General features: G+C 43.4%; 2 protein-coding genes across 2 annotated transcripts; both read left to right on the top strand.

The window, feature by feature from the left end:
* The first annotated feature begins 1,356 nt into the window (after window positions 1-1,356).
* LOC136045247 (zinc finger protein 43-like) lies at window positions 1,357-5,720 on the top strand. The gene is made up of 3 exons (XM_065731076.1): window positions 1,357-1,456; window positions 1,630-2,235; window positions 3,049-5,720. The coding sequence occupies exons 1-3, from the start codon at window positions 1,357-1,359 to the stop codon at window positions 5,604-5,606; spliced, it is 3,264 nt and encodes a 1,087-aa protein (XP_065587148.1). The 3' UTR covers window positions 5,607-5,720.
* A 2,341-nt stretch (window positions 5,721-8,061) lies between these two features.
* On the top strand, window positions 8,062-34,486 carry CDC5L (cell division cycle 5 like). The gene is made up of 16 exons (XM_065730411.1): window positions 8,062-8,151; window positions 9,893-9,996; window positions 10,460-10,621; window positions 11,194-11,321; window positions 12,071-12,170; window positions 12,418-12,636; window positions 13,904-14,048; window positions 14,519-14,707; window positions 15,898-16,046; window positions 17,897-18,059; window positions 19,411-19,575; window positions 20,841-20,921; window positions 21,239-21,484; window positions 23,743-23,940; window positions 32,852-33,064; window positions 34,163-34,486. The coding sequence occupies exons 1-16, from the start codon at window positions 8,107-8,109 to the stop codon at window positions 34,265-34,267; spliced, it is 2,412 nt and encodes an 803-aa protein (XP_065586483.1). The 5' UTR covers window positions 8,062-8,106; the 3' UTR covers window positions 34,268-34,486.
* Window positions 34,487-58,029: the final 23,543 nt, after the last annotated feature.

The following is a 58,029-nucleotide window of genomic DNA, read 5'->3' as shown; positions in this document are numbered from 1 at the left end:
AGAGAGAATGAGCACCACGGGTCCAGCGAGGTTCCTAGTTCAGGTGCTGATTTCCTGTAGTGATCGTCGTTGGAGACTGCATTGTTTGGTTGATGATGATGACGTGCATTTTCTCTAGAGCAGACTAAAGCTACAAGAAATATTGGCTGTCTACGCTGTGATATGTACTCTTTTTAGCTGATAAGCCCTGTGCTTTTAAAATACAAGCCTGAAATAAATTTGGGAGAGAAAAAGATTCAGCAACTGGCTTAGGCAAACAAATATCAGTGTACATAAACATCACTGAGAACTCAGCCACGGCTCACAGCCAAAAACAACAACAGGGCAAAAAAGAAATCCTACTCACAATGGATCTCACGCAGTTTAGTCTCTTTTTACCATCTGGGCTTTGTACATTTTGAAAGACCTCTGAATGGGAACAACAAATGCGTGGGATATTTATAAATGATACCAAGTATTTGCTTTCTTAATTTCTATCTAAAAATCAGATCTTACCTGCCTCTCTTTCCTAAAGAGATGCTCTGAACTGCTCTGAGAAGTGACAGAACTATTTACAAGCTCTCGTGTATCTCAGATTCCCTCACTGCAAAGCCTTTCACAGAACATGAGCACAGCCACAGAGCATACCTGTGGCCACAGAGCCCTCTCGTGGCGGTTCGGATGGTTCGGCAGGAGGAGCCTTGTGTTACACTCTTCTCTCAGCCTTGCATAAGAAATTCGATATTTAATTACCTTATTATAAAGGACTGAGAGTTTACTGGCAGCATCTGAATGCTCAACAGAACCACCGACAGCAATCTCTTCAGAGCAAACACGATTAATCTCATCGCCCGTCTACTTTTTAGCTGAATTTACCCTCCCTGGCTGCCTTTTCTCCCAAAAGACAAACAAAAACAGGAAGAAAACCTTCTGTCACTGTACAATAGCTGCCAGCACTGGCTCGGTCTGGGACGCAGTTAACATCACAGCAGCTGACAAGGTGCTGCGTGTTGGATTCCTGACGGGGAACTGCTCCCCTTCGGGGAGCTGAGGCCAACTGCCCTGGCTGCGCTGGCAGGGACCAGCCCCAGCCTGCCCGGCCAGGGAAGGCTTTGATGCTGTTCCATCAGCGCTGCTGGCCACAAATAGCAAACACAGCACAGCCGTGGTTGCTGTGAAGAAACATAACCCCATCCTTCTCACGCCCTTCTCTCCCATCTTCCCGGGGTGGGGGGGGGGGGGGGCTGAGGAGGCACAGCGCGCGGCAGCAGCGCTCCGCCAAAAACACCGCGCTCGGCGCCGTCCAATCAGAAGGCGCCAACCGTGACCTTTCACTGGAAGCTGCGCGAATCGACGTCGCCTCCTCGCTCCGTGCGCATGCGCGGTTCGCTCGGCTCGGCGGCGTCGCAGGGGCTCAATATGGCGGCGTCGGTGGAGCGGGCGAAGATGGAGGAGAAGGAGGAGGAGGAGGAGTGCGGTAGGTGCCGCGCTGCGGCGGCTGTTCCTCGGTTGGGGGGAGGAGCGCGGCCCTGAGGCTGCGGGTGCTGCGCCGTGGAGCTGTTGTACGTGTTAATCTCTCATTTTAAGGGAGTGGGTTATTTCGGGGTTTGGGGCGTAGCGTTAACGCGGCGTGCTTCTCTTATCTTCAAGAGTGTCAGGTGTTTGAAGTCCTTCTCCCGGTCACTGTGTTTGTGCTGAGCGATGAGGAGTTCCTCCAGGCCGAGGAGCACGCAGCGCTGGTTCCGGAGCTGGAAGAGGGGCAGCGGGACGCTGCTGGGGACGGCTGCGTGCCTGAAGGCAGCGTGAGCCCCGCAGGTAGTGATGGTTTAAACGTTCGGGAAGAGCATCGCGCGACTGCAAATGAGAGCGACAGTGTGGAGTATTCTGAAGGAAAATGGAGCCTTGAGGATGTGCGTAACAATTCAGAGTTGCCTATGAGCAATGGGATAAGCGAGGACGCACAGAGTCACAGTGCTGCTGTGCTGCCGTCGCTGTGTCGGACAGAACCTGCAGAGATGAGTGAAGTGAGCAACGTGAAGGACCATGATGATGATGACACGCTTCAGAAGATTCCTCTCCTCTCTGCTGCCGACTGTGAGGGTAGAGATGAGACCACCGACACGTGCAGCCAGGTGACATCACCAGCAGCGTGCAGAGATGAAGAACTTGCTGGTGTTCTGGGTGTTCTTCCTGGTGAAAGCCAAGAGAAGCAACCAGAAGTCCACACGGAGATGGAGGCAGCCCTTAAAGTGGAAGGTAACTTGTTAATAAGAGTGGTGCAGGTGTTGAAGGCATTCGGTAAATCTCAAGTTTGAAATAGGGGGGAAAATGCATAGTGAGAATGTTAAGTCACTTGTTTGATTAATCATTCCAACATAAATTTAATTCATGTGCAGCAGAAAGCAAATATTTTCTGGAGTATGCATAGTGCTTTCACAGACTGATGTGGTAAATATTGAAACCGAAAGAAATTGGCACTACTTCATTTTTCTGCAGTTTGTGAGAGAGGGGAGAACTGAAAACAAAAACTTGGGGAACAGATGGTGTCTTTGTTTTTCTTTGGTTGTTTTTTTTTTGTGTTTTTTTTTTTCCCTAGGTGCTAGAGAAAGTACAGGAAAGTACCAAGAATAGTTGCCCTTTAGACAGAGTGGGTAGCAGAAGAGGCACGTTGTGGGATAACTAAGCAGATTGCCTCCTGAAGAATGGCAGTGTAGCACAGCTCAGTGCTTTGACAGGAATTCTGGTATGAACTCGTTCCATAAAACACAATCCTGTTCTATAAAATTCAGAGCTTTGAGTGAGATACCATAGTGGAAAGAAAGAGGCTCCAAGTAGAACTGATTTTCTTAAAACAATAGTAAGAAACGTTATTGAGGGAGAAGTGGGGGGGTGACTGGAGAGAGGCATTAGGAAAGAAGTGAAGATTAGGAAGTATTTTCTTAAGGGAATAAAGAGCACAGAAGTGCATATTAGGCTATTTTATATTACTACCAACTAATTATGAGCTTTGGTTGTTCTAGGAAATGTCACGCAATTTTAAACATCTTTTTTCTTCTTTTATCCTCGTAGATGCTGATTCTTTGAGGAATGGAGATAGTGAAGCTAAGAGCAAAACAAGCAAGGGAAGCAAATTTGAATATGAAACTCTGAGTCCTGCTTTGGAATGTGGTTTGAAAGAAGAACCAGAACTGGATTCTGTTCAGTTTATTAACGGATATTCTACTTCACGAGAATTGGAAGAAGATGTAGGGAAACTGGAGATAAATGCTTCTATTTCTGCACTATCAACTACTACTGAAGAGCATATTTATAAGTCATTAACAACGGTTTTTAAGAAAAGATGTCGACAGCAACGTATCATTTCTCCTCCTGAAAGCCCAAATGAAATTCAAGGCCAGCAAGAAACGTGGTTAAATAATAGCATAAGCATCAAACCTTCTTCTGAAGCATCTTGTTCTAGAGATAAGCGTGAAAAAATAAATTTTAATTGCAGGTTTTGTAGTTGTGCATATAAGAGCTCTGCACTGCTGAAGAGACACATTTATTCAGCTCATAAAAATAAAAAAACACATAAATGCAGCTTTTGTAAAAGAACCTTCTTCTTTTCTGTCAACCTGAAGAACCACCTTAAGCTTCACAAGATGACTCGGTTGCAAAAGGAAAGGAAAAAGAGAATGAATGCTAGAAGAGTTAGACAAAGAACTGAAGAAAGAAAATCGGAAAGAAAGAAAAAAGAAAGTAAATATGAGAAATACTTCATCAAAATTGAAAGGGATTTTACATCTCTGGGTGTTCCAGTTATTTTTTCCTGCAAATTTTGTTTTTTTGGTTCATCAAATCCAAAGATTTTTGTTCATCACATGAAGGCACATAAAGAGAGACCACCTTACCAGTGTCCTCAGTGTGATTACTCCAGCCCTAGCTTGTCTTACGTGCTCAATCACATGTACTGGCATGCTGGGTATAAGCTGTACAAGTGCAGGTTCTGCACCTTTTTTTCACCGTATTTTGCCAGCATGGTTAGGCATAGGTACATGCACACAGGGCATAAGCCATATTCCTGTGAGTTTTGCCAGTCAGCATTTACAAGCCTCAGTGGGTTAAAGAGACACAGAAGATTGCATGTGGGTGAAGAAACATGCAAACTTGAGTTTGGAAATGGAAGAAAGAGAACTCAAAGACCTGCAAAGAATTACACATGTGATGAATGTAATGTACTGTTTTACACTAGAGGCCATCTCAATTTTCATAAGAAATGTCATGGACAGCATAAGGTTAGTGCTAATGGTTATGCAAGTCAGAGCAATGAGTATCTTAAAAGCAAAGGCTGCAAAGTTGACAGTGATTCCAAGGGCTGTGTTCTTTCTAATGAAGATGATAATCTCACTGGGGGAACGTGTAAAATTCTAGCTTCAGAAGTAGACTTTGTGCAGGCAGGTGATGTGCAGGACAGCAAGAAAACGCGCCTTGCAAGGACATTTACCAAAAACAGCCACGTGAAGAACATTTCACCTGTTTTTGGGAGCAGATCAGAAGTTCTGGATCCATACAGAATGGAGACTGTCGTTTACAAAGAAGACCTGCTCTTCAGCCCTGGAACCTCTCATTCACAAATGGAAGACAATAAAAGCAGTGCTGCATATTATACGTCTGAAGATACGCGGCCTTCCAGTTTGTCTGTGTTCAAACTGCACAAGTGTAAACACTGTGATTATGCTACTGCTGTTCATAGCAACTTTAAGCTGCACCTTAAAACACATGCCAATAAAGGACCGTTTGTGTGTCAAGAATGCAATAAGGCTTTTAAAACTTCAAAACGTTTGCAGAGACACAGGCTTCTCCATGTAAAGGATCAGTATGAACTCAGCCATTACTTCTATGCAGATAACCATCTGAAGAATTTTGAGTTGCGTCGTGAAATGCAGGTAGGCTTGTGTCCAAAAAGGGATTTTGGTTCCTCAGAGGGTTTCAGTGATGTCTGTTCAATGCTTCCTTCAGAAGTATATGGAGAACAAGCAGATATCAAGAGGGAGAAAGGCCATTTGCTAGCACAGCGGCAATTCTATCAGTGTGTGGAGTGTGAGTACTCTACTTACATTTTAAGTAACCTGAAACTACATGTTAGAACTCACACAGGTGAGAGGCCTTACAGCTGTAATGTTTGCCAAAAGATGTTCCGTACAAGCAGTCACTTGAAACGGCACCAAGTCCTGCACTGTAATACGGAACATCTCAAGTGCAGGAAGTGTGACTATTCAACAAACAAATGGCCGTCCTTAAAAAAGCATCTAGCTTCACATGCAGTTAGCGAAAGCTCATCTGTTGTTTCCCTCTATGAACTAAAGCCACTACCTTTCAAAACATACACGTGTGAAGAGTGTGGCTATACCACAGTCCACCACGGAAACTTCAAGCAGCACCTGAGAATTCACACAGGGGAGAAGCCGTTCAAGTGCGGGCAGTGTGGTTGTGCTTTCCGCACGTCCAGCCACCTGAAGCGCCACTTGCTGACTCACGTAAAGTTTCAGTGCAGAAGGTGTGATTTTTCTTCAGTAAATAAATACGCTTTTCAAAAGCATATAAAGATGCATAAAAAAAACCACACGAGCACTGCAAGCGTAGTGTGATGCTGTCCTCTAAAAAAGCTCCTAGAAAATCTTAAGTAGCAATACCGTTTTAGAATGTAACCCTGGGCTTTGCAAGCTGGCGCTCAGTTCTTGAGAGCTTTGCACATCTCAGATTTATTTCTGAACGTTTCCTTGCCGTACGTAGAAAAGTGGCTGTTAGTGGATGAAGCCAATGTTTTGGTCGTGGGTGAAATCCAGAATTCTGCTTTGCTCCAGGTACTGCTGTGAACTTGTTTCTAGTGAAGGCCGAGCTCGAGATGTTGGAGGTGCCTCTTCATGCCTGCGTAACTTTTCTATTCTGTAAGGTCAGAGTTCTGAATTGGCTGATGTTCATCAGTGTCAACAATTTTATGCTACTTAACTTCTTTGTTTAAAAACAAGTCTAACTGCAAGAATGTTTAAGGGGAAGGATGAAAGTGTACACCATATCGTATAGTAATCATTTTTCACTTAAGAATTATTAGTATGATTTGTGAGCTTACTCCTCCTTCTCTAAGTTGTGTTCCTTCCTTGCAGGTTCTCTTGTAATACCTAGCAAGAGAACAAGTTAGTATCACACCAAATAATAATGTCCTCTCTGGTTAAGTGTGCTACGAAAGTGTTTTCTCTATATGTGTGAATGTAAGATGTTTATTAGGTTGTTCATTATGTCAGTAGTTGCCCCTGATAATTCCTTCAGTAGTCTCACTGGAATAGTAGTGTTGCCCTTCATGAAATATTTTATGATACTGAAAATCCTTAAGTAAATCTTCACAAACTTTGTGGAGATATCTAATGTTTCTTTAGTATGAGATGCCTTGCCTTTTCTCAGGCTGCACTATGATTCTTAAAATACACTGTTTGAAGAACCTTTCTGCTGATATAACTGTTTGCTGACAATTTCGATTGAAAACATTACCACTACTGTAGAATCCTTAAGGTTAGATAAGACCTCAAAGATTGTCTGGTCGAGCCCTTGAACTGTAGAATTAAATGGTTAAAAAGCTTTACTGTGCATCTAGAATATGTGTAAGGGCCACTTGTGCCAAACTGCAGTTGTGTTGCTTGGTAATCACTGAGGTAGATGTTTCTTCAGATTTATACTGAAGCTGCACATTTTTACAATGATGTCATGCTTGAAACTCTGGACAGCAGTGAGTATATGTTCAGTGGTATTTATAAAAGCAGCGTTACCCTCGTGTGTGAAAAGGAAACAGCAAAGGAGTGCTGGTAATTTTTTCTAATGTTAAAGTTCAGCCCATGAAACAGCACAGTAAGCCTGTAGCTTAATTTAGAGAATTTAAACATGAAATCACCGTTGCTTGTTTTTTGTTGTTCTCAAACCTAAGGTTTTCCTTATAAGCACGGATCATATTTTGCAGTGGCTTTCTGTTAATGCAGGAAAACTATTTTCCAAAGGTGGATGGAAGTTGGTGGGTTGATTTTCTAAGCTGGGAAGGCACTGCTTGGAAATGAGAGAACAACCAAGATCTTGAAAGGGCTGAGCCAACCGGTTGTAAGAAAGAGAAACAGTATTCTAATAGGGTTGAGTTGTTTCTGGGAAATGGGAACGCGTGGTCGTGCAGAGTTGAAGATCATTTTTACCTCAGTTCTGCTCAGTGAAGAAAACTTGAAATGGTGCAAAGAAGGAACGGAAGCACTAAGGACAGTTAGAAGCCCACGTAATGCATAGGGCTGAGGTGTAAAGCAACGTTTTAAAAGTGTGTTGTGCCTGCACGAAGGATCCCAATTTTTAAAGAGTTTGAAGAGAGCAGAAGTTTCGTTCCGTTGCAGAGAGGGACGAGAATATATTTTGAGGTGGGACACGAGACTGCGGAACATCGCTGTTGCAGGTGGTGGCTGCTAATAAGAAAGCAACAGTTGGCGTAACTCTTGGTGTGGAAATGATTGTGTATTTTCCATGTCAGAGGGGTTTGAAGGCAAAGGTGTGCTCATTTTTAGAATAAAATACATAGTCTGGTTTGTTTTGTGTGTGTTTGTTTGGGGGATGCTATGGCTGAAACGGCCGTATTCTCATTCTTGCTGAGTTTGAACAGAAAGCAGAGCCTGTCCTAAATCACATTACGAATTCTCTAGCGTTTGGACTCAAAACGTTCGTTGTTCTGCTGCGAACGCAACTGTGACTGCGGTGGGAAAGCATACACCGGGGGAAGCCGGAGTTGGGTTTGGATACTGCCCAGTGACGGGCTGTGACCCCCAGCCAGCAGTTAGCACTGAAGGCCCTGGTCAGTAGCTGACAGGACGGTGTTAACATCCTCCCATCGTGGGGCACATCTCCTCAGGAGGCGCCTGCGCATAGCAGCTAACCTATTCCCTCACGCCCTGCGCATGCGCACGCCCCGCGAGCTCTTCCCCCTCCCCGCCCTTACGGTTCTGCGCATGCGCAGAACGCTCTAACAGCGCTTGCGCGGGGTTAAGGCCGGCGCCGCCGCAGCGAGCGGCTTTCCTTTCCCGTCGCCGCTTTTTTCTCCGCAGGAACTCGAGCCCCTTCGCCGCCGAGATGCCGCGGATTATGATTAAAGGCGGTGTGTGGCGGAACACTGAGGTAAGGAGTCGGTTCGGCTTTAATTTCTCACCACCCTCTGTTTGTTTGGGGGGGTGTGGGGGGGTGTCCAGCAGCAGTGCGCAAGCGTAGGTGGGGGAGGGGGGCGGGGGGAGGAGGAGGGTGACGGCGCGCATGCGCAGGGGGCCCTTCCAGCTCGGGGCTTTGCACTACGGGGCGCAGCTTTCTGCTAGCCCGCATCTCCTGCCGTACATCCGTGCTGTCGCCGGAGGGCAGAGCTCGGCGCTGCCCCTCCTCTCCCTGCGAGGAGCTGCAGTCACCATGAGGCCTCCCCTCGGCTCCTCTGCTCTGGGCCCAGCAGACCGAGGGGCCTCGGCTCACGTGTCTTGTCCTCCAGGTCCTTCTCTTCTGCCCTACTTTGAAGCTATAAATGCCTCCCCCCCCCACCTCTTTCATAGAGAAACCACCCTCGCGGTCGCTAAGGGACATGTGTGGGCCGTATTGCCCTCGGAGATGCCCTTTTCCCAGGCTGGAGCATGCCTAGTAGTGCACAGGCAGAGCTCTTGCTCCTTGGGGAAGGGTTGGAGGGAGTGGGAATGTATTACCTGTGTGGAAATGAAGGCTCAGGGCAGACTTCATCACTCTCTACAACTACCAGAAGAGCTCTGTAGCAAGGTGGGGATAGGCCTCTTCTCCCAGGTGACAGTGAGAGTGAGGGATAATGTCCTTAAATAGCACTAGGGGAGGTTCAGGTTTGATATTAGGAAAAATTTCTTCTCTGGAAAGAGCAGTCAGGCATTGAAACGGGCTGCCCAGGAGATGGTGGGGTTACTCTCCTTGGAGGTTTTCAATAAATCTGTAGATGTGGCAGTGAGGGATGTGGTTAGTGAGCGTGGTAGGGGTGGGTTGACTGTTGCAGTAGATGATCTTAGAGATCCTTTTCAACTTCAAAGATTTTATGATTCTGTAAAATAGAGAAGATGGGTATTAAAATAGAGAAGATGCTCCTCATCTGCAGCCCAGAGTGTTTTATGCATCAGAATCTGCATCTTTCAGAAAAACAAACAAACAACAAAGCACAACTCCCTTGCTCTCATCTTTGCCATCACGTGCTTTCTTAACTGCAGTAACACAAAATTTCAAGGGTGTGAAAATTTGTTATTAGATGGCACTTTCAAAGCAAAGGGTGGTACCTGGTGCTGTAAAATCCAGAATTCTGCAGCAGTATATTGCAGACATCATACATGTATGTGGTTCCAGAAAGCAACAAGTATGAGTGGAAGATAAATATGCTGTATACTTGCTGGGCCTTTAAGTGCTTGAGATATATAGCAGATTTTTAATTGTTCCTAAATTGGAGGTCAGAAGAGAGTCCTTACTCTCTTCCTATGGTCATCTAGAATTGTTAAAAGAAACAGCAGTAGGTCAAACAGATCTTTGTTTCCCTCCAGAGATGAAATAGCAGTTTTAGTGGTATTTAATTAACATTGTGGTTATATGTACATCATTAAAGATGCTCAAAATGGATCGGTGGTGCCAGGTCCTTAGGAAGATGGCTGATTATTTACAAAAAAAAAAAAAAACAATACTGTTTTAATTACTATGGCTGTTGCATTCCCATGTAGCACAAAAGACAATTCAAAAAGTAAAGAAGCATTTAGAGATGATTGTTAACGCTGTTCTTTGAATAGAAATAATATAAATCGTTTCCTGTGTTGTCTTCTTGAGCTCAGACTTGCAGGTTGTCATGCTTTGTAACAGTACGCATTATTTTTGTTTGAAGGATGAAATTCTGAAAGCAGCTGTGATGAAATATGGCAAAAACCAGTGGTCTCGTATTGCTTCCTTATTGCATCGGAAATCAGCAAAGCAGTGCAAAGCCAGATGGTAAGTGAGAAATGTGCCTGGGAAGATGGCATCCCTAATTAGTGGCAACTTAGAAGTGGTTGCAGATGAATTGATGTCTGCAGAGGAACAATAGCTTTGAGATCGTTTGTTTTCTTTTATTCTGGGTATTACAAATTCCTGTGGATTGAAATTAACGTGAACCAAAGTAGCCAGATGCTCACTTCAGCAGTGACTGCTGTGTCAGCAAATGCAGGATTGCTTGAAGAAGGCGTGCACGTGATTTTTTCCATATTTACTTATTTTTAATCAGAACAAGTACTTCCAGTGAATGGTGCTAACCTCTCCTGGATAATTTTTTAATTGTTCATAATGAGAGTTTCAGCAGGGATGTGTGACGAGGTTTGGAAATCTCATTGTGATTATTTGAGGGAACACTGTGAATTAGTTCAAGACAAATCAGTGGATAACTTGGAATTGTCCCTCTTTTCTCATTTTTCAACAGGTATGAGTGGTTAGATCCCAGCATCAAAAAGACAGAGTGGTCACGAGAAGAAGAAGAGAAGCTGTTGCACCTGGCCAAGCTAATGCCAACCCAGTGGAGAACCATTGCCCCAATTATTGGGAGGACGGCTGCGCAGTGTTTGGAGCACTATGAGTTTCTGCTGTGAGTTTCTGCTGTACTAGAGATGCACAGCAGGAGGATCTGCACAGTTTGTTGTGTTGATGCATCAGTCTATTACGTTCAAGAATGGTGGTTTTGAGTAGAGCAAGTACTTAGCTTAGCAAGTCCCTAAGGAATGTTTCTTTACTGTTGATGTGCTTATCTTGAAGGAGGAAGCACGTGGAAATTAGGATAGCAGGCTGGAATAGAGCTCAGGGCTGATGCACTTTCTGAGCTTTGGTTTCAGGTTGATGTGGGTATTTTTTGTCCCTCTGGTAAGCCGGAGTGAGTATGTGAGGGAGAGGAAGAAAGCAAACAGCAAAAAAATCATGCTATTTGAAATGTTTGAATGTGCAGCCATCATTTCTCTATGTTAGGGCTTTGCACCATGAGAATGAAAATGTTGTTCTCCCTTGTGAGCTTTTTTAATTCTGATGATTATCAAAATGTAATGTATGATACATGGTACAGGCTTACTGTTTTGATCAGTCTGTGGGGAGGTTTGAGAGAGAGGTGGTGCTTATTCACCTGTAGGGATACAAAGCCTGTTGTGACTTATGTATGATATATTCTAGGGACAAAGCTGCTCAGAGAGACAACGAGGAAGAAACTGCTGATGATCCTCGGAAACTTAAACCTGGAGAAATTGATCCAAATCCAGAAACCAAACCAGCCAGGCCAGATCCTATCGACATGGATGAAGGTAAGACAGGAATTTGTTTACTCTTTTTGACAACTTACCTGATTTCTTTGTTTTCCTTTTTACAGAGGTTCTGTACTCTGGAAGTTTTTTGTGTGTGTGTGTGTTACTTATTTTTAATTCCTCCATAAGGATCATTTTTCTGTTTTTATCTTATTTATGTGCTTGGCCAATTGGTAATGCTTTTTCAGTTTTCCAGCTTTCTCATTTCTTTTTGTCATCTTGACTGGCTCTTTGTTACTTTGACAAATGCCCTGTTGGTGATGATATTCTGCATATTCATCTGTTCATGCTTCCAAGTTGCATGCCCACAGAAGGAAAACACACCATGGTTTTTTCTTGCACAGAATTGCACACTGGAAAAATACCATGAATGTGCCAATGGGGAACAGTCAGAGGTTTGAAAGTATGGCACTTTTGGATTTCAGTAGCAAGTTAACCAACAGTGCTATTGGATCTAGGTGCAAGTGGAGTTATTTGTTTCATTAGTCCCATCAGTTTCCATCTTTGTAAATGTACTTTGATTTTCTCTATTAGTTACTTTTTTACTGTAGGCATTTTTACTTGAAAACTGTTTCTTCTGACTATCTAGAAAATATGTTGGAGCAGCTTGGGAGAAAACTAAAGTTTAGTGATCAGAATTTCTGTGAATACGTTGATTCATTCTGCTTTTAGAGATTGCTAATCTTAATGTCACTTTTTGTCATTGCAAGTGCAAAAATTAACAGCCGTCTTTATATGGATTATTGCAGATGAACTTGAAATGCTGTCTGAAGCTAGAGCTCGTCTGGCTAATACACAGGGAAAAAAGGCAAAAAGAAAAGCGAGAGAGAAGCAGCTGGAAGAAGCTAGGTAAGATATGCTTGGTTTTAGATACTGGGACTTCTTTCATGGACTCTGAAGCATAAGGAATGTAGAAATTCAGACACAGGCGTAAGAATTGGACATTTTGGTAGTTGGCTGTGGCAAGTTAATTCCTGTTGTATAAATACATCCAGCCTTATCACAGCAGCAATTGATCAAATAGTCCCAGGCCTTTGGAAACAGGAGCCACCTAGAGATGGGCACTGCAAATCACACAGTATCACTGTCTGTTCAGGCGGCTTGCTGCTCTCCAGAAGAGACGAGAACTTCGAGCTGCTGGGATTGAGATACAGAAAAAAAGGAAAAAGAAGAGAGGTGTGGATTATAATGCAGAAATCCCGTTTGAAAAGAAGCCTGCACCTGGTTTTTATGATACATCAGAGGAAAACTACCAGATTCTGGATGCAGATTTCAGAAAGCTACGCCAGCAGGACCTGGATGGAGAATTAAGATCGTAAGTATGTGTTCTACTTTGGTGGGGAAAAGTGTGTTTGAAAAACCAGCAGTTAAACAAAAACCATACATGTGTATCATAATATGTGTTAAATGTAAGCATATATTTATTTAATATAAACAATATAAAAATCTACGAGCGTTTATCTGCTCATATGTATAAATAAAAGCATATGAATGTAGATGTAGTTGACATGTGTACATATAAACACAAAAAGAATTAAATAGCATAAATCATAATTAAATTTGATTGAGATGTGTGAAATACCATGTGGGTAGGTGTGTTTTCCATGTGACAGACACTAGTGCAGGTCGTTTCTGCCTTTCTGAAATATCTCTTTAACCTTTTTGCTGTGAAAATCAAGGTTCTTACACACATCAGAGCTCTTTAAGTGGAAATCCTGACATTTGTTGAAGTTCTCTTTATTTTGGCTCGTAGTATTTGGAGTCCTTTCTCAAAGTTGAAACATTAATAGTACTGCTTACAGTAACTTATTTACTGCTTACTGCAACTTATTTGTTGCAGTACTTTTGATGCAGTTATTTAAGTATTTTTATACAGCAGTCTTAAGTAAGAATTTCCTTGAAGACTTCATTTCTTCCTGTGGCTTCCCACTCCAAACCTCAGAACACACAAATGAATAATTAAATGCACATCTTCAGCAGAAGCCATATGACACACATCTAATTGTTCAGTAACATTCCTTGTTACTTCTGCTGAGGGTTTTGGACTGGGAGAGTAGGTTCAGTACTACAGACAGTTTGGCTTATTAGCTCGTGATATGATTAATCCTTTCTCTGTGGTTCTTAGTTCAGAGGGTCTTTTAGAAGGTTCAGACTGCCATGGATTTCTGAATTGCACTTTCACAGGCTGAATCCATTGCTGTTCATTTAACACTGAAGGGAACTTAGTTTCCACGTCCCACAGGAAACATTCTGTCTTCAGCAGCTGCTAGAGAGACCTTTCTCATCCACTGTAGCTATCTCAGATCTTGGACTGATATTTCATCTTGCTTCAGTGAGCCCCATTGATGATAGCTGAAACAACCAACCACTTGTTGCCTAATTTTGTAATGTAGAAGCATTACGATGCTTTCTTGTAGGTTCTGCTGCAAGATCAGTAGATCATGTCTAATTGCTTAAATTCTGCATGGTTATTTAATTCTTCCTGATGCTTCATTTCAGCATATTTTGTTAGGGTACAGCTTTGTTGTTATTTGTGTTATTTTGTAGCTGCTCTAAAATGATTCTCTTGTCCATAATAACAGTGAAAGAGAGGGAAGAGAGCGCAAAAAGGACAAACAACACATGAAACGAAAGAAGGAATCAGACTTGCCTTCAGCTATTCTGCAGACCAGCGGGGTGTCAGAGTTTACAAAAAAAAGAAGTAAACTAGTGCTTCCAGCACCTCAGGTAAACAGTGCATCGTAAACCATTTAACCATTTAAAAGGCCAAAGCCAATCAACAGTTTGTGTTCTGTCAAGTCAGTCTTGTAATCAGATGCATCTTATTATGCCTTGGTGTTTTCTCTTTGCTGGAATACACAAGTAAACCAGAAGGAATAGCTTTATCTAAGAAGGTTGTTCTTGGACTCGTTTTTAAAGTAGACTTGGTGGGAAATATCTAAGGGAGAATACACTGTTGTGTGTTTGAGCCTTCTGCATCAGGGAGATGGGGTATACCTTGTGACAGTGGTATTACAGAAACATGAGGTTTTTTTAACTCGTTTTAGCATGGACCTGGCACTAATGCAGTGCATATCTGGGAAGGAAGTAATGGTGTGAAGCGTTCTGCTGAAACAAATGGGGAGTACCTCCTGACATGCCACGTGGATTTTGTTTTTCTAAAGATAATGCTTTCTTCCGTTGTTTTCCTTTCAAAGATATCTGATATAGAACTTGAAGAAGTTGTAAAAGTAGGCCAGGCAAGTGAGATTGCGCGCCAGACTGCTGAGGAATCTGGCATTACAAACTCGGCTTCCAGCACTCTTCTGTCTGAATATAGTGTGACCAACAACAGCATAGCCCTGAGGACTCCCAAAACTCCAGCAGCGCAAGACAGGATCCTGCAGGTACAGTTTAAATGCATAGTTTACTCTTCTGCACTGGTCAACTGAATAAAAGGGAAAGTAGCATCAAAGCATTCCTTAGGTGGTGTGTGTTACTGGGGTTTGAGCTGGTACATGCTCTGCAGGATGCAGTGAAAGGCATGGATGCAGATCTGCTCCTGATACCACGTTTAGCAGTAACAATTCTCCTGATATCTTGTGTAATTTTTGTTTGTGTAATCAAGCATCAAAAATAGGCATGATGTTCTCATCCTTAAAACAAATTCCCTTATGTTTTTTACAACTTGGTTTTAAATATTCACCTTTTTTTTCCTCGAGTTAACCAGAACTAATTGATTCAAGAATATTTTCCTAGTGCTTCATTGGCCTAAAAAGATTTTAGGTGGGGATTATCAGAAGCATGTTTGTGCAGCCTGCAAATTACATTTGTGTTGCACTGATTTGTCTGAATGTTTGGGTTCTTTCAGAAACTGATAGAAGGGAAATGCCTAAATTAAGTAATTGCAGAAGTAAAAACAACGTGCTGATAATGAATAGTACTTCAGTTTTTGTTTCATGATAGGAGAAAAGGAAGAGTTCTTGACTACACAGAACATGACCTTCTAAGTCTGCCTGCAGTGCTTTTAGAAATGCCCATGTTCACCATCAGCTGAACAGCTCTGACATGACATATGTCTCAGTATCATACATCTGTATGCAAAATTTAGTGGATGGATTAGTAGTATTGTGTGAACTATTTGCTACTGTATGCAGTAGTTTAATTACCTTAGCTTATATTTGTAGTGCCTTAATTCTTCATGGTGCAAAGCAAAGTTATAAGTGTGGGGGGAGATCTTACCTTTGAAAGTGCAGTTTGGATGGACTTAGGCCTTCATTGATGTGGATTTTCAGGGTGTCATCATGATATTTCTTTAGGAAATCAGGATCTCTAGGATTACTGATGAACCTTGTAAATCTATGGAGTCTAGCAAACCAAAATGGAAATGCAGATTAAAATCCCTTTCAGCATAGCTGTGGTTTGTTAATATCCACTATATTGGTGTAGCAGAAGTGTTAAACATTTTCTACAAATTGATTTGATATTCAGGTAACTCTTCAGATGTTCTTACAGCTGGTGAACCTGTTAAACATTCACAGTAGAGTACAACTCTGAAAATCTTAGTAACATACTGTATGTGTTGTGTGGTTTACAGGAAGCACAGAATCTTATGGCTCTCACAAATGTGGATACGCCCTTGAAAGGAGGCCTGAACACTCCCCTGCATGAAAGTGACTTCTCAGGGGTAACCCCACAGAGGCAGGTTGTTCAGACTCCAAATACTGTGCTTTCCACACCATTCAGGTAAAGCAAACTCTTCTTCTAGTGGGTGCTCAGCCAAGAGCATTTGTCTGATGGGGCAAAGGAAGTGGCTGTCTGTGTGAAGTAACAGATCACTTCAGAGCAAATTTTAGGTCCCTTTATTTCAAGCATTCATTGAACAACCTTTTGATTCTGTGTTCTTTGCAAACTCAGCCATGTTATCTGAATTGATATTTGTACCATATGTCATTCAGTGGAGTTTGGTCCAGGATGAGGTCTTCTGTAGTGTAAAGCAATATAAACTGTACTGGCTTAATACTGGAGTATAAAGAAGAAGGTGGCGTGTCATTCCATCTGTGGATTCTTTTCCAAACTATTAGCTCTGAGTTGAAGGTGTGGGAGGTCCCTTAGCCAAATCCATTTGGAATTTTTGAAAAGCTGGGGTAAATATTTTATAAGCCATATAAATCCAAAATTAAATATTCCTTGTATTGCCAATCTAAATAGCGTGGGCTTGTTGGTTTAACTCTGAGAGTGGGTCCTGAATAAATACATATCCCACAAGAGCCAAATACCATAGAGCTAAAAAATAATATGCTTTGTACGTTTTGTCTGTCAAATTTTTCAGCCTAAGATCTGTTTTTACTTGGTCCTGCCAGTAAAAGTGAAGAAAATGAAGTAGAAATGAAGTTAAAGGGACCTTTATGGCATCTTTTCAAAAGCAATTTTATTTTGTAAAAGCCCTTTCTTGTAACAAATCTGCACGAATGATCTATTGGAGTCAGTGAGGTGTAGAGTGACTAGAATTTGTCCTGGGATGATCTGGATGCTCTTTTGGGTCACTGTATATTAAAAAAGTATATATTTTTTGAGGTATGGAGGTTTTGTTCTGTTTTTTTAGCTTCTGAAGTTCAGACTTGCCCATGTAACTGCAGCAGCTTTGTGTCAGCTTGGTTTGTTGGTAAAATTCTATGTCAGTGTAAAAATCCAATACTTTGAGAGAGGGGGAAAAAATCCATTATGTGGTTAACAATGAATAAAAGGAAACTAATTCTTTAAGGTGCCAGAATTACAGAGTCACCATCTAATTATTCAGGCAAATAGAGCAAGTATTTGAAGTACACCCTTATATATATAAGATATATATAATACGAAACATTCATTTAAAAACACAAAAATGTTTTCTTCTGCTTCTTTAAGTGTCTTACCACATCTTATTTTTATTTTTAAAGTTTTTATTTTTTAAACTTACCATCCCCATGTGATGATCTCTTGCCTACTTACTTGTGACTTACCTTTCAAGGAGTAGGTTACTGGAATAATCTAGAGGTGAAGCAAGTAAAGGCCATGGAATTTAAGACTTAATCAATCTTTCCTAACCTTGTGTGCTTAAAAGTAATTAGTGTAATGTACTTATCCTTGTATTAGCAGTGAAAGGGAATCAGCACCTTCAGAGTGATTCATTAAGCTATAAGATGGGACAGCTGTTAAGCCCTAGGACTTCAGAATGAATGACTTGCCCCAGGTGGCAGGGAGATCAAAGGTTGTGTTTAAATCCTGATTACTGTATCCCAGAATAGCCCCAGGATAATCATTTCTCAAAAGCAGCAGTAGGGGTTGATGTAGCTCCTGAAACTTGTCTTGATGGAATGGTGCGTTTGGATTTCAGCTTAATAAGCCATTGGTTACACCTTGATAGGTTTAAACAAATTATTTTGTTACTCTAATTACACCTTAAGTTTTCACTGCCTTGTGGACAAACACACTGAGAACTAGATTGCATTTATTAGTTGTATCATGTCATTTTTTGCAGTGCTCAGACATTGGAAAGTAGAGTTCTTTGGTGAAAGAAAGAAAAAAAACAACAAAACTGTATTTGCACTTTTCTCTAGAACGCCTTCCCAAGGACAAGAAGGATTAACTCCTCGTGGAGGACTAACTCCTAAACCTGTGTCTGGTACAACTCCTGGTAGAACTCCACTGCGTGATAAATTGAACATCAACCCAGAAGAGGGAATGGCAGATTACAGCGACCCGTCTTATGCAAAGCAGATGGTAAGAAGTGGAGTCAAGTGCTATGTTAATTTTCAGGGTTTTTAATTTGTTATCTTCTAGACAGGGCTTGATTTTATATGAAGTGTTATTTCTGCTGCTTGTCTGCAGGTCTGTAGTCATCACCTGGTGAACTCAAACCCGTGCATTGTCATAACATCAGTAGTTCATTTAAAAAAAACCCAAAAGCTGAATTATTTCTGATTTTAACAGCTTTGACTGTGCCTAGTGAAAGCACTCCAGAATTATTCATCAAACAAGACGTAGTTAAGTTTCAGTGCTACTTGAATCTTTGAAGCTAAGCAGGAAATGTAACTTAAAGAAGGATTTAGTTTTCCTACAGTCTTCCTCAGCCCTCAGATCCTTCATCATCCTCACTTGCCTATGGGACCTTTTAATCTGTCCTGTTAAAAGCCTTAGCTAAAGGAGGTTTTACCAGTAGTAGCACTTGTTTTTGAGATACCTAGTAATCTGAATGCCATCCAGACTCTTGTGTTGGGCAACAGATGTTTTCATTCCTTCAGACTGTGCTAGAGGTGCCCTGCTAATTAGTTTTGATATTAAAAAGGTCTTCTAATTAATAGGTAGCACCTTGGGAACTCCTTTTATGTGGCTGATTCTGATGCCTTAACAGATTTCAGATGTTGCCCACAAGAGCTATTGATGTTTTTCTTTTTGGGTTAGCTTACAGTATCTACTTCAACTTCTTGGTATCCTCATCTCACAAATAACTTTCTGACATCAGAGTTTCCTGCTAGCTTGATGGACAAGGCTTATTTGATATCCTTGTACATAATTTGGTTCTGCCTCAGCTTGTTTGAAGTAAAACCTTTTGCTGTTGGGAGGAATGACTGGCACTTTGGGTTCTTGATGAGCTGACTTCCAGATCTGGCGGTGTTTGTTCCGTTTTCCTTCATTGTGACAATCCTCAAGTCTGGGAGCAATGAAAAAAAAATGTTAGGCTTACAAATATGTGAGTGTGAATGCATTTTCATGTACTTTCAGTTTCCTAAAAGGCATTTTTGTGAATCTCCACACTTGTTCTGACTGCTGGAAGGTGAAGCTGCCGTGTTGTTTTACTTGAGTATATTTCAGCTTGTTTGAAGATTTCATTAGCTGTCTTTAATCAGGCTATCTGTTGTTTATTAGCATCAGACAGATTTATGTGGATAAATTCTGGGTAGTGGTTTGTAGGTTTGGTAACGTACCTCTTTTCTCAGGCCTCAGAAATGCTGGTTTTATTGGCTTTGTGTAATATCTGTGTGTTATGTCCTTTGATGCAGATGAATGGAATTCTGTCATATTGTTAATCAGTGTATGAATTCAGAAACATATTTTATCACTATTCCAACAGGAGAGAGAGTCTCGGGAACACCTGCGTCTCGGGCTCATGGCCCTTCCTGCTCCAAAGAATGACTTTGAAATTGTTTTACCTGAAAATGCAGAAAAGGAACTTGAGGAACCTGAAGTAGATGAAGCCTTTGTAGAAGATACTGCTGATATAGAAGCCCGCAAGCAGGTAGGTATATGCAATGCAGAAAGTGCCTTTGCTTTAAAATAAAATGTGGTCCTTTATGTTTCTCAGATTCATGCACGTTTAGGGGAAGTCATACAGCTTCTGTAGAATAAGAGAATAAAATGTGCATGCTTTCTACCCTGCCATCAGAGTGAACACACACATCTAAGCATAATCAGTTTTCACTCTGAATCATTTTCCTAGCCTGTATATGCTATATAGCACTCCCTTTCTTTTATCATAGTCTTTTTTTGCTCCCTCGAGATAAAACATAAAAACATTTTTTCAGAGAGGCACGTGCTTAATTTTAAGCATGTGATTATAGTGCTTTTTTCAGTTTCAGGTTACACTCAAGGTTAAAAGTTATTGTTCAGAGGTCCTAAGAGATGCATCCAAATTCAGGTAGGCTGCTAGAGCACACAAAGATCACTGTGCAGTGAACTGGTCACAGTTTGTAGGAGATTACCACAGGATTATCCAAACAGAGAAATTCTGAAATAGATCCTTCTTGTTGTTTCAGAATTGTAGGAGCCTGTAGAAAATAATAGCTGTAAATTTCTGTTCAGCTCATAGATAGCTGTAGTAGCCAGTATTTTCATTTTATATGTAGCTGGAAGGTGGAATGTGGGGAAAAATATCATGTTTATGTTTCAATGTTGGCTACAGATTTAAAAATCTCTCTCATACTGTCAGATTTCAAGCTAAAAGGGTAGATTTAGATTGCATATAAGGAAGAAGTCTTCTCTTCTACAGTAAGGATGGTGAGGCACTGGAACAGGTTGTCCAGAGATGTGATTGATGCCCTGTCTCTGGAGAACTTCAGGGTGATGCTGGATCAGGCTCTGGGCAGTCTGATCTAGCTGTGGTGTCCCTGTACATCGCAGAGGAGTTGGACTAGATGGCCTTCAGTGGTCCTTTCCAACTCTAAGCTTAGATTCTGGATTTCCTATCCGGAGAGTTAGAGCGGAATTAAAACTTAAATGTGGACAAATTGATAAAGAACTATATTTGGGGGGATGTAGCTTGAAATGACATTTTAGGATTGCTATCCTCTTAGTTTGCTGTTCTCGTTAACATTTGTGATGGTAAATTATGATGTCATCATATAAAGTGTGAACTGTGTCTTGACTTTGGGTTTGTAACATCAATTCCTTGTTATTTAAGGGATCTTTACTGCAGTAGTCAATTAGTATTTATATCACCTATATTTATAAAAAGCATCTAATTTTATTGCAGTAGCTGAAGTAACCTTTAGCATGTCTGTCTAGGCTCTCCGAGAAGCAGAGCGTGCCAAGGAACTGAAGAGAATGCATAAGGCTGTTCAGAAAAATCTACCAAGACCCTCAGAAGTAAGCAAAAATAACATTCATTTTTAAGGAAAAAAAACAACTTTAATTGTTATAGGAGGAAACACGCTTTAAGTACATAGTGAAAGAATAAAATCTTCATTTTAGTATGCTGATTTCAGCTTTTCACACTGAAAATGTTATGAAATTTTTCATACGCACAGCTGAAAATGTGACTGGATTCAGGTTGCTTTATCTGTGTCACACAGCAAGGGTTTGTGGCACCACTTCTGTTGGATTTAACTGATGGAGAAAAATCTTGTTCAAATTGAAGGTAACACACAATGTTTATGAACCTGTTTTTTTTTATTCTTATGCAGGTTAATGAAACAGTATTGAGACCTGTGAATGTAGAGCCACCTCTAACAGATTTGCAGAGAAGTGAAGAGCTAATAAAGAAAGAGATGATTACTATGCTTCATTTTGATCTTCTACACCACCCATTTGGAGAACAGCCTAGTGGTAAGAAGGGGAAAGGCCCAGGATTTGGAACCAACAATGCAGAACATATGGCTTACTTGGAACAAAACCCTTATGAGAAGTTCTCCAAAGAGGATCTCAAGAAGGTGAGAACTGCACAGCCTAATTACCACTGACCTGTGGTCATCTTATGTCACAGTCCTGTAATCTTAGGGAAAAAAAAAAAGGTGGAGTCAAGCCTGTGCTGAGTTTGGGGATCTCTTAATAGAGACTGAAGTATGACAGTTTTAGCCAGCTTACCACATGGAGCTGTAGAGTTATCCAGTTATGCTTCTCAAATTTGATCCAGCAGTGCTGTGCTGGAGCAGAGCCTGCTGAGCTGTGGCAACTGATCTTAAAAACATACCTGCTTAAAGTGCTGAATAGGCAGAGCAGGTTGTCACTGAGTGAAATGAGGAGGCTGTCTGGGTGTTTTGTAGTCCCAAGCCGCATAGTCTTGTGCCAGGGCCTCCAGTTAGGCTCTTTTATGTAAGCATCTACAGATGTTGCATTTGCTGCCACATGACAGACAGACACACAGTGCTATGGTTAGCACTTCTGAGGAGCTTCACCTGTGAACTTGTACCAGTAACCTTTTACCAGATGCTTAGAGGGATGGTGATGGAAATGAAGGTAAAAATCACATGCCACTAAATCATCTGCTTTATACTGGTTCCTTCTATCTGCAGCGTGCATTCTGACAATAGTTGTATCTCAGCACCTAGATCTCATTTTAAAGTGAGTTTATGGATAAGTAAGCAGATTTTAAAGCCATCTCCTTGACCGTGTTTGACCAATGAATCAAGAGCCTAAAATGGGAAACACTGAACTGTAAATACTTCCAGTTTGCTGATAAATGAAAACTTTTACTGGAAAATTTCTTAGCAGGAGAAATTAAAGATGGAAATTGCAGCTAGATCAAGAATCTCACTGTCCTGCTGATGTCAGATTATTGCATTAGGAATACTCTCTGAGTGCTTTCTCTGGTTTGTTTTGAGGTGGGAGAGGAATTCAGTTTTCTGTTGCTTCTCTTAAAGACTTTTGTGTCATACTTCAATTAGTTTTTGTCTGAGAAATTCAGGATCTCTGGGATGTTTTTCTCCTACCTGATGGTCAGAAGCTTTTGCTCCCCTGTTCCTTCTTGCTGCATAATATTAGTGTGACACCCCCTCTTTGTCTAAAAAAACAGAAACCAAGTAGTTTTCCTGTCTCTCAGCTCTCATGTGGACATAGTTTGTTTAGATTTTTCTTCAGTTGTTTATAGAATACGTTTCTACCTAGATCCCTTCATAAAATGCTCCTTCCTTTTCCAGATGTGTAATGTTCTTTTGGGGAGGATCAGCCATGGTGCTGAGCACAGTGATGTGAGCTGTAGAGCTGTCAGCTCTCCCAGCTCAATAGTCTTAAGTAGTCTTTAAGGTGTAAAAATAGAGACTAATTCAAAGAAAAGGTTTAATTTTGTCAGGTGTGGCTGGAGCAGTACTACCTTATCTGACTTGACCATCCAGACAAGTAGTTACTTTTCCCAGTATCTCTGGGATCATCTACACTTGTGATACGGTTTTATGTACTTCTTGGGCAATGAGCAGTTACAAAATATAGGTTTGTTTGCTATGAGATCTGCTGATTATACAGAAATTAATGATGCTGTGGTAAATCCTGTTGAAGGGGTGGAGGCACTGTCAGTGAAATCTAGATCAACAGCGAGTTGGGTGCATACGTGGCTGTGTGGGCTGGATTCTTTGTCAAAAATATGAGTTATGACTACAACATGAATCTTTTCAGTCGGTTGTATTGTTCTTTGTAAACTTTGTAAACTGACCTGGTGTCAGGAGAAAGCTCTTATCTCAATAGTAGTTCTCAGCAGACAGAATGCTGCTTGTCAGTGTGTCCTTTGTTGATGCGTGCACATCTCACAGCTCATCTGTTAGTGCTTAGTTCATTTTCTGTACTGTATGGAGAGGGACAAGCAGAAGGAAATGAAAAGTGATTTTTGTGTCATAGAACAGCTGCTTCTGTCTTGTGAAGTTCTCCCACCCCTCGAGGTCCCTGCTTTTATCTGCGTTCCTCTGCAGCAGGATGAAGTATCTAGTTGTGCCACAGCTTTCTTTAGCTGCAGCAGAATGATATCAGATTTGGCCAAATGATGAGGGATGGTTGAGGTGTGAACAGCCTTCTAGCCTGGGTTTCATTTGTGATACATAGCATCTGGGTTAGATTTCATAGTTAGCTTAACCTGATGGTGAGCTGTTGGTCTGTAAAGAACTACCCCTGTGGATTGCACACTGAAGGACTGAAAACAACGAGGAATTTTCTTGTACCCTGTGTTTTGTAACTGCAGTTTATTTCTCATCATTTTCAACAGGCACAGGATCTACTGGCACAGGAGATGGAAGTGGTGAAGCAAGGAATGGGGCATGGAGAGCTCTCAAGTGAAGCTTATAACCAGGTGTGGGAAGAGTGTTACAGCCAGGTGTTATATCTGCCCGGACAGAGCCGCTACACAAGAGCTAACTTGGCCAGCAAAAAAGACAGGATAGAGTCACTTGAAAAGAGGCTTGAGGTCAGTGTCACTTTTTTCTTGTACACTTCTGCACCTGCTTTTTTAATTCTAGTGTGTTACTTACTTGGAATTTATTCAGGTCTATTGATGGCCCTCCTTTGGAAAAGTTATTAGAGAATTCCCTTCGTGGCTGCAGAGGTTGTAGAGGTGTTCACATTGTCTTCTGTCCTTTCCTTTAGAAGTATTTCTGCATTATTCACTGGCACAGTGTTCTCTGGACGTGACAATGCACATCTTTACTTCGAGGGTCAAAGAGCACTGGAACAGGTTGCCCAGAGAGGCTGTAAAGTTTCTGGTGACAGTCAAAACCCACCTGGGTGATTCCCTGTGCACCCTACTGTGGGATGCTGCTTTAGCAGGGGGTTGGAATTGGTGATCTCCAGAGGTCCCTTCCAGCCCCTGTGATTCTGTGATGTCACCCACTTTTTTCTCAGTTGGAGAGCAAGTCAGGCTCTGCTCTCCTTTAGTTCAGTGTGGCATCTGTGCAGTTTCCTGTATCACTGCTATCAGCAGGTAGATGGCAGGTCTCTCTGGTTCTGTGCTTTGTCTCTGGTAGTGGGCAGTATGAGGTATTTCAGGGAAAAATGCTTTACAGCGGTCTCTCTGTTCCCAGTTCTCTCTCAGGTTCTCCTTTAAACTCAAGATTTGTTTTCTGATTGATGGAAACTTGATGTATGTAAAATATTTTACTGTAGTCTATCGTGTAGATGAAAGTTCAGCCAGTTCCAGTGGTGCCCCAAAAAGAGAATAGTGATTGTGATTCTATTCCCCTTTACTGGGAAGAGCTAGGCTTATTTTATATGTGTCCTTTAAGCTTAAATTTTGAGTTTGGTGTTGTGCATTTGCTTAAATATTTTCTGCAAGTACGAAATGACAGGTCAGATAGCAGCATCTCACCTGCATGAGATGTGTCTGCATGTAGTCTTAGTACTATGGGAATGTGCTGGGACCAGGGGTTGAAATTAGCCCTGGCTTTGAGGAGTCCTACACTAAGAGTGGGTTTTCTGATACTGGATAGGTTTTTTTTGTTTGTTGGTTTCAGCAGCAATTATCAGACTCTGTCTCTTGTACTTAATCAGTTAAGGGTGTGTGTGAGGAAGAAATTAACTGAAGTGTGGTCCTTTTGGTAGTGATTACTCCTTGCACTGCCCACACTACACAAAATGCAAGGCTAGATAGCTTTCATGATAAAAGGTAAGCTAGTTTTAAAGGGCTTCTTTGCACAGAACATGTGTTCAGACTTGCAGTAAGTCGTTAGATGTTTTCCAGAATACAGTTTTAGCCTAAAAGATTCTCTAAATTACACAAGCATGGGATTATTTCCTTCTGTGATAAAAGGAAACTCCATTTTCTCCAGTTCTCCTGGAGTTACACATCAGTGTAACTACCATTGCTACAAGTGAACTGCTTCAGACAGCTCTTACCGCCGAAACTACAGGTGACAAGAGTAGTCAGGCTGAATCTTCGCTTGATTCATGTGAGCTGCAGAATGAGGGTATGTTTTGTAGTATCTGTTGATTAAGGATTCAGTCATTAGTCCACGGTTTGGGCTGTAAGCAGGTCATGTCCACGCAGCCGGGTAGGAGCAGCTTGGCGTTGAGTGCTTGTCGTGCTGCAGCTCTCCCAGCAGAGGGAACCACCGCCCTGCCTAATGCTGCCTGCTTCTCAGTGTGCTCTCAGCCTGCTGTGTTTTCCTGGCAGCTTTGTGAGCACGGCAGCACCCAGCTTGCATGGCAGCAAGGGGCTTTGCTGGCATCCCACTAGCAGTCAGAGGGCTGTAACTCGTTTGTTTACAAATAATTTGGGAATTTAAATATCCTACACCCAAAACTGCGTTAGAAGTGTGTTATTAAAGCTGCAAAGTCAAACAGTCAGAGTTAGGGAATGCACAAGCAGCCTTACTCTGGCAGCTTTAATCTCCCTGTGCATGCACATTATGAGGCAGTCTTTAATTTCATGATTACAGCCTAGTGTTTTTTTCCAGACTCATTTACTGCTCAGGACGGATGGTATTTGCTTAATGAGTAGCTATTGAATATTTTGTTTTCTCATCATTGTTCAGTGTGTGGCCTTCTGCCTTTATGCTGCAGATTATTTCTGAGGTCTGCATCTTCTGTGTGGGCTTCCTTGTGCTGTTCATCTCTGTTCATCTCCTCCCAGTATTTGAATAAGTGGTTGTCAGTGGTATGCTCATTAAGGATAGCAAAGCAGGGTGAGATCTAAAAATTATCTGTTGCATTTGTTCATTCTTTAAGTGTACGTTGCTCTCTGGTCAGCTGAAAGGCATCACACAAGCTGAAAGCTCTGTTAAGAAGAAAACTTCCACTTGCTTACCAGCATCGTGTGGGACTCCACAAAAGAGGTACAAATCACAGCTAGCTTTGGCTGTGATCAGTTGCTGCAATCATCAAGCTCTGTGTCTTGATAACATCTTCAGATGAGCTGAAAGCTTTGAGCCCTGCTAGTGCTTGCTGCATTTAGGGTGAAGCGAGAGCAAACTTGTTGGTGCCTTCAGTACGTTGGCTACAGGTGCAGGGGCAGGCCTGGGCTGCCTTTCACTGGTGTTTGTGGAGCTCAGGTGAACTTTGCAGAATTAAATAGGAGCTGCAAAACTCCTTAGGTGTATGCAGACTGTGGTTCAGTGCAGCTCTGTTGCCTGACCTATTTAGAAAGCACTTCTTAAAATAAATGTGTATAATTCTCAGAGTATAGAGTGCCAGATGAATTGTTCTAGTTATTAATAAATCAAAAGCATAGCAGTTCAGTGTACAAATAAGGATACAGTAGTAAAAAAAAAAATAGGATCAACTTTTTTTTTCCTATCTTGTTCCTCAGAAGTGATAAATTCTGCTTTCTTTTTAAGGTTATTCTAAGGAATGTTGTCTGAAAGCAGCGTTGGTTGAAGTAATTATTTTAATGGGAAGTACCAGGCAACTGTAATGAAAACTAAGGTCATTAGTTCTGCTTTCAGTACCCCAAGGTATTTGCTTGTGCTCTGTCTCCCTTTGAGAGAAAACAAAAACTGTGAAATAGGGTCTGCCAGCAACAACAACTGATAGAGGTCAGCTCCTGGGATGTCCTCTTCCCTTTCCTACTGCAGTGAGACCAGTAGGAAAAAGCCATAACTGCCCAGTGGTAGGTGCTGGGGATGGCTGCACCTTGGGTAGTCACTGTGTACTGCTTCCCTATGGGACTGCTGACACTGTGCAGATCCTGTGTGAAAAAGCTGTTTCCAGCACCACCTTCACAGCCCAGCAGTTGTTGGTTGCATTTGATGGCATGGACAAGTGGACACCTTTCTCTCATTGGCCTCTCTTCGGTACCTGAGTGATTTAGTGATGGCAGCCTTGTGTGTGTGGACACCACGTTTATCTTTCAGAAATGATGCTGTTACTGATGGACTTGAGGCAAAGCAGAGCAGTTGTGGGGAGCCTCTGGCTGGTTGGATGTCTTGCCCAGGCATCATAATGCACAATACAATGATAGTTCTAGCATGGAAATATTGGAACATACTTCTATGTACTACTAATTCTTCTCATGTCTCCTTTGAGTATTTTAGGCTCTGTAAATGGGGAGAGGGTATTTTTGGAGTCAGTGTTTTTTGTCCATGCAGGTTAGTCTGATTTCACTGTGAGTCAGTGGTACAGCTTGCTTTTGTTTGAATCCAGGTGGGATTTCCTGATCTGTGCAGCATCTTCCAGAAGGGTGGTTTGTTTGTTCCAGGGTGGCCATTCTGCAGGGTTAGTCCTTGCAGAAATGGGGGTTTTCTCAAGCACAGTGGCATTGAGTAGCTATTTCAGTTCATTGCAGCAGCTTGCATTTGCTTCCTTTCTAAACACGCTTCTAAAGCAAGCTCTTCCTACCCTGGGGTGCGTGTTAAGCTAGGAACTGTATCAAGTGATATTAGAGGCATCTATTGAACAAGCTGGTTGCTTCCCTTTGTAATTCAGAGCATGAGACATTGTTGCCAGCATTACTTTGTATTTGAAGAGTTCATAATGTTGGCTTTGCAGCTTTCAGATATTTTTATTAACATCGTGGTGGTGATGTTCTCATGACACTTGATTGCATCAGATTAAAGTCCATACAGCCTTGCAGTTGTGTAGGGCATATACTTTTTTTCCTGCTTCACACGAGTGGATAGCAGCTCCATTAGGAATTATCTTCACCTCTGTGTGAAAACAACTAAAGCCACTTTTAACTACTTAGCAGAACGGCAGTCTGTGTTGTAGCTAGGATGCTCTAGTGCCTCAGCTCATGCTGAAAAGCAGCAGTACCACTGTGTTGTCCCCTGGATCTCCCAGTAATTATTTCACCCCTTGTAGCAGTGCTCCTGCAACTCCACATTAAGCTGATTTTTGTTCCTTGATCTTCCTTGCAGAAGATAAATGACTTCTGGATGAAGAAGCAGAGCCCCTTCTGTAGCAGCTGGCTGTTAGGTCAGCTTAACCTGTGGCACGTCACATCTTCACTTGCAGGATTTGGGATTATGTATGAGATCCATAACGAAGCTGCTGTCTGTAACCTGTGATGCAGTAAATAAAAGTTCTTCTGTAGCCAAGGATAACTTAGGTCTGCAGTCAGAAAAAGTGCCCTGCCTGAGAAGATAACTGATTTAGCCAGAAATACATTTTCTTTCTAGCGTGTGTGTACTCACTGCCTATTTTTAAGCAGGTCCCATGAGTTCAGCTTCAATACACCTCATTGTAGCCTCCTAACTAAAACAAAACTGCAGTTGCCTTAGGCTTCCCTTGTTTTTGGTGGAGAGACAAGGCACCTCCTGAGAGCAGCTCGGCCTGCCTAAGAGTTGTATTTCCCTCCCGAGGCTTCTACTTTTCTCTTTTGATTACAGAGGCACCTAGAGCATCTCAGATAAGCGAAACAAAACTAGGTCTTAATGTCTCCTTCAGTTCCCCTGTCTCTGGAGCAGGAATAATGTCTGCTTTATGGAATTCTGTGAAGTTCTGTTTGCAAGGCACTTGCAGACCTGTGTCTGAAAATCACTTCCTAAACCCTCTAAACCTTAAGTGTGCTTGTAATACCTGGAGAGTAATCTTTTCAGTTCACTGTTTGTTGCGTGGAGCTCCTCATCTTTTGCTTTTTAGAAGTCTGCAATAAAAACCAGGTAAATCCTTTTGTTCACCACAAAAGGTCTTTGCGTGCCATCACTGCTGGAAATTGTTTTTTTGGCAGAGGGAAGTAAATACTGATGTGGTGTCTTGCTGCAAGCTGGCTCATCTGCAGATCTGTTGCTCATTAGAGTCCTAATGTGACATTCACAGTTTGCAAACATTGTACCAGCTTGAGTTGCTGCTCCTGAAATAACTCGCCTGAGTATAGTGTTAGCAGCTGGAAATGGAGTGCTGGCGACTTCTGCAAGCTCATCAGGACACTTCTGTGTGCGCTGGAAGGGAATCAGGCAGTCTGCTAACTCTCAAGACTTGTCAGAGACCAGCCTGAGAAGTCTTGGTGTGCAGTGATCCTTCTTGAAGCTAATAATGCCGTGCTCATTGCCATGTTATCTCATTACACAGCAGCAACCAGTCGGTGCTTACAGATAATCAGAGCTGTTATCCTGAGGTAGTTGCTGGCTGTCATCTTACTGCAGTTTCCTCTTCTAGACAGAGGTGAAAGGTTTCAGAAAAGCTTCCTAAGAGTTCATTACCCGATTTTCTTTTCAAGCTGTGTTTCTGCTGTGAACGTCATTTGTGGGTATCACAGACAGTGCTGCTGGATGGTCTTAAAAGCAGTTCCCAAACAGAAATACTCAAAACATCCTTTGGTGTCATTATTTTAGATCAGGGTGGCTGCTAAGTTACCTGGTAACTTTCTGCCTTAGTGTACATGTAGGAAATTTGAAGTTATGGAGTTAGGTGAGACCCCTTGGTCTTTATATTTACCAACTCCTGTTACTATGCTTGAAGAGAAGGCATCATAATTTCTGAAAACATAGTTCACGTGGACATTACTCACGGGTTATTGGTTTTGTCTGTGGATAGAGACAACAGCCTGCTGATATCAGTAAATCATACTGATAAATCATCATGAATTGATGTTTTTAAGTAGAGCAATTAGTGAGTTCCTATATAAAGACATGCTATTGGTACCAGCAAGCTTGTTCAGACAGATCACCTAAATATGTACAGAGGTTTCACTGGTGTTCAGTTATCATTGGCCCTGGGATGGTGTGAAGTTTTCTGTGTTAGATGAAAAAGCACTGCTTTTCAATCACTCTCTCTTTGATCTCGATGATGTTTTCATAAGCCTGTGACTTCTGCTGTTGCTCTGTTTTGAATGCTCTTCCTATACCAAGTCCAGTGTCAAAAACCAGTCTCCATTGTCTAGGTAGGTAGGCATGGAGGAAGGCTCTTACATGAGAGGTTTGGGATGGGTGAGTCCTAGTGCTTCCCCTGAGATGGTGGATTGTTTTACCTGTGTGTGCTATTCCCATTTTGCTGAAGCTGGCACAGTAGACAACAGAACTGAAGCTGGCCAAGAAGCAGTACAAAATAAATAACTAAGTGGAGAAATCTTTGCAGTGTCTTTACGTTTTCTGCTAGGCTCAAGGGGGAAATGGTTGTCAGATTTTACTGAAATCCATTTCTTAGCTTTAAGCAAATAATGTAGACTACTGTTTAAACACACCTCTTCATAACTGCTTGGAATTCTTAGCTTGGTATCTGAGCCTTAAAATTTTACGAAGCCTGAACTAAAATTATATGCAGTTATTGGCATTAATGCAGCAGTCAGCAATTTTTCATAAATAGCATTTGTTACAAAAGCAGAGACCTCCTTTTGACCTTCTGGTAGTAGGCCCTAAAATCTTGTAGCTGGAAGAGAGGAGGAGAGGTGGTGAGTGTTCACATTGCTCTCTGTAAGCAGGGAAAGAAGAAAGGGCTGTTATTTCTGGTTTTTAAAACTTGATTATTATTATATTTTCTTTAACATAGCAGTGAGGCCTGTGATAGTCTGAGGTGGACAGGGAGCTGAGCTAGGGCTGAATAGCAATGGGAGCTGCAGTAGGTAAAAGCAAGAATTTATATCCAGTAAAAAGCTGGAAATATTAAGTCCACTCCTCAACGTCTGAAAGCTTCAGAATCCTTAAGTAATCAAGGTCAGATTTTAACAGGCATTAGATCTGAACGAGTGTTTGTTTTCAGTGGAGAAAGGGTGAGTTTTCTGAATGGTCTTAACCTGTTTGAGAATAATGGCATTCTGATTGGTGTTTCATGTCACACTATCATCTGTAATGCTGTGAACCAACACAGGACAGTTGGTCTGTGTTACATTAGACCTCTGTTATAAATAAAATCCTGTTTGCCTGTGCATCCATCTATTCCACGAGCTCTAAATGTCAGGAGTTCTCAGCACGCATTTCTCATCCAAGAAGCAGTAATTGGAAAATAGTTCATTTACTGCACAGCTATATTTGTTGTTGCAGTAATAGCATATTATTTACCAGGGAAGACATTTAAAGCTTTCATACTTCTCCATCAGAGAGTATCCTCACAAATCCCTAATCTATTTATTTAATTTTCTCTGGATTTATATAAATATTGAAAAATAGGTGCCTTTCCGTATATTTAAAGCACCTTGGGCATATGGTAAGACTGAATTGCAAACAAAATCTGAAAAGTGTAGCAGTCTGCATCTGTCTCCCCAGGAGCAAACCGAGCAGCTCCAAAGGTCACATTTCTCTTCCACTCTCCCATTAACAGTTTTCTCCCATTACCCTCCCCTTCTTTTTTAATCTCTGCATCACATATTAAAACTGTTTAAAATAAGTGAATAAATTGTTAACAAGCAGGGCACCTGAGAGAAACGTGCAGGTGGGGAAAGGTGTTCATACTTATCCCAACCCCCCAGGCTCCTGTGTCAGTGCTTTGGTAGACAGGTTGGTGAAATCCACTTAGCAGTAGCCTGGTGCATGGTGCTGCTTATAACATGTTGTAGCATGGTTATGCTTGTTTATCTTTCCATTGTATCCCAGGTGGCAGAATTTCAGAATTATCACTTGTCCCAGCTCTAGCTTGTGGCTTTAGAGGACTTGAAACCAAGACTTTTAAATCAGCATGTACCAGCTTGCACTTAGCAGGCAATGCAAGAAGGAGAGTTTCACTTCTATTGTGCCAATTGCTTCCTGGTTTTGGTACCACGTTTTAATCTCATCACTTTGTCACATCTGTTGTGTATGGTATTGGACTGTAAATTGTGGCTTTTGCCACTCACCTGAGGCAGCTGATTCATCATGCTATCTCAGTGTCTGCTAGCTGAAGATAATCTTACTTTCTTGCTTTGAGATCCATACAGGAAAAGCCCTGTGTAAAAAGCAGTGTTACTTGAGAGGCCACTGAGGAATTGGCAGTCTTATAATATGGCTTAGGAGGGAATAATACTGCAACACTATAGCACTGCAGTAAATCTGAATGGGAGATCTGATAGATAGGTGAGGTCACTTCGTTTTAAGCCAAATCCGATTTCACTTCTTTGCAGTCTCATCCCCTCATGCTCAGAAATGAGCTGAAACATGTGGCTGTTTTTGAAGATAAAGAATATAATCTAGAAAAAAAAATATCTGTCTGGTTTTCCTTTTCTGAGGCACAGAACATCTCCTGTGTGACTGAGGGGTGGCATACCAAGCTGTCATGTACATGTCTTGTCTGCCTGTGTCACAACTGCAACAGTTCCAGTCTGTAAAGCCATACTCCTGATGTATAATCACCCCTTCAATAGCCTACTTGCACTGTACAGATTTTAATCTAGAAATCTCTCGTAGGTTGTTGTAAAATGTGCTATGTATGATGTGTTAATAGAAATCAAAGAGCTCCAACTCCGTGCTGTGCAGCAGAGTTTGACTTTTTTTTTTTTTAATTCTGGATAATTAAAACAATTCCTGATTTCATTCTGGCAGATAAACAGGGGTCACATGACAACTGAAGCAAAGAGGGCTGCCAAGATGGAAAAGAAGCTGAAGATTTTGCTTGGTGGCTATCAGTCTCGAGCAATGGGCCTCATCAAACAATTGAATGACCTGTGGGACCAAATAGAGCAGGCTCACCTGGAGCTGCGTACGTTTGAGGAGCTGAAGAAGCATGAAGATGCTGCTATTCCACGGAGACTGGAGGTGAGATTCCTCAGTGTGATTCCTTAGGTCAAATACAGGCATTCTGTGGAAAGGATATTTTTACAAAGCAAGCTCATGGCCTGAGTTTGTACTAAGTTTTAATGTTCTTCTTAAATTATCCTTTTGCCTATTACCAGGCTCCTCTGCTGAGCACTTCACTATCAAAGATTCTGTGACATATTACAAGCTGGTACTAATCTACTAGCATGTTCTTTGACTTTGTTTTTATTTCATTTCCTCATGTGGTTTATTTTATTAATCTTCTGCTATGCATGTCTGCAGAGGTTCCGTGTCTATCTTAATTTGCCTTGTTTTGTTTTTAATTACTGCTAGAACTTACAGTAGATCTGCAAGTTATGTAAAGCTTTCTATTACCTTCAGTCAGTCAGACCTAGTTTATAGTGACGGTCTTTTTGTTTTGAAACCTTGATTGTATTCCTCTCTCAAACTGTGCTGTTATTGTCAGATTTGCAGATAAATTGACTTTTATAAATTCATATCATAACCCCATTTTGAATCTGGCTTTTGACATGGCTCACGGTTTCAGAAGCTGTGTAACTGTATTGTAATTTCAGTTTTGAGCTGTCCTCAGAGTTCAGGCTCTTTGCCTTGTGTCCTGTCACTTGCTGACTGTCTTTAATGATCCTTGGCCATTGTCCCTGAGTAATACCAACCAGCCTTGCTGGCTCTGACTGATCCGCATGACTTCAAGGAGGAAAGAGCAGCTTCAAAGAGAGGTACAAGAGTGAAAGGATATAAAATGAGCTGGCAGTTTCAGAACTAGCAGAAGCACTCATTCACGTGCTGCAGCAGTGGTGGAACTGGGCCTGTGGAAGGTGCTACTGCAGGATGCTGTGTTAATGAGGAAGGTTGGCTAACAGAGGTTCTAACAAACTCATGGAAAAGAGTAACAGATAACTGTTTTAAGTACAAGGAGCTGCTTGTGGTGGTTTCTAATCTGAAAGCTCTCTTTTTGAAGCATTTCATATCAGCTGCTGTCAAAAACAGGATACTGAAATAAGCTGACCACACCTCTGAAAGAACTGAAATCTAACCTTCGTAGATGTGTGGCTGACTGGTTAACTGTTTTCCTTTCAGTGTTTGAAGGAAGATGTGCAGAGGCAGCAGGAGAGAGAAAAGGAGCTCCAGCAGAGATTCGCTGATTTCATGTTGGATAAAGAGACTTTTCAATCAAAGTATTAAAGCACAAAATTCCTTTCATCACTGATGTAATGTTTTTCAGGTATGCAGATACTTCTCCAGCAGCTTTTGCCATCAGTTGCAGAAAGCAAGTGTAGTCTGCTGTTTGCATCTTGTCCAATTTTTTCTCTTTACTGGACTGTTTCAGATGTTCTAGGTATGAATGGCTTTGTCAAGGATTTAAAAAAAAAAAAGGGTTGAAATCTCGAACTTTAATAAAAAGGAAAACATAACTGTGGTATGATTTTAGCTATGTCTTCAATTTACTAGGATCACCACATTATTCCTGGTGTTTTATCAGTCTTAAGATCTGTGAGGTAGATGCCTGCAGAGTAATGTCTTTTGAATAAACCTGGAATGTTAAAAATAATTACGAAATAAAATGCCTGTCTTTTGACTGAAACAGAATCCACCCCCAACCCAGATCTGTGTCACCATACTGAATAAATTATTGTTAATTATCATTCTTCCACACTTGTACTTTTTCAGTCCCCCCGAAAACTGTGTTTTATAAGAGACAGGACTCAGGCTTTTAGAACTGGTCTTTGCTTTCAAGCTGTGAACAGCCTTCATCTTCAAGCATCACTCAGGCATATAGTGTGAGTTAATGTAGGCTGGGGAAAGCTAATAATAAGTGGTGAGAACTTGACCAGCTCTGGTGGCTCAGTTGCATGGATATGTCTGTACTGTGCCATAGTTCACATTCAGCCTTGCACACCACCATGGAGTTACATGCTGAGCCCACAGCACTTCTGAGATCCTTGGTGGTACTTTGTGCCCCTCCTGGACAGAGGGGGTGAGTCGGTGTGCTGTGTTGCCCAGAGTGGCCCTAGGTTGGGTTGGAGTAAATAATGGGCTACCATTATTTCTTTTTTTTTTTTTAAGGCTACAACAGAGCCTCTGATGTCTTTTAGTATTTTAGTCAGATTCAGAACTAGATAAGTGTGTTTTGACATTCTGCCCTAGCAAATAGTTCTTAGTGGCAAATTCAGAAGGATGGGGTGTGGAGGTGATGTTAAGCTGAGGTGTGACTCTGGCACCAGATCTGCCTGCTATTTCTAGAAGTATTTCAATGCCATGGGAAGATGATGCTGGTAGATGCTCAAGATGATGTCTGAGACTGTTAGGCCTGAGTGCTTAGCACTGCCTCAGTGCTGCTGTTGGGCTCTGCTGTAAGAACCATCAGAATTCACATGGGATGTTGTTTGTCTGCATATGTTGGATCCGTAGAGGTCTGTGAGCAGGAGCAGGGCAAGGCCAAGGCACCTGAGATGAAGATTGCTGGTATGGCAGGTGAAATTGAAGCAGTTAGATTTATTCAACCAAAGCTGGATGCTAGCACGTGCTGATGGTCCCAACAGCAGGCAATCATGAATCACCAAGGTTGGAAAAGACCTCCAAGGCCATCCAATCCAACCATCCACCTACCACCAGGATTTCCCCACTACACCACGTCCCTCAGTACAACGTTTAAGAGGTTCCTGAACGCCTCCAGGAAGGGTAACTCCACCACCACCTAGGCAGCCAGTTCCAGCACCTCATCACCCTTCCAGAGAAGAGATTTTTCCTAATATCCAACTTGAACCTCCCCTGGCACTACCTGAGACCATTTCAACTCATCCTATCACTGTAGTTACGTGTGAGAAGAGCCAACCCCCACCTCCCCACAGTCTCCTTTTGGAGAGTTGCAGAGTGAATACAGGTATTTCACAGACAGAAGAGTAACCAGCACACCTCAAAAACAAGCTTTGATTTGAAGCTTTGGAAGCAAATATAACCATGTATGGAGCAAACCAGCTGCTGCTCTACTGCACTGAGAAACCAGAACCTCACAGAGTGTGTGTGTGCTAACAGTGAGAATTATTTCACGTTCTCCCTGAGAAATCCCTCCATGTCCAACATACATCTGCGAGTCTGTAAGGAATTTCAGCCAGTGATTTCCTTGTTGGATCAACCCTGCAGCTGGAGCTCTTGGTGGAGTTGATGAGACTGCAGTTGACTTCAAACTGAGGACTCGGGTTACCTGAGGAAGCCAATAGGACTGAGTAAATTAAAACGGCTGATAACAACCAAAGGATGTGCTGGAGGAAAGGGGGAGGCTTCAAACACGCAAGGACTTTCTCTGTGAGAAATCCCACAGAGCTGGAGCCAGCTCCCAGAACGTGGCAAACGTCCAAGGGAACCAAGAGTGCGTTAACTTCATAATGAGTCACTGCAGTGACTGGGAAGCAGTCGTAGTGCTGGGGAAGATGACGTTACTGCGGTCTGGACTTCATCTGCCCCACATCCATCTCAGGAATCCAGCATGCAGTTGTCTTCCACGCTGCGGGTTCAAAGCAACACCTGTCTCCCGTGCAGGATTTAAAAGCAAAGTATTAAATAGCATTTCCCCCGTTCTCTTAGTTCAGCAAAATGCACTTTGAAAAATGGCCAGATGCTCATCTGAAAGCAAAGCGTCCCCATAACTGGTTCCAGACTTGTGTTTTCTGCCTTTCTGGCGATGCAGCTTGTCCTTTTGCTTACCAACAATTGGAAGATGGGGTTCTGGTTGTCTGGAAGTCTTATGCTCCCATGGGAGCAAGAGCATCCCCTGACTCACAGAAGGACACAAAGCACGTGCTTAAAGTAGACGTAAGGCAACCCGTTGCTGTAGCTCCCCTGGGGTGTGTAATTGTCTGATCCCGTTAAGAATTGTATCTGATCTCAGTGTGACCCACGCTCAATAAGGCCCTTTGTGACTATGAAGCAAAGGAGAGTTAGGTGGCTTTCAGGTTTCTGTGTTACAACGGTGGTTCTGATGAGCTTGGATGCGTCAAAGTCGATGGATGTACTTTTAAGATCACACTGGAGGCATTTATGGATTGTGATATGAGGAGACACAGACTGTTTTCTTATTTGTGCGGCTCATGCATCAGATCACTTGCCAAATATAGACTGCAGGTCAGCACCTGAGGATCAGACCAGAGAGCTTGCTAGATTCCTCTCTTCTTCCCCTCCCATTTCTCCCACTCCCTTCCATCCTCAGAATTAACACGTGGTCCATTTTGTGTCATTATCACTCCAGCAGCATTTTAAGGCACGTTGTGCACCTCACGTGAGATCTTGGCCCTGGTGAAGTCAAGGGGAGATTTGGCTTCAGCTTCAGCAAAAGCTGACATTTCCTCTTCTCTCCTCCCATCTGTGCTGGATAAGCCTTTCTGTCAGGAGAAGAAAAAGATCCTCTTCTGACAAATAGTCATAGAGGCTGAGTGAAGCTGAACCAGCCAGCTGGGACTGCATCTCTACTCCACAGCCAACAAAAGCTTTTCCAGAGCTAATTCTGATTGAAGGGGCTGAATCCACCAGCTGAACCTCAGACAGAAAGGCACCCTGCAGTCATTCAGCTTATGGGTTTTTTTAACTAATGGTTGCACTGATCTTGATAATATCTAGCCCATGTGTAAAGCACCGATTTCAAAGCTGTCTCTCCCTTATCTATTCACGTTCATGAATTCTCTTAGCACTTGGGCAGGACCAGCACTGTAGCTGGATCTTAAAACACAAGTTGACTGCATTAATTGATCTGCATGGCAGACCATGAGGTGGCTATAAATAGAGGATAAATTATTCCTTAGATTCCCCCCCCCCCCCTTTCTGTTCCTAATTCAAACTCAACCAAATCAGTCTCTAGAGCTGAACAGAGTTGCCTCTCCTTGGCCCGATCTTCTTCCAAAGATTTTCAAGGCTTTGGGGGCAGGTAGGCTCTTTCATTGAACTGTATACATGGAAAACACAGATATTTATGAAGTTATGAGCACTGAGTATAGAACCCCACCTCCCTTTTCCAGCTGTTTCATTCAAAGATACTCTCTCTCCAAGCCATGCTTCTTTTCACATCCTTAGCTCATCCTGGCTACAACTCAGAGAGATCCTGTCTTTCTTAGAAATGGTAATGCTATGGAAGTCTGGGCAAAAAGCATCCTTCAACCTACCAGCAGTGTAAGACAGCCACCTCGTTCCAAATCACGTTAAACTGGTGGTGCTGAACCAGGGAGAAGCAGCAGGGCTCACAGACATCATGAGTGAAAGGTAACCATGGATGATGATGTGGAGTTGGCTAGGAGAGGTGAGGAGATGCCCTCTGATCAGGAGGCACCTATCCACCTCCTGGGGAGGCTTTCTTGGTCGTACAGCAGCTTGGCTTTGGAGCTCCTTAGGTACAGAGGAAAGGACCGTGACCTATGGAAGTCTCCGTGGATTAGAATGAATGTGCTCAAGTCTAGACAGAGGCCCAGGTTATACTGTGCCTGGTGTTCTGGGGACACTTTGGCTTGTGCCAGACGTGGTGGTGGTCAGGAAGGAGCCTCCAGCTCTGGGTGTGTCTGTGGTACAGAAATGAGGGGTCCTTGGGCAGCCTGATCTGGTGGGTAGCAAGGGGTAAAACTAAATGGTGTTAAGGTCCCTTCCAACCCCAGTCACGCTATGATCCTCTGTTTTTGTGATCTTTGGGGACCAATGTAACTGAATTCATGGAGTCTCCTTCAGGTGCCCAGAACCTCATCCCCTGACCTTGGGTGTCTGCAGGGATGGGGCATCACCACCTCTCTGGGCAAAGTCTGCAGGTCCCGTTAGCAAGCACTGAGATATTTCTGTTGAACCCACCAACTGTACTTGAGCTGCTTCCATTTCCTTTAGGAACACCAGTCCAGCACCACTGTCCTGCTGGCATCAAGGAGCAGCAGGCACCCTGGACCCTGCTGAGAACTGCCCTTGACACAGAATGAAGCAATCACACCCCACATCCAGAGCTGCCCGCTGCATCAGCACAGCACAGGTACAATCCTTTTGCTGCAAGAAGGCTGACAGCTTCTGAAAGCAGTCTGCAGTAAGGTTCAGCCTCTCCCCACCCTTCCCATTTGTTTAGGGATCAGAAGGCTGAGAACAGCTGCTCAGTGGCTGCCACTGCCCACAGCTGGAAGCAGTTTGCTCACAGAGGCCAAGCACGGCCCCCAGGCCCTGAGATTCCACCCCAGGATGCTGCAGGGGAGCCAAGCAAGGCAGGGGAAAGGAGGGAAGCCTGGGTCTGTAATGAAGTGCACACGTGCGTGCGTGTGTGTGTGAAGGGATGATCTGACATGGGAGATGTGTGCCAGCAACGTTTATAAAAGTGCGTCCTGATGCTTTTCTGCTCGTGTCACACGAGCGGAGCTGACCTCAGATGCCTTCTGTCTGGCATCATTGTGCTCCCAGAGCTGATGGAACTCAGGTGACCTATCGGTCTCTGCAATGCCTGCACCTGGATCTGCCCAATTTACACCATAGCAGCAAGGCACTCAGCTCATCCCTTCAGGAGAGCACCACTGGAAGGAAGAGGGTAGGAGACTCTCACAGTGCTTGTATTTGCCAAAGGGACAGCATGGGCAATCTTTGTCATGTCAGCAGTAGGTAGGGTGGAATGATTACCTCCTGATTGGGTAGGGATAGTGATAGGAGGATGGTTGGACTAGATGATCTTGTAGGTCCTTTCCAACCTTATGAACCTATGATAGACTCAGCTATCTTAAAGCACGGTTTTTGGTTCTTGTGAGACAGCTAGAAGTGTCAAAATGAAGCACTGCATTGGATTATTTTTCTAGCGTGGCTAGAAATGTCTAGAAAGAAGATATCCATCTGTAGCCACAGAACAGCTTCAGAGGTGAAACTCATCTCCTTGTCCACGTTTTGCTAAATACCAGGGCAGCAGCCACAGAAGAGGTAAGGTTATACCAACCAGCATGCAAGAATGCTCTTATTTGTGTCTGCCACATGGCGGGATGTCTTGCAGCCACTCAGACTGTTTGTCCTGTACACATAGCACCTAAGCACGCTGTCAGCACCCAATAATTGCCCACCAAATGCATGCCGAAGGATTCTGCTTGAGCAAAGCCATGGTTTCCCCTTCATTTCTGAGTCCCAGTGTGTTTTAAAGTTACATCTCTGCCTTGCACTCGTATCTACAGATGCACACAAGCCCCTCTCAGCCCCGTCCAGCAGCACCCCACTTCTGCAGCCTGCTGTAGGGCACCCTCCCCCCCAAAAACACGTCTGCACGTCATTAGAGGTGATGCCAGACACTGGCTGCCCTCGCTGTGTAAACACTGCAGAGGTTCTAAAGATAGCATCGGATCATTTCTCAAAGTTACATCTTGTCTTCTACAGCGGGGCTAGAAAGTGGCAAACAGGACACAGGATTTGGCTCCACGGCATTTGCTGTTGTCATGACTCATGAGTTATTTTTGTCTTCGTAAGAGAACAAATGGCCGTGGTAATTAATCTCTGTCTGTTTTGACAATGGCCTGGCCAAAACACATCATGTTCTTGCAGACAGACGGAGTAAGGAGAGAAGTGCAACAACATCGTGTGTGCATGGCTATATTTTTAATCTTTTAAGTCTGCTATTTTACATGTCTAAGATATGCTTATGTACTTATACACTGTACTTAATGCATTAAATAAAGCAAAAGGAGCAACAATTGCAGTTACTCAGGTTACCCACTCAGATATAAATCTCTCTTGAAACTCAATCACATTTGGAATCATAGAATCCTTAGAGTTGGAAAGGACCTCTAAAGACAACCTAGTCCAACTCTCCTGCAGTGCACAGGGACAGCACAGCTAGATCAGGTTGCCCAGGGCCTGATGCAGCCTCACCTTAAGGGTCTCCAGGGATGGGGCATCCACCACATCTCTGGGCAACCTGTGCCAGTGCCTCAACGCTCTCACTGTAAAAGAAATTCTTCCTTATATCCAACCTAAATCTGTCTGTCTGCTTCCTTCCTGGTAGCTCCCCTTTGGATACTGACTCTCAGGTCACCTCGCTGCCTTCTCTTCTCCAGGCTGCACAGTCCCAGCTCTCTCAGCATGTCCTCGTTAGAGAGGTGCTCCACCCATTGGGTCATTTTTGTGTCCCTCCTCTGGATGTACTCCAACAGATCCATGTCTCCCCTGTACTGAGGACTCCACATCTGCATGCAGTGCTCCAGGTGAGGCCTCACTGGCATAGAGCAGAGAAGATCACTTCCCTCGCCCTGCTGACCATGCTGCTTTGGATGCAGCCCAGGATATGGTTGGCTCTGTGGGCTGTGAGGGCACAGTGCTGGCTCCTGTCCAGCCTCCCATCCACCTGTACCTCCAGGTCTTTTTCAGCTCAACCTTTCCATTCCCCAGCTTGTATTGGCAGTGTATGTTGCCTTGACCCAGGTGCAAGAGCTTGCATTTGGATTTGTTAAATCTCATGAGGCTCACCTGGGCCCACAGCTCAGACTGTCTAGGTTTTGAAACAAGAGCTAATCGAATGACTGCAAAAGCAGAATAAATTCAAGTCTTTTCAAGAGGATCCAATGAGGAAGCACCCACTCCCAGTGGAGTGTTTAGCTCTCCCAGCTTTACTGGCTAATAATCATTCTTTACAGAAAAGTATGTTGCAATCAAACACTCCGCTGGCAGCACTTCTGTCTCTCCAGAGCTCGTTGAGCAATGAAATGATTTATTAGTGCAGAATATGTTAACGAATTTCAAGAGAAACATTATCATGAAATCTCTCCAAGGTTGTGAGCTTGCCCTGCACACAGCTTGCAGATGTCCATTGCTGCCTATGGGGTAACAGCCATCCCCCCACACTTTGGCAGCACGTGTGTTTGTCACCCAGCACACATATTGGGAAATACTGATTGACAGTAGTGCAGACCTGCTGATAAAACCTCATCCACAAGCTCCAAGGAGCAAATACTTGAGAGTTCAAGCAACCCCTGATTGTTGGCTTTACAAAATACTCCTGCACAGCACTGCTCGTCTTTAAGTATAAATTATGGTTTCTTGTCTCTTCCTTTGAAACATCACGCTCTCAAGGTCTAGAGGATATGAGCTAGACAAGCCTGTCTAGTAAACTGGCCATAAAACGGCACTGTCTCATGGGATTTAAACACCCTAAAATAAGAAGCATCTATTTTGGTACCCTCCAGTCACTATTTGTGTACTATCCAAACTATTCCGTGTAGCAGCTTTTCTTGCAATGACCATAAGACACAACGGGACATTAAGATAATGCCATTAAGAGTTAGAAAACATCCTCCAGGTCTGCTGTAAGCAATAAGAGCAATGCTTTTGCTTTCTCCAGAAAAGTGAGAGAGAAACGAGTTCACCTCACCATCTAGGCATTTCGGTTTTGTTTATCTAAACCAAGAACATATTTTAGAGCTGCCTTTCCTTCTCCACCTACAGGAGAAATTTGCAGGCTGTGTACTCTTAGCTCTTCCAGTGCTGGGATATCTGTATTTGTGTTGAAGATAAATAGTGACAAATTTCTCTTACTTTTAATTTACTTTTAATTTACATTAAGACTGATGCTTAATCTAGAGTTTCATGGTGCTGATGTGTTTGATCGAAAAGGAAAAAAAGAAGTATTTTTAAAAACCAGTAGAGAAAAATACACAAATATTTCCTGAATTTGTTTCTTCTTATCCAATAGTTTACAAGAACAGTTCAGCAAAGGGAAGCAAAAGCTGAGTTTCAACCAAACCCAGACCAATACAGAGCTTCTGGTTCATAAGTTCATAAGTTCATAAGTTCATAAGGTTGGAAAGGACCTATAAGATCATCTAGTCCAACCATCCTCCTATCACTATCTCTACCCAACTACTAAATTAAGTCCTTTAGCACCTCATCTAAACGCTTCTTGAACAGCGCTAGGGATGGTGCCTCAACCACCTCCCTAGGCAGGCCATTCCAGTGCCTGACCACTCTTTCAGAAAAGAAATGCTTCCTGAGGTCTAATCTAAATCTTCCCTGGCGCAACTTGTGGCCATTCCCTCTCGTCCTGTCATTACTTATCAGGGAGAAGAGGCCTACCCCCTCCTCACCACAACCCCCCTTCAGGAAGTGGTAGAGTGCAATAAGGTCTCCTCTTAGCCTCCTCTTCTCCAGACTAAACAATCCCAGCTCCCTCAGCCGCTCCTCATAAGACTTGTGCTCCAGGCCCCTCACCAGTTTTGTTGCCCTTCTCTGAACACGCTCCAGGGCCTCAATGTCCTTCTTGTAGTGAGGGGCCCAAAACTGAACACAGTACTCGAGGTGCGGCCGTACCAGAGCTGAGTACAGGGGGATGATCACCTCCCTGCTCCTGCTGGCTACACTATTTCTAATACAGGCCAGGATGCTGTTGGCCTTCTTAGCCACCTGGGCACACTGCCGGCTCATGTTGAGCCGAGCATCAACCAACACCCCCAGGTCCTTTTCCTCTCTACATTCTTCAAGCCATTCTGCCCCAAGCCTATAGCATTGCATGGGGTTATTGTGGCCAAAGTGCAGGACCCGGCACTTGGTCTTATTGAACCTCATCCCATTTTGCTCAGCCCAGCTGTTCAGCCTATCCAAATCCCTCTGAAGGGCCTCCCTACCCTCAGGCAGTTTGACACATCCTCCCAGCTTTGTGTCATCTGCAAACTTACTGAGGGTACACTCAATTCCCTCGTCTAGGTCATCAATAAAGATATTAAACAAGATGGGCCCCAAAACTGACCCTTGGGGGACACCACTCGTAACAGGACGCCAGCTGGACTTAACTCCATTAACCACTACCCTCTGGGCACGGCCCTCCAGCCAGTTCTCCACCCAGAGAAGAGTGAACCTGTCCACACCACGGGCTGCCAGTTTCCTTAGGAGAATACTGTGGGAGACCGTGTCAAAGGCCTTGCTGAAGTCCAGGTAGACTACATCAACAGCCTTTCCCTCATCTACCTGTCTGGTCACCCAGTCATAGAAGGAGATGAGGTTGGACAAGCACGACCTGCCCCTGGTGAACCCGTGCTGGCTGGGTCTGATCCCTTTATTGCCATGCACGTGTCGTGTGATCTCCCTCAATAACATCTGTTCCATAACTTTCCCTGATACCGAGGTCAGGCTGACAGGCCTGTAGTTCCCCGGGTCTTCCTTACGGCCTTCCTTACGGCCTTTCTTGAAGATGGGTGGAAACCATGTTGGGATTAAATGATTTCCTTTGGTTTCCATCCAAAACCAAACTGAACGTGGATTTCTGGGTTGAGTTTCACTTTGAATTTTTGGTTTTATTCCGTTATGAAGAATTAAGTGAAACTTGGGAGGTTCAAACCCTCATTGAATGATCCTGAAAAATGATATGCAAAACCCCTTGCTCTGGAGTCCTGTTTCGTGCCTTTGATCTTGGCGGATACTGGGAGCAGCTCTCGTGTCTCTTCCAACCTATAAAAAAAAACAGGCCAGTGAAGCCACTATGAAGCCACACATTTTTATGCAAAGACTTTCACGTCCCAAAGACACCATCCAACCTCAGCCACCACCCTGGAAAAGAGGAAAACACAGAGTCCACCCTTTTGCCAGGAAGGGCGCACCAAAGGCAGCAGGTATGACCCTGATCAGCGATGGAGCTCACTACTGGGAGAGGCAGAGCTGGAAATCCTACTGCCTCCTTCTGAAAAGAGGAAAGGATTTACTTTCCTCATATGAAATCACAGGCAGTGCTCTTGAGTCTTCAGTATGGTCCATGAGACCTCGATTATGGGATGTAACTGTCCCTGAGCAGCCCAGAGCAGCTGATGGCTTCTATGGGGTGAACATGGACCTGCCTGGCCATCCAACCAATAAGCATTTTATTATCACTTGCCTACCCACCTACAACCCAGGCTGTAGTCCTTTGCTGTGTTAGTCTTTGTAGGAGAGAAGTTGCAAGGATTTCCTGCCCTGCCATCCTCATTCTTCATAGCTTCCTTTTACCTTTCCATGATCAAGCTTAAAGTCTGAGCCACAGAAGGACTTGGGACGACGAAAGTGGGGAAGGGGCTGCATCATGGGTTGAATAACTTTGGGGCAGGAGGAGCTTTTGAAACTACTGCCTCTCCAAAAATACCATTATGCTCTCCCGTTGGACCTTCCTGTGGTTGTGTTTTGTGCCTCCCAATTTATCTATCCCTACAAAGCATGTATGCCCTGCTCTGTGGAGCATTTATTTTCTTGTCCCCCCTTCAAATTCTCCCTGTATTTGGCTGCCCATGGTTGAATTCCCTGGAGTTTAAATAGTCTGGCAGTCCTCCCACTTTTACAATTCTATTTTGCTTACATTTAGAAGAAAGTTTGATTCCACTCCTCCCCCCCTTCAAAAAAAAAAGATGGGGAGAAGGAGAAGGAAAAACAGGAGAAATCTCTTTCACCCACCAATGAAGAAACGGGATGCAAAGAGACAAGATTATTTCCATCTAACTATTCGTAGCACTGGAGTGCATTTTGTTTCGGTGTCTGCACGGGCCTTTATAGCAGCCATCTGATTGAAGATTATTTATACTGCGTATTATGTGCACTAATGAGAAAATGATTCTAAATTGCCCCTGGGGATGGTTATGATTAAACTATTTGCCTTCGCTTCCTCTGGAAAATTAAAGCAACTGAAAGAAAGAGAGAGAATAATATATATATATATATTTGTAGGGAAAAAAAAAAAAAGAAAAAACAGAAGAGAGAATCTGGAAAGCGGTCAGAACAGCAGTTCGGGAGCGTTTCTGAATTCCTAGGAACATTTTTATTCCTGAACCTGGTCATTGGCCCAGTATTTCGTGCTGTAATTACAAATCCATGGTGCGGAGAAGCGCTTTGGAGGGCTGTGTTGGGCATGATTTTCTGTGTTGTCAACCCATCCGAAGCCCCGATCAGCTTTAATTGCACACGACTGAATCTGCCAGAGCCTTCAGTGCCACTGACAGGCTGCTCCGAGGCGTCAGACGTCTGTCTCTTAAAAAGAGCATTTCAGAGGCTCGCATTCACGGAGCCTCATTCAGACATTTTATTTAAACTCTTAAATCTTTTGAGCTTGGGATGAATAAACAAGTCCCTGAAATGCAATCCATTCTTGCCGGTCGGAGTTTGCAAGGGAGTTTTTTTTTTTTTTTTCACAGAGAAAAAAACAAAATGTCATTTGTGCTTCCTTTGGCCTTTTTAAACAGAGCAGGATTTGGGGAGCCAGGAGCAACACTGCATGAAAAGCCCCTGTGCCCACCGTTGTGGGAGGGAGTCTTTCTAGAGAGATCTTCCTGGCGTTACAACACTGTTTTCAACATGTCCCTTGCTGTGTTTTATTCTTTTCTGTCCCAGGGACTTAAAAAATAGTCTGTTGTGAAACTATCTGTACAATGCCAGAGAGATTGAAAGCCGTTTTAGGTGGAGCTTCATCTTACCTTATCTGAGATGAGAGGAGCACACCCTTCCTTTCCTCTGGCTCTGGTAAATAAGGAGTTTGGCTGCAGATGTCTGCACTGGGGGTACATGAAGCTGGGGGAGTATTGTGGGTAAAACCCTATTTTTCTGGGGTAACAGAGACAACTGCAGCCTCAAAATGAGATGTTAGGGAAGATGTTGGCCCAATATTTGCATTAAAGCAGAGGGCTTGGAATCATAGAATGGCTGGGTTGGAAGGGGCCTCACAGATCATCCAGTTCAAACCCCCTGCCACAAGCAGGAGTGCTGGCCATTAAATCAAGCACCGGGTCGTGCTGCCCATGGCCCCGTCCAGCCTGGCCTTAAACACCTCCATGGACAGGACATCCACACTTTGACTTGTGGAGACTACATAAAGGAGCTGCGGTCCACACCACTGGGACCCCAGTCTATGCCAAGACTGTAGATGTTTAACGACTTGGTTCTCTTGATGTTTTCCTATACAAGGAAAGAAATGCCTGGACTCCTGCAGAGTGTGACCATACATGTTTCATGTGAATAGGATGTGGAGGAGGCAGACTCTCCTGGACATGTGCATTGCAACTGAGAAGCTATCCCTTAAGTCTTCCCTCATCTTATGCGGAAGGATTCTGGCTTTGCTGGCGAGAACACATTTTAAATTGACCCCACACTTCAATCTGAAGGCAGAGTCTTCTTTGTTTCCTCCACCACTGCCCCCCAATAACTGGAAGGTTATGTGTGTTTTAGCTACTGGTCAGACCGATGGTGCCTGCCAAAAAGCTTTCAGGGAATTTCCTCACTATGTAACAAATTTATGAGTCATATGAAAATCTGGGAAATGATTCAACCAGCTGTCTTTCTTTGACTCAAAGATTTTTACAACACCTCCGTGCCTCATCTTTGATTTGAGCCAGCAGAATGGTTTATTGTAACATCAAATGATCTTATGTTCGCTCGAAGGAAGCTTCCTACTACTAACCCCCCCCCCCCAAAAAAAAAAAGCTGTAAAACTTTGGAAAACAGTCTGGCCTTAGGTGAGTGATGCACAGAGCTGCTATATTTTTCCACCAGCAGCTGATGAACGTAGCTGGATTGCTGCAGGGTTGGCTCTCACTGGGTGGTGTCTTGGCCACTGCAGGTACGGCCTTCACACGTGGTGTGAATCAGGTCTGCGAATGCTTTTGTTCAGTCCCTGGACTTATTTGGGGTGAATAGGATACTCTGAAGAGTCTGAGCAGGCTCCAGGTGAGCAGCAACGCAGTCAAAGCCGTGGAATGTCATTAATAGTTGTATTTTTATCCTGCTGTCTCTGGCACTGCCTGCAGAGTTCCCACCAACAGATAGGGATCTCAGCCCAATCACTGCCAAGCAGACTTCAGGGTGAGCTTCACCCAGGCACTCAGTACTCATACAGGATTTGGGGCACCTCTGGTCCAGCACACAGCTCCTGCTCACATTTACACAGCTGGGCAGGAGGCAATCCTTCCCTTCAAACCACGTTCTCGAGATAGTTTCCTTTTACAACCAAGGAATGCAACTTTCAGTGCCTGATCTGCCCAGGCTGATGATACTTTGGGTGCCTCCATCCCAGCCAAGGGGGCAAAAATAAAGACATTCTTCTGCCTGTTTTCCTCTTTTGTCCAAGTATCTTGCCATCCTCCTTGCAGTGGAGCTTGAGACCAAAAACGAGTCTTATTTTGTAGTTTGGCCAGATGGGAGAGAGAGGTTACCTCCCTTTAGACAGAAGGAACTAAACCATGTCCCTCCATCGCCATTGGAAATATTCAATTTCCCTTCTGAGTAAAACCACTCACAGCAGCTCTATACCAGTCTGAAATCACTGACACGTGCAGGAGAGGTACTCACAGATGGCGTTGGCCAAGGAGCAGTGGGGAGCCCCATCCAGCTTCCTTGGGATGGTCCTGAGTACGGGAAGCACCTGGAGAACAGACCTTCAGCTAGCAGAGAGCTGATCCAAGGAGTAAGAACATACATTTAAATGAATTCCTTCTAGTCAGACAGCCAGATTTTCTCTCCCTTCATCTTCCCAAGGGAAATCAAAGTACCAAAATATCCACATGAATTGCCACAGGTGGGTGTTGTTCGCTCAGAGCCTCTCTGGGCATACCAACAGTGTACCAGCAGAGCCAAAGGCCAACGTGTGTCCCTATGGTGGGGTAAGTTTCAGTCCTTTCCTTCCTCTCCCATGGCACCATATGGGAAAGCATTCCCTCAAATGGTTTTAATCCCCTTCCTCCTCCGATTTCCATCGTTATTCTCTTAGAGCAGAAGTTGAATAAAGGTCACTGGATTCAGGCCTAGAGTAATATTCTCGTAGGCACAGAAAGTGCTTCCTCAGCATGGAAACGTGGCCTCATCGAGGCCATGTGAGCCTTGTCAGCAGCCTCCTGCCCAGCAGGCAAGGGAGAGGAAAGCTCTGAAATCCCAACCAGGAGCCTATGGGCAAGAGCCATGCGCTGCAACAAGCATCACCAGCATGGCCAGTGCTCAAAACCAGCCAACATTTCAATTTAAATACAGAATGGAGGTCCAGCCTGGATCACCAGCCTACCTGCAATGCCAGAGCACAGCAAGGGTGTCATTAAGCAACTTCATGCCCAATGAGGATTCACAGATTCATTGTTGCTCATTTGATGTACTTAAAAATACACAGGAACCACTGGGATCCTTTTTTGTAGATGGGCAAATGCATTTAGTAGGTGGCAATAGAGAGTGGAAAGCAGAACAGAAATGCTTCTTCCAGTAAGATTTAACTTACTGCAAACAGACCAGAAGAAATACTGGAATTAATTTATCGTTACAGAACTCAGCCGACACTCCATATTAAACACCCAAATGAATTTGCTTATTAGATCCGTGTTTCCAGCGTGAATTTCCTTGTCTACAAAAGCAATCATGTGCACGAATAATAGCCCACAGTAGCCCCAAATCATTTGTTCTGGCCTCTGGATTTCCCTGCCAAAATGCTCTCAGCAAGCAGAGCGCAGCACAGCTGAGATGAACGCACCTCTTGCAGGGTTCACCCAGCACTCTGCAGGTGTAACGTGCCTTGCAGTTCTGAGTGCTTTATGTTAGCATCAGGGGAATCCTCTGCATGCCATAATAAAGGCAAATAAAATGCACTCAACAAAAAAAAAAAGACAGGAGCAGTAAGGATTCAGGGAGTTGCTTTGATTTATCGAGCCATAGCCTTTACTCGGTGAATGGAGTCACCCCCCTCTGCCCAGGGATTCAGAGCAGCTGTACTGTTAACACAAGCACTCAGGTGAGCAATATAAATCCATGCCAGAGATTTAACCCATACCCCAAGGAGACATCAACCGGCCTGCACATAGCTCCATTTCCAAAGGATACAAAACTGGGCACAGTGGAGAATGAGAGAAGCAGACAGCCAGGTGAAATACGAGATCTTTTCTTGTGTCCATTCTCAGAGTTGCCCTTTTGTCCTTCTGTCCCCTTCCTTTCGAGCAGTGACATGACTGCAATTCGTGATGTGCATAGAGCACAAAGATGTCTGACCTTGGGGGATTGGGCAAAGGCTCTGGGCTTGAATGTCGCAGCAGATGCAGAGCACTTGTAACAACCAAAGAAGTCCTTCTCTTTCTTGACCTCTGTGATTTTTATTGCTTATCTGGGTATACATAACCGTTTTAAGATGTCTTGCCTTACTTACCATAAAAGAACCATGAATTATCTTTAAAAAGGTAGATAATAAACTTCAGAATAACTCTTAAATGTACATAAGCACTCAGGGAAGGATATAAGGTTACTGTCATGAAGGGTAGGTTCTGGCAATTGATCTGAGAGTGCTGCTAATGATTTTAATTACCTCTTGGAAGCACAATCCACACATTCTGAAGATGGTGCCCTACTGCCAGTGATGAGGCTTTGGAAGATTGGCAGCATAAAATATTTTCTGTACTTGGACTACTTACAATTCTATGCATCATGCAATAGGAAATCTGTAGCTGGAAGGTTTTCCAGGCCCTGAACCTCCAGCAGGTAACTCACATGGTCCCCAGGGCAAGCAAAGATTCATGACTGGGCACCAAGATGCAAAGAGGTCAGGTGAAAACCAGGAGATGACAGTTTTCCTCCTGGCTTGGCAGGACTTCTCTTGGCTGCCTGGTAAATCATTACATCTCATAGGTTCAAAGGTTCATAGGTACATTAGGTTGAAAAGGACCTACAAGATCATCTAGTCCAACCATCCTCCTATCACTATCCCTACCCAACTACTAAATCCAATCCCTTAGCACCTCATCTAAACGCTTCTTGAACAGCGCTAGGGATGGTGCCTCACCCACCTCCCTAGGCAGGCCATCCCAGTGCCTGACCACTCTTTCAGAGAAAAAATGTTTCCTCAAATCTAATCTAAATCTTCCCCAGTGCAACTTGTGGCCATAATCTCCTTATTTCCTCTCTTCAGATTATGGGCTTTTCAGAGAGATGTTAGCCTGCTTGTACAGCTTAATACATAGTGATGATTTAATCACAGCTGAGGCTGTCCACAGCACTAGGAACCATGAAGTAGCAATGAAGTGTGAAGCACATTGGTAGATACTGTGGAGTGATGGAGGAGTGGTTGAGATTAGGTCCTCCACTGGAGGACCGAAGTTTGATTACAGTTCCGCAGGGAGCAGCAAATCTACTCTAATAAGGAAACTGCAATAGGAAAAGACATATAAACTATGAAAAGAAAGGAGATCTACTTGATGCTTATAAATATCTAAAGGACAGGAGTCAAGTGGATGTGGCCGGGCTCTTTTCAGCAATGCCCAGCAACAGAACAATGGGCACTGGGCACAAACTGCAACACAAGCAGTTCCATGTGAACATGAGGAACACTTCTTTATTTTGAAGGTAGCAGAGCACTGGAACTGGCTGTGCAGTCTCCTTCAGATATTGAAGACCCTCCTGGATGCTCCTTTGTGACCAGATGTAGAGAAATGCTCTAGGAGGGGGTTGGACTACATGACCTTCCAAGGTCTCTTCCAATCCCTATGATTCTTTGGTTCTGTGAAAGGAAAAAGGAAAGAAAATGGGAAAGGGGAAGGAAAAGGGAGAGAAAAAGAGAGAGAAAAAAGGAAAAAAAAGAAGAAAAAAGGGAAAGGGAAAGGGAAAGGGAAAGGGAAAGGGAAAGGGAAAGGGAAAGGGAAAGGGAAAGGGAAAGGGAAAGGGAAAGGGAAAGGGAAAAGGGAAAGGGAAAGGGAAAGGGAAAGGGAAAAAAAGGGAAAGGAAAAAAAAAGGAAAAGGAAAAGGAAAAGGAAAAGGAAAAGGAAAAGGAAAAGGAAAAGGAAAAGGAAAAGGAAAAGGAAAAGGAAAAGGAAAAGGAAAAGGAAAAGGAAAAGGAAAAGGAAAAGGAAAGGGAAAGGAAAAGGAAAAGGAAAAGGAAAAGGAAAAGGAAAAGGAAAAGGAAAAGGAAAAGGAAAAGGAAAAGGAAAAGGAAAAGGAAAAGAAGAAGGAAAAAGAAAAAGAAAAAGAAAAAGAAAAAGAAAAAGAAAAAGAAAAAGAAAAAGAAAAAGGAAAAGGAAAAGGAAAAGGAAAAGGAAAAGGAAAAGGAAAAGGAAAAGGAAAAGGAAAAGGAAAAGGAAAAGGAAAAGGAAAAGAAGAAAGAAAAAGAAAAAGAAAAAGAAAAAGAAAAAGAAAAAGAAAAAGAAAAAGAAAAAGAAAAAGAAAAAGAAAAAGAAAAAGAAAAAGAAAAAGAAAAAGAAAAAGAAAAAGAAAAAGAAAAAGAAAAAGAAAAAGAAAAAGAAAAAGAAAAAGAAAAAGAAAAAGAAAAAGGAAAAGGAAAAGAAAAAAATTGATGAAAAACATTTGTGGGTGTTCTCCTTAGGAGTTTGTGTCCATGTTAATAGATTGCATACCATCATGCCTTTGCTGGCCAGAGCTGGGAGCATTGCTTCTGTCATTCAGGGTCTGGATGGCCTCATGGTTAGGAAGGACTGCATGTCCTTCATGTCCTGCACTCCACCCCACTGAAGAACCATCCCCCAGACCTGAGAGCTGAGGAAGGGTGAGATATTCATAAATGAACAGATCTTCCAGAGGAGACAAGTAGGAATCAGCTGATGCAGATGTGGAATCACCAACATTATTAAATGTGGCATGACTTTATGCCACCTTTTAAAATGACAGACAGATAAATGTTATTGCATAAGAGATTAAATCAAAGAGAAGAGGCTTTGACAGAATTGTCACTAAAAATGCAATATTAAACCTTAAGTTTCGTATTATCTAAAATGTAGAACAAGTTTGAGTGACTTTTATACCCCCTGTTATAAATCCTTGGGCCCAAAGCAGATGTTTAAGTACTTTGCTGAATCAAAGCCATTATGAGCAAGAGCCTGGCAATGCTCCCCTCTTAATGAGCTTCCAGGAAACGTACAATTGTTTTTAGAAGAAGCCTAATGAAGACAGATTTGTATAAGATCTCTCATTTCATGCAGCCAGAAAACCCAAACTCATCAACCAAACAAAAGCATGGGAGCAGTCTTTTTCTTTTTTTTTTCAGTGCCTGATTATACTTCCAGGAGTGCTGGTGTGTAACGCTTTCAAACTTTCATTGAACTTTACTCTCTCACTCCAAGCAATTATTTTTCCTTGATGTCTGATGTTGAATGATATACATGCACCTGTGTGATAATGGCTGGTTAGATATATCTTTACTGAGCTAGGAAAACCCAGAACGTCACCTCTACACTTAACCATTTTATTTCTTTTATAGCTCTGCTATGAAGCCCTTCTCTAAAAGCTACCAGTGGAGCTTACATTTGTCAGGGGAAATGTGGGTGTTTTATCATGCCAGCTGTTTAAAGTCTCTTACAACTTTGCAAACTGCTTAAAGAGTCCTTGCTTTTATCACTGCTCAAACTTCCAAGCAGTCACCAGAACAAAGGAAAGAACAGCTGGGAAGTTTTAAAACAGGCAGTGTTTGCCATTTTGCTCAGGTTTAAGCACAATAATTAATAAAACTTCCCATCTTCTTTCGCTCCATCTCGGTGAGCACTCACTTCAGAACAGGATTTCTTGCTGTCCCCTTCTTCTGTGCTTCAGCACTTCCAAAAAGGCAGTTATTATCTTTTCACAGCCATACTGTGCTAGTGTCCCAGCATCACCCTGCAGCACAGCCAGGGCAGCTTCTCATTAAGTGTAATCAAAACATCCAGCATTTCACTTGTCTGAAGATGAAGGCCATGCAGGGGAGCACGTCCAAGGGAGATGAGAGGCACCTCATTTCACATTGGCTACCTAAAAGTTAAACAGCTCACATGGGAAAATCACAGGGGCCAACACAGAGATGGGGCCTCCCCGGGGTGATTTATTTCAGCTGCCTGGGACACCTATCTTAGCATGGGTGGATCATCCACTCACCCCCTCCATCGGATAGAGAAGGATATCTGGCATCAGACACATTTCAGACAGTTGCAGTTGGGTCAGGGAAATCCCACCTGGACAGCGTGGTGGTCTGTCCAGCCCGGCTTTCCATCAGGCTTTCTGTCAACAGCCAGTGACAGATGCTCTGCAAGGAAGCCAACAAAGAGCAGCACCCAGATCTGCAGCATACGTGGCTGTGCTGTAATAAAGTGCGAAGAAAATTGCTTCCTTCCCCTCTGCAGTGATTAGCTTGTGCTCTGAAGTATCAGGGCTGGATTGATGGCCGTTGTAATTCTATCCCAACTGAAGGTAGATTTGAGGGGTGGAAATGGCACGATAGATTCCAGGAAGATGAGGATCTGAAAGGACTCAGAGGCTTAAAACGCTGCATGTAAACAAAATAAAATAAATTGTGAGCTTTCAAAAGGGAGATAGCAGTGATCATGGTTTCATACATGAGAAATATCTGCAGCAGGCACAACTTTGTATATTCCCTTGGGCGTCTGCACTGACTGCTTCTCCCGGTGCTCCTTACTCCTACAAAATGTAGATGCAGAATTTCAGATAACTGATTTTAGTCCTTTCTCTGACAATTTGGGCAACTCATGGTTTTGGTCCGTGTGTTTTACTTAAGGAATCACCATAGCTGCTGTTCTCCATCCCAGAGGGACACTCTCTGTGCCATGAGTCAGGACCTTACGCACAGAATCACCCTGAGTTGGAAGGGGCCTACAAGGATCACCGAGTCTAGCTCCTGACTCCACACATCCCCACATTTCAGACCATATTTCTCAGAGCCTTGTCTAAACTCAAAGGACAGCACCATCCCGCCATTGTTCCAGCAAGGCTCCTCCAGGGAGGAGACACCCTCACTGAGGAATGGCCCAGTGAGCCCCCCCAAAGATGTCCTGTGACCCATCTCCAAGTCTAGCACCATCTGCTTCCCTCTGTGGCCTCCTCCATGCCCCTGGAGGACAGCCAAACCTAGCCTGAATGCTTGGTCATTCAGTAGAGCATGACTTTGCCGCGGCAGCTGTGGCCACAAAGGCTCCCAGCACGTAGAGTCATTCCTGCAATGGAAAATGCTTGAAGCACGTGCTTAACACAGGGTACCTGTGTTTCCCAGCTGAGACTTTTCCAAGATAGTGGCAGCGACGTTTCCGACAGACAGCATTTACAAACCATTGCTATCCCAACAAAGTGCTTTAAAGAGAGTCACCCCGGGGCACTCTGGCCTCTGTTAAAACAGACTTTTCAAACGCATTTATGGACTTAAATAAAACTCATTTTGGAACACTGCTGAAATTACCTCCAGGTTTCACTCTGGCTTTGCTGCTCGTCTAGTCCTTAAAATTACTCACCGGGAAAGGGAAAGGTTTCTTTCTTTTTTTTTTCCCAGCTAAAGGGTTCCTGTGTGTGCAGAGCTCAGCTGTTGAGCGCCCTGCCAGCACGCAGCTGGCCAGATGGGGGTGGCTGAGATTTGATGCACTGCATATACCAGATTGTCGTTATTGTTATTATTGTTGCTGTTATTACGTGTATTACAGCCTTCCCCAAAATCCTGCACAGCTGAACAAAGGATAGGAGTAAGGAATTCCTTAGCAGAGGGACTGAGGCACAGCGAGATCAAATGATTTGCCCCAGGACACACAGGAGGTCAGTGGCAAAGGTGGGAAATGAGCTCAGCTCTCCCGAGATCCAAACCAGACTCTTTAAAACAGGTCTAGCTACAACATTTTGAAGGTGTCCGTCACACTGTCATCCATGCTTGACCAAGAGCCTGACCTGCATGTAAACCACTGTGCTCTGGAAGCTGTTCTTTATCCTTCTGCCAACAAATGCAAAACCCTCGTTAATAAGGGCGGGAGGAATGGTTGCAGAAATGCATTTGCTGGTAACTTTCACTCTCATATTGTTAACACACACAGCTCCAAATTCTGGGTGGCAGATGGAAGTACTCATTGCCCTGATGGATTTATGGACGTCTGAATCCTTGTAGTAGTACATATTGCCTTCAGAACAACATTTTCTTCGCAGTGAGCCAAGTCCTGGTTCAGCTGAAGTTATTGGAAGTTTTGCCACTAATGGGATCAGGATTTGGATTTGTGTCTGCAGATGTAAAATAACTCACTATTGCAAATTTGGAAAGCAAGAGTTGAATTAAATGGGGTGAGACAGTAAAAAGCGAGAGAAAAATCAAAGCTCTTGTAAGATTTAGGATCAGGTTTTGCCTTATCACTGCGTCTCCTTGTTCTGAAGAAGACAGTCCCATGTGCATGCAGAAGCAGATCAGCACAAGTGTTTTCACCTCCAGGCAATTAGCTGTAACAATAAACCCTTATGATGGGTGAGCAAAAGCTGTTACTCGGGTGGCTGTTGCTTGCCAAACATGCTGCATGAAACCAAGCATTGGTCTCAGCCTCTTTTCCAGTAGATAATTGTCTACACCACATAAAAAGTCTTAATTCCAAGCATAAGATGCACTACGTATAGCAGGGAACTGGACTGAACAGGGAGCTTTGTCCAGTGAATGGTCCACATACTTTCTTTGAAACAAATCTATAGTAGAAAGGAGAGATAAGAGCAGAGATAAACCTTCATAGAGTTTTATCTAAGACATTTCTAACCTCAAACTTCCATGTGATGCAAACACCAGGATATCTCATCACCTTTTTTCTTGGTGCCTCCTCACCCAAAAAGAGTTGGCCAGGGATACATTGCTTCCAGCAGGCATTTCTGGTTGGGCAAAAAACAAGAAGCAAAAGACTTTTTAGAAAACTGACAGTTCTGGGATGATTTCTAACGTATTTGATAGAAAAGTATGGTTAGAAAACTCTTTATGATGTAATTAATAACTTGGTGGCAGATGGGAGGAGAAGGTACTGCTCTTGTGTATGGTCACACTATGTAAAATTGAACCTCTAACACAACAAGCAGAGGTTGGACACGTCCAACAGCTCCCAGGGTTCTGCATTCACTTGGTGTGAGTGATGTCATTTCCATGCTAAGAATAGAAAGGATTCATGTTGGCCTTTTGTGATATTTAGTAATGGACTAGATGCAGGTGGTGGACCAGATATTAGGACAAAATTCTTTATTGTGACAGTGGTGAGACACTGGAACATGTTCCCCTCCTTGGATGCACTCAAGGCCAGGCTGGATGGGGCTGTGAGCAACCTGGGCTAGAGGGAGGTGTCCCTGTCTAATGCAGGGGGTTGGAACTAAATGATCTTAATGGTCCCTTCCAACTCAACCCATTCTATGATTCTATGATAGGCAATGGACATTGATGTCACAAGAGACACAGGTGGAGGTGGGATTCACACTCAGAGCAAGCCATAACATTTGGCATTGCTTTGGTGGTTTTGAAACTGCTCTGATGCCACCAGGAAAGCCATGGACGTGCTTGGTGAGGCAAGGCTGGTGTCTTTCCCCTGTGCCACCTCCTGCAAGTCACCACCATCCCCTCATAGGGAGGGGGAGCACATTTTGAAAGCTGGAGACTGTCTGCTGAGCTCTTTGAGTGCCTTCAATCCAGACAGAGAAATTTGATAAGCTCAAGTCTTTTCACAGCCCTGCCTTGAATGTGGGAGATGAACTCCTTCCTCCTGAGCTGCTCGCTTGGCCAGCTCCAGCTGTGAGCTCACAGAACCTCTCCTCCTGAGGCAGGGGGAGATAGCAACATGGAAATCCCACCCCTGACCGATTACACAAGGCAGGTGTGATGCCAAGAGCATCGTCACCCGCTTCACGTGCCAAGTACCTGGCTGCAGCATGAATGAGCACATCCTGCAGATAGCTCCGTCAGCCCATGAGCACATTCCCCTCAGAGACAGGATGACTGAACATGCAAACTAACGTGCTTGTGAGCCTTTCATGTGCAGAGCTGTAACAGATGTTTAAAGATCATCCTTTGGCACTGGGAAAGTGTTTAGGAGGCCCTAGATAGGAGTTTTCTTGGCACAGGAGCTGAAGGAGGTAGGTTCCTGTTATTCATTATTTTCTGTCTGTGAGCTAAAGGCTTATGATGTGTGCCCCGGTTCATGCATCAGAGAATGCCAACCAGATAAATGTGGCTCTCATCTTCCCTTTGGGTTCCTATCTCTCATCAAGCCTTACAAAAATCCATCAGATATCCTGTTTGTTTACAG

Source organism: Cyrtonyx montezumae, unplaced genomic scaffold (genome assembly GCF_038088225.1).
Source record: "Cyrtonyx montezumae isolate F1298 unplaced genomic scaffold, pur_monq_1.0 scaffold_13, whole genome shotgun sequence".
Classification (NCBI taxonomy): Eukaryota; Metazoa; Chordata; class Aves; order Galliformes; family Odontophoridae; genus Cyrtonyx; species Cyrtonyx montezumae.
This window is presented reverse-complemented; position numbering and strand designations above follow the sequence as displayed.

Bases quoted from the DNA above. Each gene is read 5' to 3' on its own strand.
- LOC136045247 (XM_065731076.1), top strand. From the start codon at position 1,357: ATGCGCGGTTCGCTCGGCTCGGCGGCGTCGCAGGGGCTCAATATGGCG. The intron at 1,457-1,629 runs GTAGGTGCCGCG...CTTATCTTCAAG, and splicing joins GGAGGAGGAGGAGGAGTGCG to AGTGTCAGGTGTTTGAAGTC. The intron at 2,236-3,048 runs GTAACTTGTTAA...TTATCCTCGTAG, and splicing joins GGCAGCCCTTAAAGTGGAAG to ATGCTGATTCTTTGAGGAAT.
- CDC5L (XM_065730411.1), top strand. From the start codon at position 8,107: ATGCCGCGGATTATGATTAAAGGCGGTGTGTGGCGGAACACTGAG. The intron at 9,997-10,459 runs GTAAGTGAGAAA...ATTTTTCAACAG, and splicing joins AAGCAGTGCAAAGCCAGATG to GTATGAGTGGTTAGATCCCA. The intron at 11,322-12,070 runs GTAAGACAGGAA...GGATTATTGCAG, and splicing joins TCCTATCGACATGGATGAAG to ATGAACTTGAAATGCTGTCT.